Source organism: Hemibagrus wyckioides, linkage group LG14, assembly GCF_019097595.1.
Source record: "Hemibagrus wyckioides isolate EC202008001 linkage group LG14, SWU_Hwy_1.0, whole genome shotgun sequence".
NCBI classification, from domain to species: domain Eukaryota; kingdom Metazoa; phylum Chordata; class Actinopteri; order Siluriformes; family Bagridae; genus Hemibagrus; species Hemibagrus wyckioides.
This window is the reverse complement of record NC_080723.1, coordinates 14,852,529-14,906,996: the sequence shown is the minus strand read 5'-3', so window position 1 is coordinate 14,906,996 and position 54,468 is coordinate 14,852,529. Positions and strand designations below refer to the sequence as shown.

The following is a 54,468-nucleotide window of genomic DNA, read 5'->3' as shown; positions in this document are numbered from 1 at the left end:
TGCATCGTGGCCGTTACAGACTGTAAGTAGAGGCGCATGATTTACATTTCATTGAAGCTTGCGCTCGAGAATCTCTTTGAAGCACGATTACCAGTTTAATCTTTTAGACAACACCATCCTATCATCATTTGAATGAGACAGTACATTCAGTTCGCAGCCCTTTTCACGTTTATTGAACTGATGCAAACTAAAATAAAAATATGAAACCAAAAAAAAAAAGACTGTCCTCTATCTGATTTTAGGGGGAAAAAAAGTATAAAACATCTGTTTGTTCATGCAGCAGTGATTCTTGCTGAGATTCAGGAACACTGCTTCGCATCTGATTTCCATGCTGGTACAAAGCAGACTCGCTCTGCAGAGCTTGTACTGCAGTGAGACATGCTTCTCAGGGAATCCCACTTTCGAGACCAACTTTTTGAGCACGACACTCGGCCGCTCTGGCAGCAGAGCAGAAACACAGGACCATGAGCAGTTCTATGAAATCACTTTATTCTCAGTGTGTGGTGATTCCATTTTAGGGGGAGTGGTACAGTGTTAAATCAGTCTAAAATGGGCATGCATTGGGGGCTAACAGGTAAAGCGATTAGGAGCACAGGAGACACACAGAAGTATCTTTAACAACCTTGCCTACAGCGCACACAATATGCATGCATACAATTTGCCAACGAAGAGAAACAGAAGAAAAGGAGAGAGGGAGAAGAGATGAGGAAGAGTTTTCTTTTTCCACAGTTACAAAAGAATGCACAAAAAGAGCAACAGAGATTTTTTTTTTCTCGAAAATACAACACCAGAAAGACAGGAACAGGAAGTCACAGACATAAAAACCACAGCAAAAATCGTTTATCTTGTATCAGCACATAGGACACAGGTAAGGACAATGCAGAGAAACAACACACATTTACATTCAAGTCACAAGAATGAAACAGCTCATAATTTTCTGTCAGGCAGTTTTTCAGTGCTGTGAACATCTGAATGAAAAGGACAAGCTGAAGGGTGAGGACTAAAAGCATACAAAGTGTGTGTGTGTGTGTGTTTGTGTGTGTGTTTGTGTGCCTTGAGTTGCAAATATCTGTTGGTTTGGAGTCTGTCACAATGCCATTTGGGTCACTGATTATTAGAGGGAGATCTGAGTGTTTAGCTCTTACGGTGAAATCAGAACCATACTGTTTGATCTTGAATGCAGAAAGAAAAAATAATTACTGAGAATTGTGTTACATTCTGGACAGTAGCTCTGTAACCCTCTATGTAAGTATGGAGACAAACACAAGTATACAGACTTTAGACATTGAAAAAACACAAAGACTCAAAGTAAAATTATAATGCATGACAATGTGGAAATGGAAATAAAAAGAAATTATTCCATATTAAAACATTCTGTCACAAACAAGTCCACTCTTTGGTTTAAGAAAACATAGTCATGGAGAAGATGGGCAGTGTGAGTGGGCGGTGCTGGATGGAGCGTTTCGGGCAGTGTTCCCACTTTATGTTATTAATTATCTCACAGGACACAACATGTGGTCAACAACACAGACTGAAGCTGAAGGCAGTTTATATACATATGAAAATAACACATCGTAAGAGTTGTGCGCTAGTCCTCAGTCTATTGTGTTACACTAATTCCTTGTTTAATGGGAGGATTTTTTATACTGCAATTATTTCAAACAATTAAGCAGCATAACAGCTCACTAGTTTGTTAAAAATGGACTCTACATGATTACTACAGTAAGATCCTATATAATTGTTGCTCTCAGTAGTACATGGCAGGACAGATAGCTATAGAGATTACTTTGTAGGCTTCACTACTATGTGATCTCTAATACTGGAGCCACAGCACAGTATTAGATGCATATGTATTAGATATAATGTCTAATCTAAATGCATCTATGTTTTCAAGCCGCTTAGAAATAAATAAAAAAAACAAATCTGGGAAATCAACCAAGGCCAGATGGAATGTTTGGAATATTTGGAATGTTTTAAGCACTCCAGTGGCAGCTGATAGCTAACTACATTTCTCGAAATTTCACGCACTACACATTTTCATTCGACAAAATTTGAACTGTGTGTGACTTATGATTTCACCTGAATATATATATATAATAGTACATATTTGTGATTTACTGTAACACAAACATCATTGGAATTATTTGTGATGTAAGCATCTTTCCATATATTATACAAAGCCACTAAACTGTTTGTTTTTTTTTTTAGATTCAAAGAAAGCAACACAAAATTTCTATCCATATCGGCAGTCCTTGATATCTGATCTCTCAATAAACGAAGAATTCAGACCAACTCGTTTCCTTCTAATCAGTTAATACAAATACATCACCACAACAACACAGACTGACTGACAACAACGTAAGTAAATAAAGGCGCAAAGGATCTTAAAAACACAGGCTGAGGCGACATTGAAAGCGCACGGCTCAGGAAACCAAACCCAGCTTTAAGCCCACGCTGAAACTCACACTGACAAAAAAATAAAAAATAAAAAGAAATTCTCCGCTCCCTACTTTCTTCTGCAAGATACTTTTTCGCTAGACACGTCTCAAGTCTTTAGTTTGACTGACACTAGTAAGACAACACAGCATCTGTACACTAACATTCTTGAATTAATTATTAAGCTTGAAATACACAACGATGAAGATTGTCTGTTATTGCTGATCTGGGACAAGGTTCCCGTAATTAACCAACGGACACAGGACATCTTCATTCAAAAACAAATATTGCACTGTTGTCACTGTCTGCTCACTTAAAGTGTACGCACAACTGAGTTGTGGGTAGAAACAAATATGTAAACACTGAATAACTATATTCATTATTGTACAGAGATGACAATGAAGATTAAATATATGGATTTATATATATATATATATATATATATATATATATATATATATATATATATATATATATATATATATATATCTTGAGCCCTATTGGTCCAATTGTAGTAGTATGCGCTCAATGTCGCCCTTCGTTTTAACAGTAGGAGCTAAGCTAAACTATTTTGATTCAATATAGCACCTAGCTCTATGCTTTCACTCATTGTGACTACATTAGCATGCCTGAATCCACATCAACACACTTTTTAGAGAGTGGTGGTACAATGAGTTTACACACAAGGGATGTACTGTAGTATTTAAAGGAAGAGCTTTATACGTATATATACGCTAGTATGTATGAGTCAACAAAATCAAAAAACCAGAGTTATTGCCTTAAATATCAATGTATTTCATCTAAAAAGTCAAATGAATATGGTATACAGTGCATTCACAAAATTTCCATGCTTTAAAAAACAAAAAAACGATGATTGTTTTCCCCCCTTGCTTATTTCCATTTCCCAAGACTTCCAGTCATTTACAACCATTCGAAATAATTAAAGGTTATGAGAAATGGTATTATGATGCTTTACATACAATTATACTCCTCTACCACATGAATTTAACAATAATATCTTTAACAGAACAGCAAACTTTAATCAAAAATACGATATGGTTTGGAGGACTTTCTCCAAGTTAGAATTATGGCTTTTACTCTTAGTAATTGTGTATATATTGATATATTCTGGTATTCATATATAGTCTTTTTTATAAGCTATTTACAAACAAAATATGTGGTGCTTGGGTAATTAATGTTGTTCCATCGTCTGAACTCTGCCATTAAATGTGTCTTTAATTTGGACAAGAACATATGTTTGCAATTTTAGTGCACAATTCTAGGCATGGTTTCTGGATCTAACACTCCAAATTAAAGACTTCAGTCATGGCATGTTCATCGAGTCCAGTGAGTTTGGAACTAATGAGTGAGAATAAGGAGTAAGGGGTTGTGGGTGTGGATGTTATGACGTTTATGACAGGTTTAATAACAACACATTTATGACTGTATTACTTCTTATTGAACATGTCTACAAGAGGACCTGGGAGGAACTTCATGACTGTGTCCACAATACTTTCTTCTTCGTCCTCGTCGTCACCGCAGCCAGTGGGCACGGCTTTCTTCGGGCGAGTGAGACTGCCTTCAGACGCCTGCTCCATGGCAGCCTGAGCCTCAGCCTCCTTCTCCTCCTTCTTCTTAATACCATACTAAACATACAACAGACAACAATTAGAACAATTAGTTCTGTCTAAATTCCTTCCTGCTGTTGAAATGTAATATGCCTTATACCAAGGGTTCTTAAATTGTTTGCAGCCAGGGACCCCTTTAGCTTTGAAATAATTAAGTAATCAGATTTATCTTCTGAACATCATCCAACTATTCAATTACTAGTCCCACTCTTTGTATATAGTCAATATTATTTAAGTGTATACAGTATTTTATTAGTTCCAACTTATCAAGTCATTATTTACATGTTACTTGTTTTAAAATTGTTGAGGTTTGGATAAAACCTATTTGATCCAAGTTACCATTTAACTAATACTGTATTTATAAGAAGTCAATAATTCATTCAATAGCTTTGGAAAAAAAAAACACACCCACTGGCTTTGTTTCACAGACCCTTTGTTTGACGACCCCTGGACCCAAGGTTTAAACAACTGTATAACTTGGCAATTGCTTGTCTATAACTGTAAATGCATGATTTCATGCCTGTAACTGTAAGCCCATGACTCTAATCCTGTGACTCTAAGCCCGTGACTCTAAGCCCGTGACTCAAACCCATGGCCGAAGCGTGCAGCTGTATGTCCATGACTATAAGCTCATGATGTTGGCAGACTGCCACTTGGCAAAGCTGCCCAATTCCTCCACTGTTCTGACAATTAGCTTAGTGCTTCCCAGAGATTCATTTAGACTACATGCATTTGTTCATTTAAAATAAATGTTCTGATTAAAATGCTGTGCCAAGTCCTGGCAGGAAAGACCACTTCATTATATATGTGTTTTAAATGACAAATGGTCCACTTGGTCTCCAAGAGTCAGTGGCTCTAAATTAAACCATATTTGTTATGGCTTTCTTTAGGTTTTAGTATTGTTTCCTTTTGGCAGTTTATAGATATAGATTTTTCTAAAAGAATAATATGACAGTTGGGATAAAACATTTAGATAATTAATTTACTTTGCTTGTTTTGAGACAGTTTCATATATATATTAGATATATTAGTTTTTGCTTACATGTAGCATATACAACTGGATTGTAAGGCAAGGGATGGGGATAAATATGTATATTTTCATCTAGGGTGTCTAGCATTTGATGGTTTTAATTATTTTTAATTAATTTATACCTTCTGAAACATTGTATATCCCCAATTGATGTCTTTCTTGATTGCTGTCTGATGACTGTCCCTTGATGCATTAACCATGTATAAAAAGACAAACACCATTCCTGTGTCTCCTCTGTTACGATTTAATCATATTTGATCTGCTCAATGCTCTAATAACTGTTTTACCATTAATATCGTAGATGGATGATCTTTGGCTTTTAAACTCTGGAGGGTAATATTAAAGCACATTCCTGCCAAACCCTTAAGTTCAGCACTCTGGTTCTTCCTCAGTATTTCAGTCACATCTTCAGAAAATGTCGGGATACAGTCAGAATCCTTGTGATAAATTAGACCCATGGGGCGAGCCAAAGAAATGCCTTCCTTTATCCTCTAGATGCACACTACGAGGCTTTGCATATAAATTTATCTGTTCTAATCAAACTCCGTTAGCTCACAGTAGGAAATAATTCACCATTTCATGCTTCCATGCACAGAGTCCATTAGCTCCAAAAACCAACATAACCTAACGAAATCCTCACCATTTAACAACTGCTACTTAGTAATTCCAACAGACGATACACACAGCATTGGGCCAACAAACATTTCAAAGCCTGTTATTGATTTTACACATACACTACCTGCAGCATGCAATAAAGCAGTCACCACACTGGAAAGTGTGTTAATGGGAAGTGAGAAGCCTTGTGTAAAGAGGGCACATCTATTCAAAGTAGGGAGTCTCACTGTTGGCACACAGCGGGAATCCTATTTAGCATTGTAAAAATTGCCTTTTCTTTTTTCAATCTCTTACAGTTTACTGGTCTTACTCTTTTTTTTTCTCTGCTATTTTATTTTTCCTTAATTTTGCAATTGTTTATTGAGTGGCATAAATTTAATACAAGTTACACTATATGGCCAAATATGTGGATAGCTGATGATAACGTCCATACGTTATTCCTCCCTACACAGTTGGAAGCATACAATTGCATTGAATGTCTTTGTATGCTGTAGCACTGCAATTTCCCTTCACTGAAACTAAAGCGTCTGAACCCGTTCCAGCGTGACAATGCCTATGTGCACAAGACTGCTCCATGAAGACATGGTATGCCAAGGGTGGTAGGGAAGAACTCAAGTGTACTGCTCAGAGCCCTGACCTCAACCCCACTGTCTCCTCACCTGACATCACTGTCTGAGCTCACTAAGGCTTTGTGGCTGAATGATCAAATCCCCACAGCCGTGCTTTAAAACGTAATGGAAAGACTTCCCAGAAGAGTGGAGGTTATTATAACAGCAAAGTGGGGCGTTAGGGAGTATAATGTTTAGGAGGCCACAAAAAAACAAACGGTCGTACTTACTTAATATTATATATACATACATATACTTCATTACAAACACTGAATGTGTCTGTCAATGTTATGTTCAGTTGTGTATATGTTTAATTACCTGTATGTGAAATTATGTGTAGTTATTCTAGTATCGTTAATGGAATGAGTGAACAGAGGAGAGCCTGTCTCTGTGTCCATCTCTGAAAAAAGCCTGTGTGGCAGTTTCACAAGGGTAGTCAAGGACAGTCAGTCTGTTTGTCTAAAGCAAAATGCACAGCAAGGCTAAGCTGTCACTTTTCCCCTCTTCTGGATCAACACAAGCCTCCCCAGGTCCTTTCTACCTGATACACAGACTACCACTCAGCGAATATTTGTCTGCTTATCTCAGCACACACCTCTTTTTAGCAGCACAAGCATATCTGTATGTATGAGTAATAATGTGTTGGTAACCTTGAGGCTATCATATAAGATGCTCTATAAATGCTCTATAATATATAATAATATTGTGTGACTCCAGAAGAATTAAATTATCTCAGCTGTAGCCTTAAATAATCCTCACATTATTATATTATGTATAAATTACTTTATAATTATTATCAGATATTTTCAGAGACAGATAATACACTTGTAATGAGTTATCCTACCTTATCCCTGATACCCTGTCGAATTGATTCCCTCTCTGCCTCCATTTTTGCATATTTAGCCTTCCTCTCTTCCTCTTGCTGTCGGAGAGCCTCTTGTCTTTCCTCCTCCTTCTTCTCGGCATCAGGGTCCTTCTCTTCTTTTTCTCCTAGCATTTTGCCCATGTCTTTGGTCGCCCCTAACAAAGGAGAAAAAAAAACTCAGATGAATCAAAGGACTTTAGATGAGTAGATATCACAATGCAATACATCACCCTGTGAATTCTCTTTAACACGATCGGGATGGGGAAAAAAAGAAAATAAATGAGCTACCTCGCTCATTCTGTGTCTTTTATATCCCCCCACTGTGGCCGCTGCTGTCTGTTTCAATGCATCGGTGGGACGGAAGGGACAATGGGTCAGAACAGTACAACATTAACACAGTGAGAGAGATTGCAGGATGTGGACCAGCAGATAATAAGTTCTGATTATCTCAACCATCCATTCATCATAGACGCAGCCAGCGCTTTTTAATGTCCCTGAATGTGCACATTAGCAGCGGCTGTATGTGTTTCAGTCTAGTTCTCTACTGTTGCTTGGACTGCATTAGTGGAACGTCCGGTCTGTACTGGCTGCTGACTGTCTGCACCAAATCGTCTGCCATATTCAGTTCTAAACTCAAAGCTGTATATTGTACATGACAGAAAATTTCTGGATAAATGGAAGCTGTACTTTTCATCCATCACAGATCACAATCAATGTATTTGATGGTTACCATGCACACAGCATAAACCTTTTGAATATAATTTAATCAGCTGATACTAATAACTAACTCATTAAAATAATTCAAAACCAGGTCAAAACAACAATCCACAATTTCTGCCTTCTGTTTTCATAAACGATAATCTAAGCTGATCAGTGTGGCAAGAATGGATTATGAGGAAGAACACGCCTTTTGTTTTAGAAAGCATCTTCATTTTGCATCAGTATTGAAATGGCTGAGATTTTCCTCTGAGATCATCATCAGGTACATCACAGCGGGGTGCAGAAGTCTGCCAGATGTCTTTCAGAATAACAGACCAATACTGTTACAATGCTTTTAGGAGATTTTGAAGTTTTCCAGTCATTTTGATGCTACAAATGTTCAACATTGCAACAGCTGCTAACCAAGAAGGTTAAGATTAGCACATACTTCCTCTGAGGCTCGTGAAGCCAGCCACCATACTGAATTTTTTCCAAATAGGCTGCTCAAGCTGTGCAGCTGAACACTTTTAGAAGAATGTGCTAACTGCCCTCTTCTACACACATAAGCTCACTGATGTTTGTCACTCCGATTAACAGTGAAGAAAGTAATGCCATCCCTCTCTCACCCAGATATCATGGCCTATTTATTAGACACTGAGCCGGATGGATGGTTGTGATACAGAAACATTAAGATTCAACTTTTACTCCTAGGGTGAATCTTTTTCTGTTGTTATTGTTGGAAGATAGTACAAGTGTAATAGGATCAAAACATAAACAATGTCACATTGTCACTAACTCCAAATCATTATGTTTCAGAGCTGCTGCGGGTCAGCGTGGTAATCCTGTAATAATCAGGGTTGATGCAACTGGGTGGGAGTGTTAGTCCTCATTTGTCATACACCTTTCAGATTCATCATCATGTGCCAAATTTAAATCCAGCTATAGTATGCTGATAGATTTAAATGGAGCAACTCCACAACAAGACAATGTGTTGCAGCTGGCTAACATTAGCCATATAGCTTGCGCTTTTGACCCTGTGTTTATGTTCATCAGCACAATTACGCCATGGACTCAATGATCAGTCTGTGATACATGGACACACAGCTTCCAGATCATTAACTTACAGTCCTTAGAGGTCACAGAGCCTTCAGTGTTGTTTTGCTAGCTCAAAGGTAATCTTTTTCTTTTGACTGCTAGCTATGAACATCAATATCGTTTTTAATTCTTATTTAAATTCAGTTTAATTCGTTTTTATTAGAATAGTGCTTTTAACAATGTACAGAAATATAAAAATTACAAATTTTAAAAGTCAATTTATATTTATCCCCAAATAAGCAAGCCAGAGGCAAGGAAAAACTATATGGCAAACTTTGAGAGAAACCAGACCCTAAAGAGAATTCTTCCTCATCTGGGTGACACAAGAGAGTGTGATTATACAGCTGTATATAGTCAAGTGGAGTTGTGTAACCAGGAGTTTTTGAGGAGCTTATAAATCAGCATAATTTCTGAATTTATTATAGATGTAACACTAATTCCTTCCTGTCTGTCTAATATTAAGGAGACAATAATAGTACTTGGGTCATACCCTACTGCATTCCACTGAAAATTGTGTGTTAGTAGCTAGACATAATATTTAGTATAGAGTATGGAGTTTGGGACATTCTAGAACATTCTTTTGTTCTGCAGTCTTTTTCTTTTAGTAGCTTGAAATGTCTTTTTTCCTCAACTGTGGTGCTTCACTGTACACCATAGGATAGCTTATAAATATCTATAGATTTTCATATTTAAAGTGTATGCTGGAAAATATGCATTGAGAAAACTTCAAATACGTCCAAATACGTTTTGCTTGTCAAACCAGGCACAGTAATCTCCCTGGAGATCTCCCTATACTTTATATTAAAAAAGGTAAGGTCTAGCTAGAATGTTTCACCAAGCAATTCAATTCAACTCAGTTCAATTCAATTTGAATAGCTCTTTTAAAAAATATGCATTGTCATAGAGCGGCATTTCGATCGGTTACGAGCCAGCCAGAGACAACAGTGGCAAGGCAACTTGAGACTCTAAAAAAGGAACCCATCTACTTCTGGCCGACATCGAACAGTGGGATAATAAATCATTACAGTTTACAGTTGCAGCAAACATTCAAGGGCTGATCAATGTAGATTTATTCAGGCACCTCGTAAAAAAAAGCAAGTGTTCCGACAGAGTCAGGACATATGCACTTTAATATAATATAATATATTATTTATATATTATTATTTATTTTATTATATATTATTTATATTATTATATTATATTATATTATATTATATTATATTATATTATATTATAATATAATATAATATAATATAATATAATATAATATAATATAATATAATATAATATAATATAATATAGCTGCATTTCAATGAGGGATGTGTTTATTATTTCATATCCACTGCCATTTTTAATCACTGTAATGAACAACTAGTGAAACTATAACAACTTCAGATGGTGTATGTTTAATGGAATTACAATGTGATTACTGTGTTCCATATAGCACACTGGTGCCTGTATTATTCTGATCAATAACTGGACAAGAGACACCATTACTCTATTAGAAATGATTTTGTTCTTGAGAGACAGTACAGTTACAAATACAGACGCCTCTTTCACAATCAAATTCCTCAACATTGTTCCCTTTACCAATGTCAAATGATTTCAAATTCTTTATATCGTTGAGCTGTTGAATTCTCCAATCTGATTGGTCAGAATGGGTTTGAATGATTTTCTATAGCAGCACGGCTCTGACAGTATGCCCAGAAATGTGCTCATGATAATACTTTATTGTTTCTATAGTAACACCATGTACAGTGATCTATATGTGTGTAAGTGTTCATATGGTGAAGTTTTCTGTAAGGAAATGTCTTTGGAGGCGTCTCTTGTGTCAGAGCTTTATAACAGTCAGTTGTTGAGCTGTAACTATAAATTTTTAAAGTACAGACATGGGAAAGTCTCTAGGACAGAGGACTTGGTGGTTTCTTAGTAACATGGCAAGCTGTGTTTTTTTTCTTATTATTATCAGGAGAGAAAAAAGAGAGGATTGTGAGAGAATGGCTGTATCTGTTATAACAAGTGATAATGGGAACTATTGCATGGATGTTCAACAACATTAAGCATAACTATAAATGGATCAAATGTGTGTCATTCTTTAGTTAGTTTGAAAATTGGTGTGTTGTAAGTGCTAACTTTGAGACATAACGGCATTGTAAAATACATTTACAAGGACTGAAATATTGTGTTACGCAAGATAAAAGCTTGAAAGTGCTGGATCAATGCTGAAAACCCATGGGCCATGATGACTATGAGAAAATTTCAAAAAGATTGTAATATATGTACATATTTCATATTCTGTCAGCAATTGGAGCAGTTAGGCACAAATAGAAACATCCTCAAATCCTGAGTGACACCGTATTGGGTTGTTTTCTTAAGTTATTGAATTTTTGTCATGAGTAGCATCCTGAACGCTGTAAGCAACCTCTGGGTCTGAAATGCCGATATTCATTGGAACGTATTCCCTGTGGTCCACATATTGCCTGAGGAGAGTCAACATATGAAGCGTTGCTTGGATAATCCTGCATCATAGGAATTTTGCACCCATGTATGATGAGCAGAATAATGAAGCCTGCAGTCAAACCATTTAAGTGTCCTGTAATTATAGACTTACTGGTAGTGTAGACCATTAAATTCCCAGATTAGTGTTCAGTTATTCAAGTGGAGCTACTATAAATTGTGTGGTAACTATATCGGAATGGACCTGACAGGAAAGGTGGAACCTTCCTGGAAGTTTCCAGGAAGGTTCCAGCTTTGCTGAAAAATATAATTTATACATTCATTTTGCTCTTGCCAAGCTTTGTCAGACGACCAAACAAACTTGACTTGGTTAATGAGAAACTTACTTCACAAACATAAACCAAGTATGTGTGTTTCTACACCAATCTGTGTGTGTGTGTGTGTGTGTGGGTGGGTGTGTGTGTGTGCTGTTCGCAATACATCTCTGCGCTTACTTGCATTACTGATGATTACATTCGCACTGCAGTTTTCTCCTGTCTGAGCTCCTACGTGTTTCATTATCTGTTTTTAATTAAGGCTGTTTTCTCCTGCATCGCTATCTCTCCGCCGTGCAGCGCTGCTAATCTGAGCTCTTAAGGCTAATTAGCTCAAGTGATCGTGACAGAGTTGCCATGCCGCCAAGTGAGACAGCTGTGTCCCAGAAGCCTTTGCGACATTACAGTGGAGATCTGTGCTGCCAACTGTGCAGGAACTCAGCAAGCGGTTCAGCCAGGCACAGTAAGATCACCCTGTGATCTGTTTATAGCAAGCCGCTAGCTGGCTTGAACCTAAAAAGCCTGGGACTGCTTTGCTAACTGTACTGCAGTTAATACAGAGGGGAGAATGCTTTGTTTTGGTTTTTTAATGTGTTCAGAGAAATTAATTTGTGTGCATAGATTTGAAAGAGTTATAACTGATAGTAATTTTGCTTAATTATTTATAAGAAATGGAGGAAACTATCTTCCAAAATCCAAAAGTTATGCTGAACATGTGACAGGCAAGAATTATTGCATCATAAAAACAATAAGAGCCAGGTTTTAATATGCCAGTGCAGGCCATGCAGCACAGATTTTTCAATTCTGCACATTCATAGAATAGAGAAAACTACAGCTTCGCATATTATACTTAATCAGTGTCAGAGCATATAGCTGGACTTATATGGACTGGTAATATATCTACATTTTATTGCAATTAAATATGTTTATTATAACATAGCTGCCACTAGCACTGTAATGTAAAACTTGTGAAAGTATAAAAACTACAGTCGCCACATGTTTTATAGCATTGCAGAGCTGTTACTGCGGTTTATGCTGCATGGTTTTTCCTTGTATTAGATAGACCATGCATTATAATACAGCCCGAATACCCTGTGATAGACACCTGGTTCCATGCAACCCTGTGTAGGATAAACAGTACATAATATGGATGGATGGTTATAATAATTACAAACAAATAATTAAAATGATTTGTTTGTCTAGATAGTACAGTGACAAGTACTGAAAATACTGCACTACATCAGATAAAGGCTGGGTAACATTATACCGGTTCAATATACTAAACCCCCAGGCCATGTTTTATGCATAAAAAAGTGCTTCTTGGGTACTGTATTATTATTTTTATATGTGGAGCCACCATAATGAGCAATCTTCCATTCATTCATCGTAAATAACCTCTTTATCCTGGTCAGGGTTGCAGTAGATCTGAAGCCTATGTCTATAATACAGGAGGAAAACCGGGGACTTCACCCCAAGGAGGCACATCAGTCCATCTCAGAGCACACAATTATTCCGTAAATTTGTTGTTTAAACAGCCAATTGCCTAAAAAGACTCCAAGTCTTATATGCTTTTCATACAATTCCCTTTAACAGATTTAAATTCTTTGAATTGACTGGTTTGCATGTGTAGAATGATTTTCTATAACAGCACGGCTCTGACAGTATGTCCAGTAATGTGTTCATGCTAATGCTTTATTGTTTCTATAGTAACAATTTGCCCAGGGATTTCCATGGTGGACACTCCACATGAACAGACCTGTAAAATGTGTGACATTGTTGATATGTTGATGTTTATTTAACATTTTTGGAAGGAGTCTCAAGTGTCAGCACTTTATAACAGTCTGAGATAGAACTGTAACTTTTCTGTGATTTTTTAAGACAGATGACATCTTAATTACATGACAGGCTGTTTTTTGCATTATTAACTTCGAGAGAGAAGAAAGAAAGGCTTCTAGGAGAATGACAGCATTTAATATAATAACTATAAATGTGTACTATGTCTGTCATTCTTTGATTTAACGGGAAATTAGGAAACTAATGTGTTTTAAATGGAATAAAACAATTTGGGACATGCTGTTATTTAAAAATGATCAACTTTGGGGTGGTAATTGTAATTCTTCTTCATGTCTGGCTGCACCACACCAAACAACCATTGCATATGCCCCATTGCATATGATTCTGCACATAACAATCTTCTATACCAACTGAGTTGAACTCTCAGTCATTAGAAGGCTTTCTATATTCTAAGTCTAAGTTAGAACTATGGAGCAGCATTTGTATTGTCAAACTTCAAGGGTGTTCTCTACAAGCTGATGCAGGTCTGTCATTCAAGACTCTAAAACAGCTAGATGAGAGAAAGAGATGCACCATTTTGAAAAAGCTCTGACCGTGACTTAAAATGGCCTGCATTATGCAAAAAAGCTGCAGTGTATGTGTGACAGTGTGAGAGAGGATGAAAGTGAGAAAGTGATGGAACTAGTATGCTCAATGGCTTGCATGTCCTTGAGCCTTTGTGTGTGTATGTGTGTGTTTGCGTGTGTGTGTGTGTGTGTGTGTATGCCCTCCCAGTGTGAGAGTGTGGGTGGAGGAGAACAAACTGTGCCACTCTGTGTGAGCATGTGTGAGAGAGCAAGAAAAAAGTGTGCAAGAAATGTATGCATTGGTGAACACTTCTTCGCGTGCAAATGTGCGCATGCATCCCAAGAATGTGTGTCAGCAGGACTGTGGGTCTGTGTGTGTGTGTGTGAGGGAAGGTCATGGCTAAGCGCTGAAGGACACTGAAAGGTGCAGCGGAATCCCTGTGGAGCTGAGACATGCATGTGGAGCTGCGGGAGAAGCTCAAGGACTCTGTGTTCTATCTCTTCCATCTGTCATTTAGTGACACCTGCTCTAGGAGCAAAGCCCAGTGCCCCACCTTGCCTCCCACCAAGACATCAACTTCCCTCTCTGTAGAAAATAAACCATACAGAAACCTACAGCCTGCGGCATGCCCATGTTTTATACACTGTACAAATATAAGTGAGTTGATCTTTCGACTTGCTGTATTACATCATCGATATAAATCCTTTGAAAGTTTTAAGACGCATTAAAATAGATCAGACAGGTCACAGCTTTTCTTATGACCTAATTTGCAGGAAATCACTTAGAATAATGTCCATCTTCCAGTATACTATATTTAGTTAGTTGTTTGCTAATTCCTTTCTAGTTTTTTCCGAACAAACATTGTTATACTAACACCCTCGCATCACATCACCAGTGGATGATCATGCTTGGAGGAGAGCCCTAGCCATCCTAGATAAGTTTAAGTATAGCTTGACAGATATAACACAATGTATGCGTAATACTGGTTAATATCCATCAACATCTGATAGCCTTAAACAAATCTTACCATATAACAAGATGCTTATAATATAAACGCAGGTCATAAATAACATCTATCTTACAAAATGAAAGATGTTCCTGCTTCATTCAGGTTCCAGGATGCCCCCAATACGTTATTTTGTTGGGTTCCAGGATAAAGGATATCTTTTCCACCACCCACAGAACCATCCAAGAATATCTTCTTACTGCTCTAGAAATACGACCAATAAGTACAAGTGCAGAATGTCCTTTCATTGTCAGATGGTAAGATGAATTTCTTTCATTGTCATAACTGTAGTCAATTCATATATAGAACTTGTCACAATACCACATTTCTAGCACTTTTAGCAAAGTAAACTTTTAGCCCCTTGTTAGCTAGTTTTGCTGTATGTCCTCGATTCGTGTTGAGGCAGGAAAAACTTTGGCACTATGAGAAAGAGAACTTCTTACTACCTGACTCTTGTTGAGTATGGTGTGTTTCAGGTGATCACCAAGTGTTAAAAGACAGTGAGGCGTAGTGAGAGAGCTGACCAGCAGAATGTGCCTTTATAAGTGTTTTTATATGAACAGAGAGACTAGACTACATATACTGAAGCCAATCTTACTAAATCTCTCCAGAGGAAACGGGATGAAATGGCATGAGCTATGTCATGGAAGATTTTCTTTGCTATTATCATCCCCAGCCTAGACACAAAGTGCAGGTAATATGGAAGTGATGGCAGGGCCTGGAATTATTACATCTCTGATGGTGTGCATCATTTAACTCCCTGCTCTCTAGTAGACAGGGGTGGAGGGTGGTCTGTGTAGCCACTGCAGGATTTTCTATGTGTAATAAAGCACATATTATTTACATTCTATGATTATTCACTTGAACATGAATGTTTTGTTTAGTTATTTAAAATTCACTGACGAGCTTAAGAGTAACAGTGAAAGAATGGGGTAAATCCTAAAAATAGAAATAGTTAGCTGAACTATGCAAAGGCAAATATCCTCAAAAGAAACAATTTTAAATAAAGGTATAATCTGGAATATGAATGTTTACTAATGTTATGATGAGGTTTGAGGCAAGGATAGAGCTTGGACATTTTTAAACAGCTTCACTTAATAAAATCTGACCACACTGCCATTCACATGTGCAAATGTCATGAGACATTTCTAGTTCATTAAAGAAAAGTTAATGCATGAAGAGCATTATCCTCTACTATAAACTAGAGCAACATATAATTACTAAATACTTTCTGCTTCTGTTTATTAATTTTATTGTTTTATTATTAAAATTCTTGTAGACATTACAATAAAAAAAAAAACTTAAATTCAGCAACATAACTCAAACAAACAATACTGAATATAAATGTGAAATGTCTTCATATAGTGAAAACACTAGAAAAAGGAAAGAGTCTGTGTTTTGTTTGAGACTAAATATATTGTGCTCGGTACTTATATATTTTTCCGCTTTTGGATAAGCGTGAATATTGAATATTGAATTTTGAGGAGTGCTGTACTTCTCTCTCTTGAATTTGCAAGCACTAAAGCTCCTGAACCAGTAGACATGATCGTAAGTAATCAGTCACACCACACTAGGCAAGTCAATTTCATTACTCGTACTCATTGCACGATCCTTTTTTTAAGCCATGTTTTATGCCTGCTGTCGGTTCCTGGCTTTAGAGATAAGGATGCTCGAAAGCCATGTGTGCAGAAAGTGCTACAGTCACGCCTAGGACAGGATGGTACACTTGGTTGGGTACCAAAAATCGTGCAGGGCCTCGGTCGACACTTACAGCCCATTTACAGCTCATATGACACTGGGCGTGTGGGAAGATGACAACAAGGCAGAAACTACCTGTGGTTAAGAAACATTTCAGGTAATACGGAATTAAAGCAAATTCAGAATGCTGTCATTCACGCCCCCCCCCCCCCCCCGATTGCCCTTTACTTCACTGGTGGTAGAGTGAAATATTTTGAGCAACCGATGGAGATGAAAGAGAATAAGAGAGGAGTTATTGAGGGGCCTGGCAGGTGAAGCCCATTTTAGATTCAGCTGAAATATTCACATATGCTGCGTCAGTCTAGGTGAGGACACACTGATCATTAGCGCACAGTACAAATTCACATGTTCTACACAAAAGTGTTCAGGTAGCTGCGTAAAACCTTTATAATAATGTATATCATTTATCTGGAGAGATCTAAAGCATCTTATTCTCTTTTTTCAAAAGAATGTCAGAGTATCATTTGCACCTTATTTCAGAGCTCAAGCACAAAACGGTATTGTGGTCAACTAACGCTAATAATGGGAAGAGGGGAAAAAAAACGTCTTTATAGAAAAAGAAGCCAGAATGATTAATGCAAAATAGCAGCTATAATAAAAGAGGAGTGTATGCAATGACTTAGACAGATGGAGGGAAAAAATTCACAGCAGTCTTGCAATCTTTTATACCATAGCTTATCAGCTGGTGGGCTATGGTCTGGATGCAGACCCAACAAATGGAGCTTTTAGCAAATTGAAAGAACTGAATGGAAAATTTGTAATAGTTCAGAAACTTTCTTTAAACACTGCAGCATGTCCTCTATTGCAGCTTACCCAATCACGTTAATTTGTGCAAATGATTTACCTGTGGGCTGCTCATCTATACAGGAAGGAGTTTAAAATTAAGGAGGCGACAACATGGCTTGTTAAAAACAAAAGTTATTATTATTTAAAAAATAAATAAAATAGTACTATTCATAATAATGAGTTTGGAAAATGATCAACGCTGCAAAATATTAAATCTGACCAAGTGATAACATCTTGAATCTAGTCAAATGTGTTATTTATTATTAATGCAGTATTATTTATTATGTCTTGTTATAATATTATAATAAACCTAATAGAAGATCAGTAAGTCTATTTCTAGGCATAATTTTACCATTTTTAAGGTCTATTACCTTTTCTTAGTCTTGTAGTGTATTGAAGGTTTATACAAAAAAGTAAATATTATGTTTTGGGATAATAAGTTGATAAAGTATTACATTGTTATAGGAGGAAACACTAGACCTACTAGATCATTCTGACTGTATTCAAGATATTTCATTTGCTAAGATGTATTATTTATGCAGTGAATTTTCCTCAGCTTTGAATAAAATTACTAAATATAAATACCAGCAGCATTTCCAAGCATCAAACTGCATCATAGACCAGTGTCTTTTCAAAAAAACTGTCAAATACTTTACACATAGTACTACAGACTGCTAGGTATTTTGTAAAAATGTAAAAAAAAAAAATATTTTCCTGAATAATTTGATGTTTCCTAATGATAATAAACCTCATAGAGGGAATACAAAGAGATAATCCGTTTCCATTTGCATACTGTGCACATGCTCCCATGCCCTCTATTATGTATTCACCTGTCACATAGCAATCTGATTTTGCAGGGGTCATCCCGATGGAACTGGCCTTTAATGGCTCTCTTAAACGGCTGCCTGCAAAGTTGATTTAACTTAAAAATGCTGATTAGCCATTAGGCTCAATTACAAATTACATAGTGCATGTTTGGATTGTCTGGTGCTGTAATTGTCGTTCTCTCTCACAATTAAACCACAACATTGTCTACTAGGTTATTTGCATTCTACTGAATTGCCTTGATTATTTTGTTCTCATTTTCAAGATTTTCTTTTCGAGCTCAGATATTTACTTGGACGCTTGACCTTTAGTTTGTTATTTTGTTATTCATTCCAAAGCACATTGTTCAATATCTACAATGTGATTGTCAGGAATGTAAGGTTTAGATGCAGTGGGTTAAAATCCTGAATAAGGCGAGAGAAGAGTGTTTGGCCTATCATCTGGAGATCATGAGTTTGAATCCAGATGATGCTACATCCATCCATGGCTAGGTGCCCAAGAGAGCAAAATTGGCTCTGAGCACAGAGGGGTGGCAAACCCCTATCACTCACAGTGACATTAGCCAATTATGGGCATCTGTGAGCTCATGCATGCATAAGGGGACGGGCTGCACTTTTTATTACCCTATAGACATAAAATAGGCAGTTACACTATACAATGAAACAAGGTTCAGCAGCTACAACTATTATGCTAATACCATCATACTCGTCATCAATAACCAGCCTAGTTAAGTTTCTGAAATAATTCTATACAACTGCATGCATAACTGTATTGCATTCTGGGAGTGCAATGTCTGCTGCCTTGACTACTTCAGTACTGAATTTCTCATTATTTCTGGAATTTCTGGAAAGGTGTTATTGAAAAAATAAGCTCTTACACGTTTGTTTTTAGAAGCTAACAGAAGAATTTAACTCATGCTGAGATTCTTTCCCACTTCAATCTGTGCAAGCAGTGACATCAGAGCAGAGCACAAGCGCATGAATCATAAAAATAGAGCACCAACTAACGAATTAACACCAGAATCACTATATGCAAATGAAATCTTAACAGTTTACAGTTTAGGCATATTTAAGATGTTGCCAAGTGACCCGCACGAAGACAGATTTACTTTTGCCAAAACCTTACTTGTTTTAGATTCTATACATTAGACTTCAGTTTATCAGTTCATACCACTGATGCAGTTCTACTGCTGATGGTAGTTCTTAAATATGATTATAGTGCAATCCACACTGTTTTATGCTGGAATGCTACGTATGATGAAGGCTGTATAGCTGTACAGTTTTTGATTGGCATTTGATAAAATTCCATTTTCCTCTTGACTGGATTGCTGTCAACTTGCACTGCTGCATTTTTCTCTGCCATGGGAGTGCTGAAAGGTCAGACAGACTTTTGTATGTCCATTTCTAAACGTTTTTCTGAAAGCATATTAGCATATAGTTTAAGCACTGGCTAGACCAATTGATGTATAAATGTATTTTATGTGGAAATATGTCTTGTTCTTTCGTATGTTAAAAGCATCTAAATGCTTCCTGAATTCACGGGCATGTAGAAATGTCTCTTTGTTTGAACTTGTTGGATGTCGGTGGTCCACATGAATTATTTTCTGAATTGTTGATACACCTGGGATGCCACAGAAACCAGAGTTATGACATTAGGGAATTAAATTCACATAACCTCAAACCAGAAATCAAAACAAGACATACATCCTAGATTCTTTCTCTTTGGCTGACGCGATGCTTGTATTTTTTTCTTGTAACCTGAGACACAGCACAGACATCCTACAATGTCTGCGACAATGGTGGCTCACCAGAGCGCTGTCTGTCTTCTCTTGCAAAATCACTCTCGGCGTCCTCCATGTGACTCCCAGGAGTTGGCCATCAATCACACAGTCAATCTGATTCCACAGATAACTAACATCATTATTCAAATGGGGCTCACCCACATTCTCCTCACCCTCCACTCCAGTTTGGAGAAATCTGTTTGGCTTCACTTAATCACACAATCTGTGAAAACCCATTTCAGGGCAATCCTATTCCCAGCATGAGGCTCCTAAGGGGTCAGAGCTGCACTGCTGGGGATTTCCTGCATATCTTATTGGAATTCTATATTTAAATGCCGTCTCTCTAGTGGTTAAAATCCCGAAGATTTTTTCTTAACCCATCCTTTTAAATGCATCTGTCACAGCCAGGTAGAGCTATCACTGTTGTTGAGTGAAAAATCACCCATGGCTTCAGAGAGGTTTGTTCAGGCCAAGGACAACATGGTTCTCTTGAAGGATTCCCACAGGTAGCTAAGGAGGTTTTTTATTTCTATTTATTTATTTATTTATTTATTTATTTATTTATTTATTTATTTATTTATTTATTTATTTATTTATTATTCCAAATGCCTGACTACTTTGATCTAATTTTGTAATGAAGGGGAAAATTGATGCTGTTAGAAAACAAGTCCATTCCAAGGTAAATCCTTGATTCTTGATTGATCTCTTACATATTTTTATTTTAATGACAGTTTTAGATAGCCATGTCACAATAAGGAATGACCACACACATTTCAGTACTGGCTCAGTCTTGTTTTAGCTGAGACACCAAGCCTGACATTCAGGGGCATTTATCTTGCTGGATCCCTTATTGTACAGGTGACAACACCTTTATAGTCTTTTTATTTGTAAACGGTAACCTCATAGCTCCACTGCTGATTCTGCCTGTTGGTCCAGTAATACCATAACCTCCTTTCACATCTGCTGTGCAAAAATACTCCCAACCCTCCTTTTTGAGTTGGAGTGTTCAGTCACTGGCTGAGGTGACTGAATGCAAATAACACACTTCAAAATTGACAGTCTCAGCCACTTCACACAGGACAGACTGGAGCACTTCAGAAATAATAGATTGGGAATTTCAAGACTTACAGACTGGAACACATTTTTTTCATCCATTTTTAATGGAGAAATTACTACATTGAAACAAACACATTTAGAAACAGATGTACTGAGTCATTTCTTAGATGCAAATACAGAGTATACTTTATTAAATATAATATAGCATTTCTGAATTTTGGTGTATGAATTTAGCCATTGAAACCTCTAAATGGCTGCAGTGAGATTAGCGGCAGGCCTCATTGTGGAAATTACAACAGCTGGAACTGAGCCTAATTTGCCGGTCATGGTGAATGGAGGCTTACATGCATCTATGACTTACAATTATGACACCAGTGAAGGGACACCATGCAGAAAGTGTTGATCAAAAACACTAAACACTAAAAGCTTTCATATTCCACACAGATTTGCTAAGAATAATAAATAATAATGGTAATAAACCGCACCATTTAAACCTGTGTTTGTTACAGAGCAAATAGAGAATCAAATTCCATAGTGACTGCAAAACTAGGGGGCTGGAATTCAGCACAGTTTGGTGTTTATCTAGCTGAGCCACTGCTCTTTCAGCAAAGTCTATCAACATCTGTGGCCCAAATTGTACATGACCCAAAGGATGCTTCCCAGTACTCTAACTGATTACCTCTTTGCTTTCTAGATGCTCCATCTTAAAACCCATGACCTGAAAATTGACCAAAGTCTGCCATCTATAAGAACATATCAATTCTCTAAATTCTCAAATGGAATCCAGGAGTAAACAGAGAGAAGCACTAACTGAGCCAGAATAAACTCAGGCTTTCTCAGATGACATCTTTTATTTTTGTCGTTATTTGCATAGTATAAAGACTTCATAAAAAAGTCCAACAATGAGAAAATAATTTCTAACCCCCTATATGAGAATCTACTGTAGGTTAAAACCAATACATGCCAATTGAGTTTGTAATCATGTGTTGTGTGTATATGCAGACTTTAGGCCCAGTGACAGACAACACTGCTATGCTACAAGTCATAAATAAGTAATGTCACTAGGAGACAGTGGACAGACCACTAACATATACATACAAAATCTCATTAAATCAACTTTCACAACTCCAAACAATTCTGTAGCAAATAATAATTACTCCTTTAAAATAAGCATTTAAAAATTGCAATTTGACATATTATGCTCATTATACTGATTGTATTTTAAAATTTTGCACTTATATAGCTTTCATAGAGTTGTCATTGCACCAAGTGGTCAATAATGCAAATACAACAAGCACAAATAGGGGCCCACTGGGACAGGAGTCATGCTACCCCATGCTGGTGGAGGAGCAGCAGACAACACAGTTAATGACAGGGTTGCCAGATTGGACAAGTTCAGTCCCCTAATAGTATTTACTAATGTTATGAAGCAAATAATTTGAATTATATCTAATCAATTTCTGCAAAAAGGCAAAGTATATATCTTGCAACAATTGTGAGAAGTACAAGAGGATTATGGAGTGGATAATGTCCGTACATCAGAAATGTGTGACCTTGTTCCCTAAGGCTAAGAAAAGTCTCTTTCTTTTCCAATGACAAACATGTTTGGAATAGTTTCAGGTTAGGTATAGTTTTGAGATCAGCCGTCCTGGAAAATTTGGTAATACCTGCTTAATGATGTTTATAAAAGTAAAGAAAGAATTATGAAAATGAAAATCACCCTTAAGGCTGTATCATATCGTGATTTACAGTGCGACAGTGTTGAGATAACAGTGCTCTCAAGATGCCATGATAAAAAATGTGACCAAGGATTTCATCAGCTAATATCATAATAATAGTGTACTTCTACGAGAGGCTCAAACCTTGTACACATATAGGTTCTCAGACCATTAAAAGCTAGAAGAATCCTACGACAGAAGGTTTTTTATTTCAGAACCTTTTTACTGTTAACAGAACCATTATCAGCCAGCCTGAAAACCGAACAAGTCAAGTTTAAAAAATAGTGTGGGGTTTTAGCTACTAATTCTTTCATGCTTCCATTTTTAACAGCCTTTTTATGCTAAACTGAGGAAAAATTCATTTTTATCATTTCTAATAATTTATGAATGAAAGGGTTAATATTAAAGCAGTGTTAAACACTGGTTAGTTTCAGACCGCAAATCAAACTATTCTACAGACTGAATCCACTTTCATTTACAGCCTGAATGTTTCTTTTTTTTTTTTTTTTATCTTTTTCTGGGGAAACTTTTAAGCATTTAAAGGATTTACAGTATGTAGAACAGCTGTAAATGTAAAACCTCTTTCGAAAGTTAATAACACTTAACTACAGACAGATTGTAGAAAAAAGCATAATATTCAAATGCGTGACATTTTTTACCAGTCCTTGCTCTTCTTCAGCTGGCACCATCACCATAAAAAAACCCCGCAGATGTTAAAAAATATGTCAGAAACACACTGACAGAGCTGGCACTTGTTATGATTTATTTGTAGTGCCTTGCCATTAAGGAAGGTTGAGAATTGAGGTTACTCACACATTTCTGAGCTGTTTGCTGTTTGCGGGCTATAGGTTAAAAATTGTTTTAAAAAAAAAAATATATATATATATATATATATATATATATATATATATATTTCTTTTATATGTGCTTTTTTTCTTGTGAAGTGATGTGTTTTTAAGATTTATTTTTTTCTCTAAACGTATGCCTTGACTTGAACAACCCTTGTTAAACTGTATTCATGATATGCTTTGAAATGCTAAACCATTTATAAGGAATCAGCAATTCAGCATAACACTGAACATGATCAAATCATCAGAAAAAGGAGTAGAATTTTTAGATAAACATTAGGGGTTTGTGCAGCATTAAATTGCAGCATTTGCTGAAGATAAAGTCATCAAAGGTTTGATCTGCTGTAATTGATCCAACCACTTGTATCAGTCTGCCATGCTGTATTAATATCAAACACGTCACACCCCGTAGTCTGGGCTTTCCTGCTACACTGCTCACTGAACCATACACTCAACCATACTGCGGTTGTTCATGATATCTATAGCTGCACCACTCATAGCATGTAAGATGTGGTGTGTGTATACATACTGCCTTTGCCCCGTTCCATTACATAAGACATTACTAAAAACACATCTGACAGAAGCTACTCACTTGGAAAATTAACCTTTTATAGCCAAGAGGAGGGTGGCTCAGACTCTCCAGGGCTTTCTAAGCTTTGTTCAAAAAGGTTCAGTGTGATTGCATATGTGCCAGCTGTTGGTTTATCTTCCTGTCAGCCAGTGAATGAACATTATAAATACAGCATGCTTCGAAAATAGCCATTAACTACAGAGATGGATTAGTGTAACTGGCATATTGGGATAGGTAATGAGTGCTATTTGAGAGGAATGCTGTGAAAAAGAACAACAACAATGAAATGAGACATTTTGAAATCACACAATATAGATAAGAGAATTTGAAGTCACGCTTGAATCAAACACCTCTGCCTTATCACGAAGTGCTCAGTTGCAGAGAACGTACAACTTTGATTTCGGTATGAACTTTTTAACTCGTGACAAGACACACTATCTCCTTTAAGATCCTGCCCATGAAAGAGCAGGCGCTAATTAATCAGCCTGATTGCATCCTCCCAGCATTTCTCCTCAATCGCAGTCATTAGTCATTAACGGTTCTAAGCACATACTATCCCAAATGAATTCCTTCATGCCTCCCTTCAAAACTCAGTGTTTCTCTTGTACTCTCATTAGCACAGCCCAGCATGACACCAATACAACTTGGAGTAGGGCCTCAGAATGACATAAGCATGTTATGTGCCTGGGTCACATGATCGTGATTTTGAAATGTATTTATTTATTTTTTTAAATAAAAAAAGGCTTTTCGAGGCTTCGCTTATTCTGACATGTTGACACGGTGAATCTTGTTTTACGCTGCAACGGAGTGAAGTATCCTTTGAAGAATTAATCATCTTGTAGGGATTTTTTAGTGCCATAAATCACTAGGTGCAGTCAACAAATATGTTCAGAATGCATGCATGTGTAACAAAAGCAATTACCTCCAAAAATTTGATATACTATGTGAAAAGCAGGCGAAAAATGTTGCAACCTCTAATGAACACTAAATTTTGCACCCTACACTGACTCCTGTCATGCTAGACAGAGTGCCTTAACCTTTGTTATTTTGTGTCTGTCCTTTCTCAGATAACAGATGATTTGCATAAAACTTATCAGATTGTTTAGTCTTCTATTTATGAAAGGATAAAGCCTCTGACCTGTGGTGTCAGTGCGATGGAAGGGGAAAAAAATTCTAACCTTTCCTTTCAACCATCCATCGTTAGCGAGACAATGGTTTCTATGTCAGCCCTCATTTAGAGCCATTACAGTGCTCTCGCCGTGCATTAGCCTCAAATGGGGCGCTAATTACATGCTGAGAGTCTTGCTGGTCTTGTTTCCTCTCCCACTGTCTATCGTGACTTAAATAACAGCGTCTGACATTAATGTTGGCCCTTCTTGCTTTCTTTTAAGAAGCCCCCAGTTTAACGGTTTCTGCTCTCCTGCCTCAATGTTCTCTAAGTGATGCCTTTGTGGAATGAAATGCTGAATATTTGTGAACAAATTTTCCTTACGTATGTGCCTTTCGTCTGTGTCGCCATGCATGACGTTCAAATTGTCCACCTGCAGTAAAGGTTGATTACAATTGATTTTGCTCTCGCTGTTAATCTCCTCACATCTGTCTTTCTTTCTCTCCCTCTCCCTCTGATTGCTCGTTTATCATACCCGACAAGATTATCAAGTGGGGAAGAAACTGTAAGTGAAGTAATGGCCTATCTCCCAAACCCAGGAAAGAGGTTTTGGTCTAGTGCCTTTTGCCTTCAGCTTTCCTAACAGAGAAAGAGGGTATGGATGAGTCAGATATGCAGGACTACTGTTGTCAAGACAAAGGCAACCTATCGATTTCTGATCTTTGGTCGAGCAGATAATTGCTGCATTTACCACCGAAAGGGGGTTCTGTAGGTTCTTGATGGCATCTATCGCTTTGGTCGCTTTCAAATGAGGTCCCTTGTGAAAAAAAAGTCTATTATAATGATTCTTACCGTACCAATGTATATTTTAAGAGAAGTAAATTAAATGCCATGTTTACTTTTGATAAACTAACATGTTAAACAGGTGAAATACAGTAAATGTTATAATAACTTATAAATCTATGAGTTTACTTTCAAACCTTGTAACTAGTCAATTTATGTAATAAGCTAATAAGTGGTGCAGCTGGAAAATATTTAGTTTAAGGTTTAACGATCATTTGATCATATGATTGAATCACAGCAATCACTGTGTACTAATAGTATTTCCATATGAAACTGTTTTTGTCTGGCCCAGATCAATTTGAAGAAAATTGAGTGTGGTATATAAAGTATACAGTATATTAAGTAGTGAAAATATATGCATACTTTTATAAACACTTACTGGACACCTGGACACTTGCTCATCCATGCAATTTTCCAGTCAATCGATAAAGCAGCAACAGTGTATTGCATAAAATTGTCCATATACAGAGCCCAGCGTTTAAGTTGTCATGTTCCCATCAAACACCAAAATGTAAAACGGGAGGAAAATATGACCTGACTGACCGTGGCATTGTTGTGGTGTCAGACGGGCTGGTCTGAGTCTTTCAGAACCCACAGACCTCCTTGGTTTTTTATATACAATAATGCAAAACAACAACAAGAACAACCAAAAAATAATACAGTGCGAAGCAGTTCTGTTGGTGCTAACATCTTATGTTTGAGAGTACCATCTGACCCAACTGGTTCAAACTGAAGGAAGTCTGATTTTAACTCATAAACCCTCTCTTTTCATCTGTGGTGAGCAGAAAAGCATCCCACAGAATGTTAAATCTTGAGGTGTAAGTGCTTCAACCAAGACCAGTTTTATTCCTGTCAGACATGAACAGGACTGGCTGGGCTAATTTACTTGGGCAAAGGTTAATAGAAACTGGGCAGCTGAAGCTTGGAAAAGACTGCTAATAAATAGCCTGTGCTAGCAAAAGTTTCACCAATCTGATTCCAAGTCTATAAATAATAAAACATTTTAGTTTGACCTAATCTGCGGGATCGTATCCTGTAACTGAACAGTAAATTACACTTTATTTTGGTTACTTCATTTTTTTCGTAATAGTGTCTTTTCAATTACAAGAATATTTATGACTTCTGCTTATGACTGAAACCAAGAATATTTATTTGAGCAAATATTTATTGTATTTGTAATCATGCCAACCGACCAGCTGGAGCCACGATTGACTGTTTTGGTTTAGCAATTTTGTCCTCAAATAACACAGAAGACCCAATTACAAAATGGCCATAGTGATTGTATCAGGTCAGTGACTCAGAGAGGAGTATTTTTGTTTTGGGTTTTTTTCTTCATGGTTTAGCCATTTATTTCAAGGGCACTTGATGTCTAATGTTCAATTTTTACTGATAGGAAAATACATCCGCAGTAATGTTGCATAAATATTTGCAGACACAGACAGGAAAAGAGACTCATTCTTCTATCAAACTGACAGATAAACCCCTGTCAAGGATAACTGTTTACCTTATGCTATAACGCAAACATTTAAAAAGAAAAAGAAAAAAGCCTGATATTTTCAAGTGAGGAAAAAGAGCTTTTCATTCCACTATGTTCAAAAGATGCTTTTTCCCATCAATGAAAGTAGGAAATCTAAATATGTAAAGAGTTTAAAAGGCTAGTTATTTAACTAAAAGTCAAAATAGTGTGAAAGGAAAGAAAGACTTTGATGTCCTTAGTCTTCAGTAATGGGTTGACCTATTTGTGTAGAAGGAGGTTCCTCTTTTAGGCCCTCTTTAGGGACTGCCGTAAAGTGATGGTAGATCAACAGAGGTCCTTCTGATCGCCCACATCCTTTGCGTAGGTACTGCTACTGAAAGCGCACAGCACCACAAAGACATTCACCTCACAAAAACCCCTCCATTATAGCAGCCAGGAGGAGGTGGAGGTTTACTTTTCCTCATCAAAGTAAGTTCTAAAGGTCATTCAAGTGGAAGGATGTAGGAGTGAAACTTGATTTTTTTTTTTTATTATTTATTCTACCTCTCAAGAACATGTTGCTAGTTGTATATACTACACATTTCTTGCTAGTACAATGTATTACTATAGTTATACAGCTTATGTAAACAATACATATTCACAGACCTGTAGTATTTATTTCAATTTGTTTATATGTAAAACACCTAGAACTACAAGACACTGCACCGTCCCAGCAAGGTTTTGCCAATTTCATCTGCCAAAAAAAACATGCAGCTGAAAAGAATCGGATAAGCCAGTGATCAAAATCAGCTCCTTCTTTGTCCTATTTAATGTCTTTCCCTTCTTCAGGATATTACCATTTTCACAAGGTGGAAAAGGAATCTCCCCTCAACAGATGGCAAGTGACGCAGCCTTCTGACAATCATAGTGGAGGCCAGAGGCCAGGGGCAATGCTGAGAGCCAATACTCCTCTCACTGCACCAAGCTGCGTGCACATGGCCATGCCACCATACCCTGGTAATGGAGGTCCTGGAGGCAACATATAACCACTACTACATATTCGACTCCAGCCAGTTGTCTTTCATTCGCTTGAGTTGCGCTCAGAGAGTCCCACAGTGCACCATATGGAGAACATGTAAAATGTTCTGAAAGTGAGTTTGCATGTATAAGAAAAAAAAAAGCATGCCAACTTCTTCCCAGAAGATTTGATAGAGCTGAATGTATATAGTTTCAAATAATTGTTCAAAATTCCATATTTTCTTTAAGATAATTTCTTGTCTGTATTTAAGAGCTGCTGGATGTGGACTTTTAACAATGGACATTGTCTTAAAGCAGCTTTACAGAAGCACAGAAACATAAAAAAAATGATAAAGTTTAAAGTTATGTTACTATTTTTCCCTAATGAGCAAGCCTGTGGCAATGGTGGCAAGGAAAAACTACCTGAGATGATATGAGGAAGAAACTTTGAGAGGAACCAGGCTCAGAAGGGAACCCATCCTCATCTGGGTGACACTGGACAATAAATAACGTAAATGTAAATCCCAACCAAGCAACCAAGAGCTTTTGAGGAACTAATAGGCCAGTTTACTAGAAACTTTCCTAGTTCACTAATTCCTTTCTGACGAAACCTGACTGAGGCAACAGCAGTTCAAAAGATGGTGTAATAGTCTCCAAGTGGTTCTATCCACAGCAGTCCCCTGGAACACAGGCTGTCCATGCAGATCTATCCCCATCAGCAGTGAGCACCACCAAGTGACGAGACTCCAACCAGGGCTAAAGCACCTGGATGGATCAGGCTGGACCGGGAAGAAGAAGTGGTCACTTTGGAATCTCAGAACACTGGGAGCTCGGGAGTGGGACGTAAAGACCAGCTATAGTGATCATGTACGCAAGTAGTAGGGCTTGTGTAGATTCATCAACTTAAATCAGTGCACAACCGAACCACACAATAGCCTTAAGATTTTCCTTCACTGAAATGAAGAGGCCCAAACCTGTTCCAGCATGACAATGCAGCTGTGCACAAAACAAAGTATCTTAAAGACATGGTTTACCAAGGTTAAAGTGGAAGCACTTTAGTGGTTTGCACTCATCGACAACATTGATCACTTGCAGAACGAATTAGAAAACTGACTGTTCAGCAGTCCTCCTCATTTAGCATCAGTGGCTGAATTCACTACTACTCTTGTAGCTAAATGAACACAAATGCCCACAGCTACACTCCAAAAGCCTCCCCAAAAGAGCAGAGGTTATAACAACAACAAGGGAATCTAAATCTGGAATGGGATGTTCAAATGCACATATAGTGTGTGATTAGTCAAGTGTCCTCAAACATTTGGCCATATAGAGCATCTGTGTCAGTAATGTGCCCAACACCACATGTGTAAATCTTTGTTATTACTATGATGCTATGTACACGTAAAAACATGTATGTCTAGGTGGTACAGGGCTCAGTGGATAGCATTGTCACCCCACAGCTTTTACTGTGTCTCTGTGTTTTTTATCATGTTCCCCTCAGTTCAGTTTTGGTTTTCTCCAGTTTCCTTCCGCATTTACAAAAACATGCCATTAGGTGGACTGGCTATTCTCTGTCTGAATGTGCAAGTCCTTCAATCCCACTGGGCTTCATATCCACTGTGACCTGCACCTGGATAAAGAGGTCACTGAAAATGAATGAATAAACTAGTAAACTCTCACTATCTTTCTCTTTCTTGTCTATGCTTTGTTGCGTGAAGAGCATGGAGAGGAAATTGAAACGCAATACTGAATTGCATTTCATTGACTCACAATACTGAACCATATTGAACTGATTAATAATTCTGCATCACAGACTGAATTGAATCACAAAATTGAATAGAACTTGTCACATATGGTATTGTGCTCTGCATTGTATCAATCTCTACAGCTGTAAATTGTATCATATTAGATCACAGGATGCTGTTATTGTTTTTACACCGGATCACTGGCTGTGTTTAGGAATGTTTATCGTATTTAATTCGAAAGGAGAGATACCTATCCCTATTAAATAGAGTAATGGATATTCTTGAAAGCTAAAACTATTTAGCTGCCTGACTTACAATGTTCATTAATGATAGATTCAGGAAGGCCAGGAAGAGAACTATATCTGTGGAATGCAATTACTGGTCAGGTGCAAGAGCACAAACGCTGTGAAGTTATCGATGGTTACCTGTTGAGAGGAAAAGCGAATTCAAATTAACAAATGGCCACTTTCACAGAGGGGAGGCACCTCCATTACTTGTAAGAAGGCTGTAAACCCATCTGTATGGAAATCAGAGAATGGAAATAGGTGCAATAAATTGCATAATAAATTGCATGACCTTGAGCCGCAGACAGGCCAGGCCTGCCATGGCACACATACAAATGCACCACCCCTCTTACATACACATAATCAATCAATCTTTCACATCCAAGTCATTCATCAAGACTACTACACTAGTACCAAATAGTGTAGACCTCCTCCGGTGATCTTCGTTAGCATGAATGCTGGATCTCTGTGAAGACAATCAAAAGAGAAAAACAAGGCAGTACCTGGAGCTGTACTAACCTAAAGAGTACAGCTCTCACCTTTCTGGTCTGCAAGAGGCTGTGAACTGCCAGAGAGAAACAGATAGGGAAAGAGGGAAAAGTGCCCAGGCCTGCCAGATCTGCATACTGCCTAGCCAGCCATTTTGGACACATGTCAAGGGCGTGTGATAGAACAGCCAAAAGAGCTCATTTCCGATGCCAGTTATTGAAGCAGTTATCTCTAAAGGACACAGGGCACCTAACCGAGGACCCAAATGCTGAAGGGGGAACATTGTGGTTACCTAATTGCTGATGTCATTAACCTATTTTTGTACTTTGAAGTTCCTTTATGTAACTGGTGCATCACATGCTTCTTTCATTTGGTTAGATTTCATGTACTATTATATATTTTGATCCCAATATAAGGTTCTTTTTGCTATTTTGGTTGAAGCAGTGGAATGTACTTTATTTTCATTTGTTCAAGCCAGCCACCCCAGATAGGACACATATCTAGACAATGTTGGCACAATCTGTCAAAATGTCAGCAAAATAATGTTGTTTTTTTTTTTTTAAGGATGACTGTAGTCAGTGATGAGTTACCTAGATAAACAACGACCCCAGAAAGAAGGTTAATCGTGTGAGCAAAGTTGTGTGAAAGGAATTCGAGTGAATCTGCTTATCACATGGTGAGAGTGGAGATTAAATACATAATAAGCAAGACGGAACACTTTCATATTAACACTGATGGGATTAAATCACAAATTATGCTTAAGGGTGGCTGAAAAAAAAAGTCACGTCGTGCCAATGTCTTCCCAATTAGGAAAAAAGGTCAATCCAATGTCGCTGGGAGGGAAATCATGTGTGCCATATTAGCATATGAGTGCTATCAGGAATAGTGCTGAATCAATAGGCAACACCCGTTTTTAGTACATTTTTATTGATAATATTAATAATGCTAGTCATGAATATTAGCTAAAAGCTCTAAAAAAAGTGTGTGAAGGAAGGACACATTCTAGATAATGATATTGGCTAGCATAATACATCATATAACATTTTAGCTAATGTTTATCTAGCTGCACCAACTACACTACCACTGCTTTACTCAGGTAGCTAAAAATGACAAAGTTTGCATGTAATGTTAGCAGCTAGGTAATATCCAAAAAACAAACAGCTATGGAAGATAAGGTGACCTGCTGCTTCGTAAGTCACACTGGGTATTATTTAATGTTTATGTTGATTTCTCTCCAACTCCGAGGTACAAGATCTCTTCACCTAGATACATCCCATAATACTAAAGTTATGAAATAATGTTTTGTGTCTGCATCTATTTTTATAAAAGAATTTCTCAAAATTAGGTCACACTTGCAGAAGTGTGACTGTGCAGCTAAAACTGTTGGACTATTGGACTCCATCACTGAAAGCTTGTGTGTGTGTGTGTGTGTGTGTGTGCATCCTAATCATAGGCAAGGTGAACAGCACCCTCATCTCACTAACCACTGTGGGAGCTAATCATTACCCAAGCCGAGTGTTACTTTATTGATTGTCCTCTTAAAGGGTTTTGTCGGAAGGACAGTGAAGTCAAGCTTTACCCTTAACTACAGAAAGGTCAAGTCTAAATGGGACTGCAGAGATGACAAGGAGGATGCAGGATAGTATCATTAGACATGCACAAAATACGACTTATATATTAACAAATGGTTAACTAGCTAGCATGGATTTGCTAACTTCATAGTCACTAAGGGGCCTTCTCGTGCACTAAAATCATACTATCTATAGTCTACTTTCTCAAGCCCATAAACATACATTGATCAAAGGGCAGGCTTTGTAGATATGATGCTGTTTGGTTACCTTTATTCATAGGCTTGTATGGGGATGTAACCTGATTCTAGTGGGAAAACATACCCGAGAATCAAACAATGTGAAGACAGCAAGTATACAAGCTGTATCTATTTAAAGCTAGTAGATTAGATGTGTCTACTTTAGAAAGATTGTTTTTATCATACTATTTTCAGACTGATGATATTTTCTAGGATTTTGCTAACTTTTTTTAATGCATTTGACATCAGCTGAGTTAAAAAATAAACCCTCTAACGCTTTGTTTAATAACAACCTACACACTGGGACTTCCACATAAACGAGTTGTGTCAGGTTAAATTGCCAGGAGAGAGAAGACAGAGGAGGAGTGAGGAAGTGCACTAGTGGCAAGGCCAAATTCAGCACTCAGTAGTGCACATTAATGGCTACAGTGTGATGAGTTATCTAACCTTGCAGTGTGTGTGTGTGTGTGTGTGTGTGTGTGTGTGTAAATCAGTGTCTCAATAGGATTAAAGGATCTCGTAATTACTAACTGCCTGTATGTAAATACCTGGTGAAAAAGCGTATTATTTTAGAGCAATTTATTCGTCATTTATCTTAGTAAGAACATGAACACATCCTGGTCAGACTTTAGACGGATTCGGTGTCTATTATGGGAACACTGTGCTTTAGGCTGTGCTTCATCATGCACACGTGCTTGACACACTTGGGGCAGCTTAGAGTAGTGAATGGATGAGTCCTGTGTTCTGCACCCTATACTTGAGGAAATGATGACACCAGGATACACTGCCACAAGAAGACAACCTAGTGGATAGCGTGCAATGGTCAGGGCAAAAGTTCCTCCGGGAAACCCAGGGTCCAGGACATCAATTTGACATGTGACACCTACCCAAGCATCGTTGCAGACCAGGTTCACCTCTTGAAGGCTGTGGTATTTCTGGCAGCAGTGGCCTTCTTCAGCAGGATAATTCAGCTCAGGAATGCTTTGAGGAATAGAATAAATAGTTGATGGTGTCTAGCCTCTAAATTCCCCCAAACTCTATTCAATCAAGCATCTGTTGGATGTGCTCTTACAAGAAGTCGGACCTGAAGCAGAACGGATAAAGGGCCTTCTGATAATGTCTTGCTGCCAGAAACTACAGGGCACCTTCAGAGTCCAAGTCTGAGTGAGTCAGTGTTGTTAACGGCACACGGAGGACCAACAGCGTGTTAGGCAGGAGGTCATAATGTTGTCAGAGTTTCTGCTAGAAATGTAGAGTTTCCAGGAGGAGTTTTTGGTGCAGATGATGGTCTCCAGAAAATGTGCAGTTTACCAGACAAATGAGTATCAATCCAGACAAATGTTAATTACTGCTGCTGCAAGAACCACTGACAGTTTGGCTATACAAGAATGACAGCAAGAATAATCAATGTTTTAATTAATTATTTTTGCATACAGTCAACATTTAAATAAACATAAATAAAAATAGTCAATAGGCCCATGAATGCAACAAAACGTATCACTAACTAAAGAAATAGTAGCTTATGACAGTGCTGCTTTATTTACATTTCATCTTTGTTTTAAGTAGATAGAAATGTTTTTAAAGTGGGACACAAATGTTACGGTGCTTTGCATATTCTCAAATATACAACCATTCTGCTTATTTGCAGCTGGAACAGGATCATATGTCTACATGACCGGAGCATTTTCCTCACTGTCTCAATTAGAAACACTTAAACATTTAAAGGTCTCCTGCTTTGCCAGTGTTTCTTTAACCATGTGATTGTACAGAGAACAATTACCACTAAATCTTACCAGATCTTTCACAAGAAAGATGAAATTTGAGTAACAGGAATTTGAATAATATATCTGAATTTTTTGTTTACATCAGCAGAAAGTTCTGTCTATAAGATCATCCAGAGTGTCACAGTATTTTTGATTTACTAGGAAACAATGGTTCCACACCAGTAGCTATATGAGATAGAGGCTAGAGCAGGTAATGATATCTGTGGCATTCATCAGTGGGGTTGCGCTGGAACACCTACATTTAAACAGTGACTATATCATGAATATATATACAGCTCTAGAAAAAATAAGAGACCACTGCTCAATCTCCCGATTTGAACCCTATTGAAAACCTCTGGAATGTCATCATGAGGAAGATGGATGGTCACAAACCATCAAGCAAAGCTGAGCTGTTTGCTTTTTTGCAGAAAGAGTGGTATAAAGTTCCCCCACAGCAATGTGAAAAACTGATGGAGAGCATGGAGCCAAAACGCATGCAAATCGGGGTTATTCCACCAAATACTGATTTCTTAATGTTATTTAGCCAAAGCATTAACACAATTTGTTTACAGATTATTTGCATTGTGTTTTGTTTGAGTTATTAATGCTCTGCAAATACTGCATGATCTTGGGTTATTTTGATGTGTTGTCATTTCCTTTAAATATACACTCTAAATAACAATAGTTCTATTTTGAATTTAGGAGAAATATTGTCAGCAGTTCACAAAAAATGAAACAAAAACTGTTCATCTCACCAATACATGTACACCTTTAAGAAAAAAACATAAGACACTGATTATTTTGCAGTGGTCTCTTATTTCTTTCCAGATGTGTGTGTGTGTGTGTGTGTGTGTGTGTGTGTGTGTGGACACCTGTGTATTACAAACATGTAAGTTCTTCAACCCAGGGCCTGCAGCCTGTAGCCTGGGCAACGACATGTGGGATATACAGCTGCCAACCCTGCTAATGTGTGTGTGTGTGTGTGTGTATGTGTTTGTGTGTGTGTGTGTGTGTGTGAGTGAATAAATGCATGAGAAACAGAGAGCAAAAATATATTCTGGTCTGCCCCTAGCAAATCCAGCCGACAGGAGGAGATAGTGAGCACACAACATACTGTCCTGACACACATTTCAAAGCAAGTGTAATTCTTGGTGTGTGTGTGTGTGTGTATCAGAGTGTATGTGTGCGTGTAGTATATTTGCACATTTTTAATTTCACCACTCATTAACTTCCGCACTCATTTCTATGCTCATTTTCACTCCCTCCTTTTTGATCACTTTCTCTCTGTTTCTTTTCATCCCTGTGTCTCCCTCTCTCCTTCTGTCCTTTCCCCTTCTGCCAGCAGAATGTACAAACCTCTCTTCCTTTTTCCCTTGCTACCCATATCCCATATTTCACTCTGTATAAAAAAGTGTCTTTCTCCTTGTCTGACTTACTGTCCAATATGCTACGTCATTCACCTACAATATTAAGCTCTCGAGCTGCACAGACTCACGTTTCAACTAAAAGCAGGACTGTTATAGGATTTGCTGATCTAATTTCTCATAATGGTGCCGTGATTGATTTTTATTGCTTCACTGGTCATAGTCATAACTCAATATCCACTACCAAGCCCCTCCCTTACTGAAGAGATCTCCACCTGGTATCACTGCATCCGCACATTGATTTCTATCCCCCAGGGTGCACGCTGCAGGGACAAGCTTGCTTATGGATCATCTGGTTGAACAGTTAAAAATCTTGCCTGCTCAGCATCAGTGATCAGTCCTTTTCGATCAATAGCGTATCAGCTTTCGCACAGCCTAGCCGTGATTTTTGATCCACAGGGCTTTCTGGCAGAATTAGATGCACCCTGTTGATGTGGCTCTGCTAGACAACATGAATAGCATGAATGCTTGATTTGAACCAGGACGACTGATGTTTATTAAGGTGATGTTAATGCTATTATAGAGAGCCTTTGTTCTGTTGCTTATACGTTTAAAATCATAAAGGTATACTCCCCCCCCCCACTCCACTGCAGTTCCATTCGTTTTAATTCAGTTCCACTCGTGTGAATCTTCTAATTATATTTGATTAGTTTGTCCATGAGCAGTGACTCTCTGCTAATCTAGCCATGACCTAGCGAGGGTTTGAGAGCTCTGGTTGGCGTGATCGTGAAGCAATGAAGCAATGGTGATTCAGCGTGCGGGCCATCGGTAATGAATCTGTCACTTCAGCTGCCATCACTTCACTGCAGCTCCACTTGACCCAGCATATGATCTTTAATGCTGACAGGAAGTGGTGGCTGCAGCATAATGACACTGAGAGCAAAGGAGAGAGAGAGCACAAATCACATAGATCTCCTGGTGCAGAAAAAAGCAGTGAGTAAATTCTCTTCAAGGGTTGTGTTCTGCTTGAAGCATCTTTGGGAGTTCCACTGTGATCTAAGGAGTTGAATAAAAACCTTTGATATGTTTGGGATTTGCTGTGACTGTTATGAAAAATAATAGAATGGTTCTCATTTGGAGCAGGTTGAGATTAAACTCGTGTTGTCCCTCACGGTGTCAGCAAAAGTGGTTTAGGATCCAAGTTAGTGATGAAAAGTTTGTGAGTTTGAATCCCAGGAAGGCCAGAGAACCACTGTTGATTCTTTAACAAAGGCCTTGATTGCATCCTCTCTCAACTGTGGCGCCGTTAATTTGAGTTTTTTACGCCCATGCCACATACTAAATACACCCATGAGACATTTTTGACTCACTACCTGTGTAGAAACCAAATGTTCCTGTAATGGTCCACATGATTTGTCATGCTGTGCTTCCTTTGTTATTAAACAAGCTTGTTTAATAAGGACAGGAGAGTGAAAAAAAAGGTAAACAAAAGGCAAGTGTAAGATGGTCCTTGTGTGGAATATTGTGTGAGGCTTGCTTTTCACCAGTTTGGTCCAATATTTTTGCTACTCAGATATAATACATACTCTGGACGAAGAACTAAAAAGGTTCCTGGAACTGAAATCAACTTTCTGTTTTTCCAGTGAAAGGTTCCAAAAAAGTTTCTGATTTCCTGAAATCTGAGATCTTCTAAAGAAGTGTCTTTCCATGCCTATGACACAGACACAGCCTCTTGATCTTCTTTATACAACACATCAGTGCTACAGATGAGTCCCGAGGTGTCCATATTTATAGGACGTCTGTCTAAACCACTGAATTTAGAGAGCCATTAAGTGGACACAAGTCCCCTGGTTTGGATGGACAGAGGATTTTTTTGGAATTTTTTTTTGGAACAAGTATCCTGCCATTTCATTGTATACAAACATGCTACTGTGCAAAACAAGTGAAAAGACACCTTGTAGACATCTTCCCTGTTCTATTTCAGGGTTGGGCTGCATTATCAAGACTTGAGTGTTTGAATTGTATCTGAAATGTCTTGCACACGGAAAGTGAAAATGGCATGTTTGTCAGCTTCTGTCTATTCACGAGTCCGGATTTGGTCTGCGAGCGCTCGTGCATGCCTGTAGCACATGCTACATGTCAGCCTCATTAGCACTGTGGGTCTGCTATGCTTTTTCCACTTCACAGGGTTAGAATCAGTGTGAAAAAGAGACAGTATGGGGAAGACAAAGCCAGAGATGAGTGAATGTTTGGAGGTGTGTTTGTGTGTGTGTGTGTGTGTTGGTGGAGGTGGGGGGTGGATACTCTGGGGAGTAAATGCGCTACGGTCTCTGCTATCAATGTGCTCACTTTACAGAATAAAGAGTACTGTAGGTCAGTCAGAGGGAAAGAAATAAAGGTTGGAGAATTTTTTCCAGAGAATAAATGTTTGTTTAAACATTTATATTATTTAACAGCAGGGTAAATGCATCTGTGCATGAAAAAGAGTATTAGGATTGCTGACGTCTGCTTTGCTCCTGATTCTGCAATCATGCTCTGGAGATTTTTTCCCTCATGAATGTGATTGTGCCCCTACAGTGGCGCCTTGGTGGAGTAAAGTGCAGATAGTGTCTCCACTGGCTGACCTTGGGCCTCTAAATCTCTTTCAGAGACAGGCCCATTATTTCCCCTCAGCCCGGGTTTTATTATCTAATGCAGGTCGGGACTGCCCAGTGGCTGCTATATGGAAATTGCCTGTGTGTTGATTTACTGGACTGGTCAAAAGGATGGACCGTAAAGAGATGAAGAAAGGCTCCTTTTATGTGACCTTTTTTTCTTTTGTCAATGAATGCATTTTCTCATTTATTTATTTACTGAAATACATGCATTTATTTATTTATTTATTTATTTATTTATTTATTTATTTATTTATTTATTTATTTATTTATTTATTTGAAGGGAGCAAAAGGCATTGCACGTACATGACTATAAAAATAAAGAATAGCGCAATCTATCCCGAGACACTCCTTTACTGTTTGTGAAAAACAAGTCAGAGTAACAGGGCTGGTGCTTTAGACGTCGGCACAGCTCTACTTTCTCAAGCGGTTATTTTTTCCCCCACACTGTTCTGTTGCTTTCACTCATTTCCTTTATTACCAGAGCTGTGTACTGGACCTGACTGACACGCTGCCATCCCCAGCAGTGGGTTAATGACATGGATCTCATTAACACCCACCCTTTCTTTTTTTTCTTTTCTTTTTTTTTTTTAAGTCAACCACTGTGTTTTCAAAAATCCATTAAAACAAAACCAGCTTGTGTCAGCCTCTATTAAAGCAGGTAGCAAAATCCATGGCAGAGTAGTTGCCTTCTTTAGCAACCGATGGTTAAATTGTTGTAGTAACGGCAAGAAGATTAATCAACCTTACAGTCTACCCTTTTAAGATTTAGTGTTTGGTATACTCCAATCTTTTTAATTTTCCCATAATCATTAAATTACTGACATCATTATTATGCATTCCCACTTTTTTTTATCAGACAAGTGCAGTAATTTACCATGAAATTAATTTAATGCCTATTTGTATCTTTATTAAATTTTCAAAACAGCAAAAAAAAAAAATACACAATATCTTTTAGCAAGCCCCATGCACTTAAAAATACAGACACAGACCCACTTACTTGTTCAGATGACCTCAGAACAAAATTTCTACTTTTTTATATTGAAAAGGGAAAAAAAGCATCTATAAAGTAAAGCAACACTTATTTCAATTCCATCTGCCCACACAAATCAAGCAGTGCAGTGAAGCTTCGGGTCATATTGGATTTCATTAAAATGGAGAGTTGGTCATGAGTAAATCTGCATTTTACACCAGAATTTTACAAAGAGCTTAGTCTGTTCTCTGAAGTATCCCCGTGGGACTGTGTGTGACTATTACGCGCCCTCATGTCTGGAAAAACACGACTGTGGGGAACTTACCTCCCAACGCTTGCTTCATAACAAAATTCATCTTGATGGCTTTTGATTCCTATGTCCTTCACAGTCAGATGTTACATTTACTTCAAGCTTCTTATGTTGTCCCTTTTCACCAGCTCTATGAAACACACACACACGCACGCACACACACACACACAGGCTAGGTAAAGCGAGAGCTCTCTCTCATAGCTGTAGCACCGTATGAAATTTGACAGCAACCGAACAACAGAAACTATACTTTCTTTGCTTTGGGGTATTATTTTATTATTTCTGATTTCCTATTATCTCTATCTCACCACTGAAGAAACTCTGCGCTAGGAAAGATCAACTTGTCAACAACAGGATGACCTATGAAGGTCATTAAAGGTCAATGCAGCAGATGAGGTTAAGAAAAAGTGTGATCCATTATAAATTATATTTAAACTGTTTTCCAACTTATGACAAGTGGTATCAGCCCACGGCATGGTAGATGCTTTTCTGTCATATTTGAAGAACACTGAGGATTGCATGACACTGCAGCCTAAATGTCGACCCGTACCTTTTCCAAAAGACGTGCATCCTTAAAAACTAGTAAGATTTTTTTCAAATGTATACATGAACAACACAAGCCAGTGGAGAGCCTCAGGGGAACGTACTGGTTAGAAGTGATCCCATAAACTGTGTTAAACATGTTAACTTTCCCTAATCTGGTAGAAAAAACGACAGCTATTACTCAGCCTTGCATGTCTTCATAGAGCTTTAGATGGACTCTAATGCATCTCTGAGCTCACTATCGATGTGTGTATCTGTGCGCTATTATCCTCTGAAACGCTTGCATACTCAATGATGCCCCAGTTCTTTGCTGCTGTCCCTGTACTTGATATGCGAGGGGGAAAACACCACAGAATCACTTCCTTGTTGGTGAATATTTCAGCACCATTGCTGCTGGAGAGCTCCGGTCCGTCCCACTCCACCGGGCAAAGCCAAACGCCTCGCCACACACACACACACACACACACACACACACAGAGAGAGAGAGAGAGAGAGAGAGAGAGAGAGAGAGAGAGAGAGGTCATAATTACCTGTCCGGTGAATTCAGATCTCCCCGACACACGACGATCCTCCTCCAAGTGAAGTTCAGGTGTACTAGCAGTGCGGGATTCTCAACTGCAAGTCCCTAGCATCTCCGACTTCCGGGTAAAGGAAAGAAAGGACGTCCTTGCTTTCACAGGCAGTGAGTGTGCGTGTGAGTGTGAGAGAGAGTGTGTATGTATGTGTGTGTTTAGGAGAAGGGAAGCGCAGCTGCCGCGGATGGAGGAACTCACTGAAACGTCCCACACGCTATGTGAGCGGAGAGAGAGAGAGAGAGAGAGAGAGAGAGCAATGATTAACACCGCCTAGTCTTGGGGCGCCCTTCCTCCCTGCTCTCCTCTCCTCTGCTTTCCTCTCCTCTCCTTTTCCGTCCCTCCCTCCCTCACTCCATCCCTCTTTCCCTCCCTCCCTCCGCGCACGCTCTCTCCGGAGCAGAACTGATAGTGCACCTTCTTAAGGTCACCTCGGTGTCTCTTTCTGTATTACTGCTTAGACGCGCTCTCGCCGCTGCTCGCGCGAGGAATCGAGATGCACTTGTCATTGTGTCCGATTGTTTATTTTGGGCACTGGGATATATGGGGTAATGCAATTAAATTGAGACTTGCTTATGAGGATGTGATGAGACTCAGAGATGCGGTTTCTCCTCGGCTTGTCCTTGGAGCGCGCGGGGTTTCGCGCCGAAGAGATTGGTCACGCGCTCTATCTCACGATAGCTGCGTCCCAAACCGCATACTGCCGCACTAAATTGCCTACTATGCCTAAACAGCACGCTGCTGACTGCAATATGCGGTTCTGGCATGGATCCAGTGCGTGCATATGCTTATCCCGGTTGCTTAGCAGAGCACGAGCACTGATATTCTGTCGCTTGATATTTTAGAGAGTGATTCTGCTGAAAGCTGAAGCAGTATCCTATATACCCATATATATATATATATATATATATATATATATATATATATATATATATATATATATATATATATATATATATATATATATGCACGTATGTATGGTGTGGGTACACACACAGAACCATATACAGCATAGGTCCACTTTATTGACTTTAGGACTTCAATTGACTCTAGGTTTTCTAACTTAAAGCAGGTTTTGCAGCCAGGGAGCACTTTAACGATAAAATACACACACCAGCCACTTTTAATAGGAACACTTGTACCCCTGCCATTCATGTGGCAGCAGCACAATAGCACAATACACAAGTCAAGAGCTTCTGTGAATGTTCACATCAAACATCCGAATAAGGGAAAAATGTAATCTCAGTGACTTTGACCATGGCATGGTTGTTGCTGTCAGATGGGCTGGTTTGAGTATTTCAGCAACAGCTCTGCTGGCAGTAGTGCCTTGACAATGAGAACAGATGAGCACAGAATTCAAATAACCATTTTTTTTGTATCCATGGTGAGTAGAAAAGCATCCCAGTCCACAGCACTTAAAACCCTGATGCAGATGGACTACAATATCAGAAAAACCCATCATATAGCCAGGAAGAGGACTCTGAGGTTAAAGTGGGCACAGACTCACCCAAGCTGAAGATTGGAAAAACACTGCCTAGTCATCTTTCAGTCTTTACCTGCCCAGTTTTGGTTAAATTTATACAAACACAGCACATTAAGTGCTGACATTATTCATAAGCTATTTGTTTTTGAGTCATGAGCCAAATAATGTTTTAAGAAATCAATAAGAAATATAATAGGACTGATAATAGTGGGTAGTGTTTCCCCCCACTATAAATCAGTTACATTTTAAAAAACCACAGACCCCCTGTTTATGCTTCATGGACCCCTGATAGTGCTCGGAATGCCGGAGAACCACTGGATCACAATAGACTATAAGAAAGTATTATTTGTACAAGTTCTCAGCATTATAGTGACACTGACTAATATGTAGTGCTGGTATAAGTGTATCTGACTCAGCAACATTGTTGGGATTTGTAAACACTATGTATTCTTACAGCCTCTTTATTACACACCTGCCTTTATTCAGGTGTGAAATTTAGAACAAGAAGCTATATGCACATTTTCTGTTGGTCTTTGTTGGTATCAGTTTGAATCCACAGTACCACTGGTTGCAAAGAATGATCTGTCCATCACCATGATATGAAAAAAAACAAACATTTTTGGCATTCTGAATGGATCCTGTATTTCTATAAGCTGTTTTTTTTTCCAAATTATCAATGATCCCTGGTTCCTCTTCCCACCATTCCCTATAAGCCTTGAAGATTGTTGTATGAAAATCCCAAGAGAACATCCATCAATGTGAACCAGTACACATTGTGCCAAACATCATGCCAAAGTCATTAAGCTGATACAAGAAATGACGGTGAAGGTGGGGAATTAGCTAACCTAATTTACTGGGAATTCATTTTAAACCTAATACACGATTACCATAGATTACCTAGTTGGCTGTCTCAAATTACCAGATGTGGACATCTGTTGGTTTCATCATGTCTCCCATGAGCACCTCATCTACATTTTTCCTTGCTGATATGATTTTATCCATTTCAGACTTAATGCATATTTCTTTGATATTTTTTAACCTTTATCTATGCAGGGTTTGGTTAGAAATTCAAGGTAAACAAACCCAAAGGGCAACCAGACAAGATTAGGCAGGGACTAAACTGAGAAAGAAAGGTTAAACCAGGATGTTGTATGCACAGGCTTTGCAACCTCACCAGCGATAATCTAACAGCAGGATTTTGTAATGAACTAAGGTTTGTGGTGTGTATTTTACAGGCTGCTTTGTGATTGAGAACAGGTGTGTTGAGTAATTTGAGAGCTAAAAGCAAGGCTGCAGGCCATATGATGAAGCACATGTGTTTTCCATCAGAGCAGACAGTGATGTTACATGTGCATCTGTGTAAAATGTATCATTACTAAATTTGATCTACTAATGATAAAGGTCTTTATTACTCAGGTTTTTTTTTTTTTTTTAATATTATGCGGTTTTGATATACAGCTGAATCCTTTCTGAAAACTCTCTGAAAACTATTACAATCTCTGATTAACCCCAGCTAAACATAACCATAATTATTACACCTTAATTCTATCTTCGTGATTTAGATGTTCGCTTCTATAAAGTTTACTCTATAAATAATACATTTACTAATGTAAACATCTCCATCTAACCCTAAAGATTTAAAATTACAGGGACTGAGTAGCTTCATGACAAACCCAGTGATTTTCTTCATCTCTGTACGTGTAATAAGGGATCTGCTTGTCCTTATTGTTTCTTTTTTTGTCTCTAAATGAGTTCTCAGACACAGCTACACATGTCTATAGCAAGTAACTCTTTAAAGTCTCAGCTAAAACTGAGCAATATTCAGATATATTAAGATAATTTAGTAACTATAGAGAAACTAATGGGACTGTCGTTATGAATGTATGAAGTGAGGAATGCACATCTGGGTTAATCAATCTAAATGACATTACTGGAGGTTTTGGTTGCCTAAGGGACCGGGGACAAATTATGGAAGTACGTCATGAAGGTATTTATCTGTATTTTTCCTTGGTGTCCATTTGCTGTAGCAGAATGTATGTAAATGCCAGAGGTCATCGAGACTCACTCTTTTTTATTACGTTAGCAATTTGTACAGCTTTGTTTTCAAATGCACCTTTTGTCCTAATACCAGGCGTGAAGATGATTTATGTATCAGAGAGCAAAGCTTGGTAATAAACTCGGATTATGAAGTGGAGTGGGTGGAATTTCTGAGCTGACATTTGGAAATATTTCAGCCACACTTGTTGTCTCCAACTAAGCCTGAGCCCACATAAAAACAACAATGGCCAGGACTGAGAGTGCCAACCCTGAGAGAACACAAGAAGAACATGATATTAGGGCGGATGATGTTAGCGATGATGATGTGAGGTTCATTATGAAACGCAAGCTGTTTCTACATAAGCGATGGTAGAACCATTGGGAATAATGATTCTTAGAGTTATCTGTTTTTGCCAAATCTTATACAAGAGGGTTTTTTTTTTTTGTAAAAGTTTACTTAAAGGAGTGTTCATAAGTTAAGTATCTGATCTAAACCAACATAAACTTTTTCAATTTTCTTAACTGTTTAAAGACTATTTTTTATTTTATTTTATGGTTCATTTGATATAATTACGAAGTCACATAACTATTATGTGGTATTTGATGTCTTAAGCACTTTCTGGCCTGATGTACATTAGCATGTTGTAGCTCAATGTCTATGAAAAGTCTAAGAGAAGTTAGCTAAAAAAAAAAAAGTATTATAATATAGTCCAATACCAACAAACGCTGGTTTTGGATAAATATTCAAGTGGATAAAACACTATGGTTAGGTTTGGAAATAATGATAGTAATAATGAAACCCTTACACTCCAGTGCATCATTTAAGAAATGTTACATAGGTATATCTTGAAGCATAAAATGGAAAAAAATTAGCTTTAAGATTTTATAGATGATTTAAATGAAATGTTCTTGTTGATCTGGTCAAAATCTTTAAAATGCAGAAATTCATGCTTAACTAACACTTGTGCTTAGCAATAAGCCTTATAGCACTTGATTCTCTCGTGCACAGTTTTTGTTCATGATCATACATAAAAGATACATAGTGCAGCTCTGAGGTTAAAAATGGCCCAGTGTAGCTGTTGAAATGTACCATTGTGTTACCAGCATGCTTTGGTTTGCATTACGATCATTAACAATGCTTTAAGGTCAATAAAGTAGCTATCAGACTCTCCTGGGTGTGTGTTTTAAAGCGCAGCAGCTATAGCTGTAAGCTTACTTTTATGTCTGAGTCTTAGACAGCTAAAGGACCAACCCGGGTTTACAATAAACATCAGAATAATCCCAAGCCTTAAATCTGGTTAAATTATGAACTGCTGGAAACCAAGCCTCCCACACAGTGTGGTTTATGGCAAGTAATTGAGTTTCAGCTCTGTAAGAGGAAATGAAAGAAAGAAAGAAAGAAAGAAAGAAAGAAAGAAAGAAAGAAAGAAAGAAAGAAAGAAGGCATTAGGTGGAAGAGGAGAGAGTAAGGGAACAGTTTGAATAATGGTTGTTCTCTCTTATCTAATAATTAAAAAAAAAAAAATTACTCACAGCCTTCCAATCTAAATATGAAAGCCTGTTAATCCATGCCTCCCCCCCCCCATTTCTATGCTTTGTTGCTTTGTCTCCTGTGTGTCCTCATTTATACCAAAATTAGAACCCAAATGCAATTTTTGTGAATTATTATGGATCCCCATCGACACACGCAGAACAAATCCTCTGACAGAACAGTGAACACCGTTATAATGTTCTTACATAGGAAAGAAATTGAAGGACTAAAGAACATCAAACAGCAAGTAAGCAAACAAGCACAAGCAGACACACACTCTAGAATGTGATTAGGTTTAGGGGCCAATGAACTGTATCTTCTCTCCATAAACATGCCACTCCATTTGTACACATTTCTTCACTCCACTCAGTTGGGAGGGTAAAAGGAGTTTGGATCCAAAATCACAACTCCAAGATCGTTTTAGAGAATAAGGAATAAGGCAAAGCAGTGCTTGTTTCCTCTGCGCTTTTCCTGCGCCCTGAGGAAGCATTCCTTCACCTGCTGTGCTTCCTCACTAATGGATACGTTTCTTATTTCACTCCGCAAACCCATTCTGCCTCCAGGTGAGAACTACGCCTGTGTGATAGAGACAAAATTGCTGCTGCTCGATTACAATGTATTTTAAGTTTCATTAAGTCACATAACACCATGGTGTTAAAAAAAGGTTATAATAAAAAAGGTTTATAATGTCCTGCTAACTGATGTCCATAAGCATGCATATTTTGTTGCCACCACCATGGTTTGAGATACGTTCTGCTGCCACTTTAATAAAATCATACACCTGCATATTCATGCAATTATCCCATTATCACTGTTATGCAGTGCTTAACATCATGTAGTTATAAGTCAAGCATTTGAGTTAATGATCATTCACTGCACAGGTGAAGTGAAGTTTGTTTTTGAACTGTCCAGTTTTAGTGAACCTGCACCCACTATAATCTCAGGTGGCTTTCACACTGGCAGTTTAGTCTGAAACAGAGAACAGAGCACAGCTTGCATGAATCATGTGAAAGCTGTCAGGTGGATCCGGAAGTGCAGTGTGATACTGAACCTGAAACTACCTTTAGGAAGTGGTGTGAGTTCATTTGCACTGGAACTGTGCCACAATTCCTGTGAATATGAACACAACTTGTACTTGGGTCCAAACTTGTTCAGGAAGTAAATTGGCCGACGATGACATCATTAGTTTCCACAACAAACGTGCACCATGAATGGCAGTGGAACATTGTAGGTTGCAGAAGAGGTGACGTGCCCTGCTGATTATAATAATAGCACCAAAATAATAATAATAATAATAATAATAATAAAAACATGTTCTCCATACACTTTTGTGATGATGTAAGATGAACAGAATTTCACTGGGGTTCAAAAGAATCAGACAATTCTGAAACCAGACAAGTGCATCAGGAACAATTACTCTTAGATTTGGAGCACAGCAACCTCCACAGGTTTCTGTTCTTGACTGACAGGAGTGGAACCTTTTGTTGTGTTCAGCTGTTGTAGCCCATTCACATCAAGGCTTGCCGTGCTACACATTCTGAGTTGCTTTTCTGCTCAGCGTGGTTGTAAAGTATGGTTATTTGAGGTACTATAGTCTTCCTGTCAGCTCAAACCAGCCTGTCCATTCTTCTCTGAACTGTTTCTTTGTTTTTCACACCTTTCTGTGAAAACTCTAGACACTATATTGTGTGAAAATCCCAGGAGATCAGCTGTTTCTGAAATTCTCAAACCAGCCTGTCTGGCAGCATCAACCATGCCACAGTCAAAAGATCACACTTTTCTTCCATTCTTATGTTTGTTGTGGACATTAACTAACATTTGTGAACTGAGTTTGCATGATATTATTGCTGCCATGTCATTGGCTGATGAATAGGCAGGAGTGCAGGTGTTCCTATTTCTTATTCTATTATATTGTTATAGAATATAATATAATGGAAGATAAATGTCTTCATATTGAATCTTTAATTTTGAGTCAGACAATCAACAATCAAATTTTGTACAAGTGAGGGTGATTTAGTTTGGGTTGTTTGATTTAATATTGAATAAAGTTTCAAGAACAGATATGACTACTATCTCCTTACCTTAAACCCTAATCTTTTACTAAACTGTTTACCTAATCTGTTTATATGAATTGCAAGTGTTAGACCATGTGATCAAAAGGTTTCGTGGCTGATATGAACAGTTTCGCACTCAAGACTGCATTTCTGAACAGTTGATGAAGTAGAATGAATTTCCTGGTTACATAATTGCACTTTCTTTGAACATATAGCACACAGTTATAGAAGGGAAATTATTTATAATTGACCTGGTGTCACCAAAATGAAGATGGGTTCCCTTCTGAGCCATGTTCCTCTCAAGGTTCTTCTTAATTTAGTCTCAAGGAGTTTTTCCTCATCACTGTTTCCCCTGGCTTGCTCAACGTCAATGTATGTCTTAAATGTATGTATTTCTGAAGGCTATATAAAATTGTTACAGCATTGTGCTAATAAATTGTGCTTATGGCATCCATATTAGATCATTCGCAAATTAGCATTTAGTGAGTGTCTTAAGCTGGATTCATCTTAAGGTGAGCCAAGACCAAAAATACCACCAATGAATATACATACATACTGTATATATATATATATATATATATATATATATATATATATATATATATATACATACATTATATACATTATATATATATATAGAGAGAGAGAGAGAGAGAGAGAGAGAGAGAGAGAGAGAGAGAGTGACAACAAAAGAATTAGACGGTTAACCAAAAAAATTAAACAACTGAATAAAAATAGAAATAGAATACATGTGTATATACATAAACGCAGATATGCAAAAATACTTGAATATGATATATACAATATTCCAGTGTGTGCAATCTGCAAGGTACAGAGCAGTACAGTATTGACTTTGCACAAGGTCTGAGGTGCTACAGTGCTTTTTCTTTGCTGTCTGTTAGTTCGTGTTAATGAAATGTAATTCATTTTATGCAATGGTTAAAACCATTAAAAAATGGTGCATGCATCACACAACCCTCCTACAACAGTTCTATTGCTGAGCTATTTATACAGATTAGATTTTAGCTCTCTCGTCTAACATCACGCCTAGCCATTACTGCATCTGTAAAACAAACTAGCTTAAGGTGTCTGATGCACTGTCATTCACTCCAGCGCCATTCTCATTCTTTCACTCTCTGCCTGTCAGTAAGTGAGTCATGACCTGCCCTTTAACGCATCTCTAGCAATAGACTGTCTATTTCAGCCTCCCTGCCTCATCACAGTCTAATCTATAGGGAACACGCCTATCGGGTTATGTAGTAATGAGTTAGTCACCATCGAATCTCACCTCACCCCAGACCACGCTAAAGTTTGTGTGAGAACTTTCTCTGCAGGAGTCTGAGCTCTCACATTCTTTAAACATACTCACTGAGCCATTCTTGTTGCATGCAGCAGATTCTTATTACCACAGACTTCCTGCTTGGTCATAAGGCACGCTGGGACTCCACACTGGGAAACTGTATTCCCTAACATGGTCTTCTTGGGCATTAATTGAGTCTTTTTTCCCATAATGCATATCATAGCAGGGGCTGAACTCCCCATGCCTCAGAATTAATCTACTCTCTCTCTTCTGCACCTCTATCAAGTCTTTCTCTCTGTCCCTTTCTTCATTATTTTCAATCAAGATTGATGCATTCGTGGAGGCATGGAATAATTCATCGTGATTAACCTTGCCAAAGCACTTTTAACTTTCTCACTAGAAAACTGTCCTGTGTGTCGGATTGGAGAGGAATTTCTTTAAAATCTTAACATGAATCAAAGGTTTTCAGTCTATGTCCTAGCAGCCTTACGTATTGCATTTTTTGTAGTATGTATTTGGTAGTATGTGTATTTATGTACTGAATATTTTCTGTAGAGTGTACCTAAGCTCAGGATCAAACCCAGCTAAGAAAACAATGAGTACAGTGTACCATTTTGCCAGCTTAGATCTAATGTATAAACTTAAACATATTGCATATCACTCCTGATCTTGCTGTACTGCCTATCCTTACAGCATAGTTTCCAAATTCCTCTTATTTACCATAGTGTAGCTACCTTGTTACTAAATTTTTTTCCAAAAAAATACATTCCTGACTTTTGTAACTTTTGTAACCAGAAGCACTGAATAAACACTGAATGTATTGAATAACCTTCACATCTGCTGCTTCTTTAGTCTGCTCTACTACTGGCCTATTCCTATTTTGCTGTCCTTCTGTCTTTGTTTTTGGAAATTCACTTTTGATAACACATTTTCTAATAAATACCTTACATTGTTTCTATTGTTAAATAGATAATTGCATGATACTACAATTAGCAAGCTAGCTAGTACCAACATTTCTGTCGCCACTGTGACACTGGAAAACAGCTAGCATTTTCTTACTTATTAATTAAATTAAATTATTTGGAATTTTCAAATCTTTTCAAAGCCATTTGCTGAAATGAGTTTAAAAAAAAATAGTATGTGTTTCACTGGCTAACATAGCTAGCTATATTTACTCTTAGCAAGCTATAAAATAATAAAAGGTTATTAAATTAAATAATAAATGAATTAATAAATAGCTTAATAAATTAAAACACAGTGAATAGCTTAATAAATTAAAGAGTAGCAATTCAGTATGAATTTATGATCATTTTGCCTTTTGTGCAAAAATACTACAAGCTATAAATACTAGTAGGATCAATTCAGTACTGCCTTGAGGTAGTGAGAGGCCTCTAACCTCCATAACTAAATGAATAATCAATAGTAGTTCCTGAATAATATTCTGTAGATGAATGAATTCTGAATAACAAATACAGTTTCGCGATGCCATGTCCTGCCAATAGGTTTTGTAATAACATTTCATGTGAAACGCAATTAATAGCAGAGTACGTATTTTTATAAGATAAGAATTTAACATGTTTTCCTATACCTTCCTAGTGAATCTGTTGACAAAGCAGTTTACTTAAAGTAATTACCTAATTAGATCCAGGAGAGCTGCTCTGGGATAGGTTTGCTTTCTGCTAAAGTCAACGATTCTTTTTCAGCCCTAGAAAGCATAACCTCTACCTTCAAACTGTGAGGTAAAGACACAGACACAGTTGTTCCCCACTTATAAAAAAAAAAATAGAAAGAAACAAGAGCTTTTGCCAGCATGCATCTTCCCCAGGAGTGTTTTTGTTGGGAAGCTGAGTGGGCACTACTCTGGCTGGCAGTGATAACAACTCAGGGCAGGGTTGATACCTGATACATCTCCAGTCAACTACAATACGCAGCAAAATTATCTACAGGTGACAAGACTGAGGCACCCTTTTAATGCCAAGCCACCTGTTAGAGCCACTAAACCATAAATAACCAGATGGCACTCAAGCAATGAAGAAAAGAAATCAAGGCCATCACATCCATGGGAGAGAGGAGACCTTTATTCCCACACCACATGTTAAAATTCAGCATGGTGGTGTAAATTAGCCTGCTACTTGGCTGTCCCAATCTCAATAGTGTTACATTAATTATCTTCCTCTAATAGGAGTAAAATACTAACAGTGTCACTGTTCATGTTATAAAGGTCAGTAAGAGCAGAAACCTGCCTGATATCTGAGCCTAGTGTAAAAATAGAAGGTGTTATGCTATGGTTACATGTGGAAAATCAGAGACATCTGCTCAGGATTTTTTTAGGGATATGAATTAAAGTGAGCTGTTTGGTCAGCTTATGAATCAAATTCATAGCATGTTTTCTGTAGTTTAGAGTGAATCAACTTTCGCTAAGTATTAATATTATTTAAATTCACTTGATAATTTAAAACTAGTAAAGTGAATTGAACACACAAGTAAATAAGCCACATCCAGCACACATAGTAGGATTTCATGACCTCAGTTTGTGTGAATTAAGTGTGCACAATGAACTACTGGGACATAAAACAAAATAGAAAACAGATTTGCTGGATCAGGTGCTTTTTGTATATCTATGACGATGGGGTAAATTGAACCAAATTTGTAGTAATTAATATAATTGGTACAGTTCAGACTATTCACAGAGCAAGTGAATTGGTATTCTACAGTATACTAGACTAATATATGTCACATTGTAATATATTTGACATCAAATATCATAAAACAGTTTTTCTGCTTCAGTTCACTTTTTTGGGGGGCTTAAAGAAACGTCATCAAGAAACATTTGGCAACCTCATAGATGTGATCTACACATAGGTAATTTGCATAATCTGAGTGAGACACACAGAAAACTAATTTAAATATTTGTGTAAACTCTGAATATGAGTAACTTTTCTCATGTAAATACTGACAGAAAGTCACCAAATCTGAAAGCAGATGTTTACATTTATGGTAAGTGCCAGAATTGAAGCCCTTATCCAGAACGACTTACATTTATCTAATTTATACAACTATGCAGTTGAGGGTTAAGGACATTGCTCAAGGGCCCAGCACTTGCAGCTAAGGCAGTATTTGAACTCATGATTTTCTGATCAGCAAGTCACTGAGACATTCAAAATCACCTGAGTGATTGGCAAAAAAACCATCAAAGGCACAGGTCATGACTTTTTATAAACCACAGATTATTAAATATGAACATATTCTCATAAAATCTGATAGCAGACAGTGGCCTCTGACTACACATTTGAAGTTAAAGACACTTTATACCTCATGAGAAAAAAGGGATAACAGAGACCTGAGTCTGAATGTGGATAGTGGTTTGCTGTCTGGTCACCCAAGACATCAGAATGAGCCTCTGGTTTGATCTCATGGGAAAGATACATCCAAGGAGGGAAGAATGAAATGGACAATATACAGTACTGCATTCTGTTTTCCAGATGCACTAAGACATGTCTTTCTCTTCACACACACTTAGCTATATCAGCAGAAAAAACCCCTCAAAGGATAAAAAGCTAGCCTGTGTATTGTGTAGCAGTCACACTGTCATACTGAAGCTGTGTCATGGTCTAACTGCTTGGGTAAGTGAGTGCCAAGGTCTCTCACATACTCACACTGGGACCTGACACCCAGTGACCAGTGCTGAGCTGGACTTTCTCACTAACCACCACTTACCCATGGCAGAGCTGCACTTAGCCAAGTGTTGTCCAGTAATCATGTAATTTTATTAACTTATTTTTGTTTGTTTTTGGACAGTGACTGTACTGTACATGCATTACTCTAGTATAAATGTTGCTCTTCAATTTAAGCTCCAGTAACAAGCTGCTTTTATAATTTTATATTATTTATGTATAAAACTTGTGTAGCTGCAAATTGTAAGCTACTTTTACTGCCTAAGCAGCTATATAACATTATCATGGCTGTGAATTAAGTGAACCACCACTATTCCTTACAGTAAAGTAGACAATTATTACAAATGTTATATATTATTATTGTTATTATTATTACAAGTCACCAAATTATCAGTTATCCTTGTTGGCGTTAAATTCAATTCTCCATATCATTGATCTTTGCATATTTATTTAGTTTGTATTTTTTGGAAATTAATTGTTCCCAACATGTACCATGGCATACAAACATAGCCACACGGTACAATGACTTCCTGGTTCTCAGTCACTCACACTCCTGGACTCTTTAAAAGACACTTTCAGTCACAATCACACTGCAGATTATATGCCCTGTTATAATCTAATGGTGCCAAGCATTTTGATGTGTTATTTGCCGTGTCTTGACCTTTTTTGTTTATCTTGATACCTGTGTTTCTCACTAGCCCATTGGACTCTGTTTGTGGATGGCCTGACCTTTGCCTGTTTCCTGTTTGAGGCTTCATATTGTTTTTGGATTGTTTGCTGAACTTTCATTCAAACTGACTCTCATCATCTTTCTTTTTCCTGTGACAATATGGAGTGTCTGAAAATTATGGGTAAATTAGAACCATTTGAAACGTGAATTATTCATATGTAAAGTTTGTTTGTTATGAGTGAATGACTTATGCAACCAAAGAAAAATTCAGTCTTTATCAGGGCCAATATCCACTGTTCAGTGGTACCTTTCTCATGGCTGATTGCACAGACTATAAA

General features: G+C 37.8%; 1 protein-coding gene across 1 annotated transcript; it reads right to left on the bottom strand.

Moving 5' to 3' along the window:
* Nucleotides 1-472: 472 nt before the first annotated feature.
* On the bottom strand, nucleotides 473-41,684 carry LOC131365171 (complexin-1). Its single transcript, XM_058408821.1, has 4 exons — nucleotides 41,340-41,684; nucleotides 40,282-40,396; nucleotides 7,162-7,337; nucleotides 473-4,082 (listed from the first exon to the last, which is right to left on the bottom strand). The coding sequence occupies exons 2-4, from the start codon at nucleotides 40,310-40,312 to the stop codon at nucleotides 3,885-3,887; spliced, it is 405 nt and encodes a 134-aa protein (XP_058264804.1). The 5' UTR covers nucleotides 40,313-40,396; nucleotides 41,340-41,684; the 3' UTR covers nucleotides 473-3,884.
* Nucleotides 41,685-54,468: the final 12,784 nt, after the last annotated feature.

Coding starts and splice junctions, on each gene's coding strand:
- LOC131365171 (XM_058408821.1), bottom strand. CDS start 40,312: ATGAATTTTGTTATGAAGCAAGCGTTGGGAG. Junction 7,338..40,281: donor TATGAAGCAAGCGTTGGGAG/GTAAGTTCCCCA, acceptor CTCCTTTGTTAG/GGGCGACCAAAGACATGGGC. Junction 4,083..7,161: donor GACAGGGTATCAGGGATAAG/GTAGGATAACTC, acceptor TTGTATGTTTAG/TATGGTATTAAGAAGAAGGA.